The sequence below is a fragment of the Vespa mandarinia genome, chromosome 1 (genome assembly GCF_050613455.1).
Source record: "Vespa mandarinia isolate Hongniang chromosome 1, ASM5061345v1, whole genome shotgun sequence".
Classification (NCBI taxonomy): Eukaryota; Metazoa; Arthropoda; class Insecta; order Hymenoptera; family Vespidae; genus Vespa; species Vespa mandarinia.
Window position 1 is genome coordinate 13,164 of NC_140810.1, and position 64,337 is coordinate 77,500.

At 34.6% G+C, this 64,337-nt stretch overlaps 5 protein-coding genes, 1 long non-coding RNA gene and 1 other non-coding gene across 23 annotated transcripts; 3 read left to right on the forward strand and 4 right to left on the reverse strand.

The window, feature by feature from the left end:
- Nucleotides 1–21,396: 21,396 nt before the first annotated feature.
- On the reverse strand, nucleotides 21,397–26,447 carry LOC118446064 (cyclin-dependent kinase-like 4). 5 transcript variants are annotated; one of them, XM_035876237.2, is made up of 5 exons: nucleotides 26,111–26,447; nucleotides 23,483–23,672; nucleotides 22,421–22,768; nucleotides 22,013–22,279; nucleotides 21,400–21,882 (listed from the first exon to the last, which is right to left on the reverse strand). In XM_035876237.2, the coding sequence occupies exons 1-5, from the start codon at nucleotides 26,176–26,178 to the stop codon at nucleotides 21,526–21,528; spliced, it is 1,230 nt and encodes a 409-aa protein (XP_035732130.2). In that variant the 5' UTR covers nucleotides 26,179–26,447; the 3' UTR covers nucleotides 21,400–21,525. The 5 variants fall into 5 exon arrangements, with proteins under 5 accessions (XP_085511739.1, XP_035732130.2, XP_035732135.2 ...); XM_035876242.2 differs by lacking the exon at nucleotides 26,111–26,447 and adding an exon at nucleotides 24,819–25,316 and having other exon boundaries at nucleotides 21,401–21,882; XM_035876243.2 differs by lacking the exon at nucleotides 26,111–26,447 and adding an exon at nucleotides 25,375–25,510 and having other exon boundaries at nucleotides 21,402–21,882.
- Nucleotides 26,448–26,609: 162 nt separating this feature from the next.
- LOC118446072 (uncharacterized) lies at nucleotides 26,610–36,791 on the reverse strand. 7 transcript variants are annotated; one of them, XM_085658921.1, is made up of 16 exons: nucleotides 36,635–36,791; nucleotides 34,861–34,959; nucleotides 34,620–34,792; nucleotides 34,083–34,417; nucleotides 33,267–33,543; nucleotides 32,818–33,066; nucleotides 32,276–32,703; nucleotides 31,929–32,193; nucleotides 30,640–31,676; nucleotides 29,574–30,380; nucleotides 29,042–29,433; nucleotides 28,609–28,953; nucleotides 28,089–28,165; nucleotides 27,847–28,001; nucleotides 27,657–27,727; nucleotides 26,610–27,572 (listed from the first exon to the last, which is right to left on the reverse strand). In XM_085658921.1, exons 2-16 carry the CDS (start codon nucleotides 34,873–34,875, stop codon nucleotides 27,414–27,416), a joined length of 4,785 nt encoding a protein of 1,594 aa, XP_085515047.1. In that variant the 5' UTR covers nucleotides 34,876–34,959; nucleotides 36,635–36,791; the 3' UTR covers nucleotides 26,610–27,413. The 7 variants fall into 7 exon arrangements, with proteins under 7 accessions (XP_085515047.1, XP_085515050.1, XP_085515038.1 ...); XM_085658924.1 differs by having other exon boundaries at nucleotides 29,574–30,356; nucleotides 34,620–34,959; XM_085658912.1 differs by having other exon boundaries at nucleotides 34,620–34,959.
- A 372-nt stretch (nucleotides 36,792–37,163) lies between these two features.
- On the forward strand, nucleotides 37,164–37,235 carry TRNAC-GCA (transfer RNA cysteine (anticodon GCA)). Its single transcript has one exon. It is a non-coding gene; the product is annotated as a tRNA-Cys (tRNA).
- Nucleotides 37,236–37,735: 500 nt separating this feature from the next.
- Yif1 (Yip1d-interacting factor 1) lies at nucleotides 37,736–39,484 on the forward strand. 2 transcript variants are annotated; one of them, XM_035876294.2, is made up of 5 exons: nucleotides 37,736–37,956; nucleotides 38,219–38,307; nucleotides 38,384–38,719; nucleotides 38,823–39,110; nucleotides 39,243–39,484. In XM_035876294.2, the coding sequence occupies exons 1-5, from the start codon at nucleotides 37,926–37,928 to the stop codon at nucleotides 39,351–39,353; spliced, it is 855 nt and encodes a 284-aa protein (XP_035732187.2). In that variant the 5' UTR covers nucleotides 37,736–37,925; the 3' UTR covers nucleotides 39,354–39,484. The 2 variants fall into 2 exon arrangements, with proteins under 2 accessions (XP_035732187.2, XP_035732186.2); XM_035876293.2 differs by having other exon boundaries at nucleotides 38,823–39,484.
- A 347-nt stretch (nucleotides 39,485–39,831) lies between these two features.
- On the forward strand, nucleotides 39,832–50,143 carry KrT95D (phosphofurin acidic cluster sorting protein KrT95D). 4 transcript variants are annotated; one of them, XM_035876290.2, is made up of 12 exons: nucleotides 39,832–40,151; nucleotides 42,790–43,093; nucleotides 43,211–43,498; nucleotides 43,715–43,814; nucleotides 43,947–44,102; nucleotides 45,599–45,703; nucleotides 47,291–47,559; nucleotides 47,640–47,845; nucleotides 47,930–48,277; nucleotides 48,439–48,836; nucleotides 49,078–49,194; nucleotides 49,290–50,143. In XM_035876290.2, exons 1-12 carry the CDS (start codon nucleotides 40,048–40,050, stop codon nucleotides 49,421–49,423), a joined length of 2,529 nt encoding a protein of 842 aa, XP_035732183.1. In that variant the 5' UTR covers nucleotides 39,832–40,047; the 3' UTR covers nucleotides 49,424–50,143. The 4 variants fall into 4 exon arrangements, with proteins under 4 accessions (XP_035732183.1, XP_035732184.1, XP_035732185.1 ...); XM_035876291.2 differs by having other exon boundaries at nucleotides 43,211–43,453; nucleotides 45,596–45,703; XM_035876288.2 differs by having other exon boundaries at nucleotides 39,833–40,151; nucleotides 45,596–45,703; nucleotides 49,290–50,142.
- LOC146873255 (uncharacterized) lies at nucleotides 40,145–41,863 on the reverse strand. The gene is made up of 3 exons (XR_014983822.1): nucleotides 41,684–41,863; nucleotides 41,341–41,554; nucleotides 40,145–40,405 (listed from the first exon to the last, which is right to left on the reverse strand). It is a non-coding gene; the product is annotated as an uncharacterized LOC146873255 (long non-coding RNA).
- A 2,799-nt stretch (nucleotides 50,144–52,942) lies between the features above and the next one.
- LOC118446078 (uncharacterized) lies at nucleotides 52,943–57,887 on the reverse strand. Of its 3 annotated transcripts, XM_035876296.2 has the most exons (6): nucleotides 57,559–57,876; nucleotides 57,356–57,463; nucleotides 56,878–57,087; nucleotides 56,647–56,800; nucleotides 56,481–56,581; nucleotides 52,946–56,369 (listed from the first exon to the last, which is right to left on the reverse strand). In XM_035876296.2, exons 2-6 carry the CDS (start codon nucleotides 57,377–57,379, stop codon nucleotides 56,124–56,126), a joined length of 735 nt encoding a protein of 244 aa, XP_035732189.1. In that variant the 5' UTR covers nucleotides 57,380–57,463; nucleotides 57,559–57,876; the 3' UTR covers nucleotides 52,946–56,123. The 3 variants fall into 3 exon arrangements, with proteins under 3 accessions (XP_035732190.1, XP_035732189.1, XP_035732188.1); XM_035876297.2 differs by lacking the exon at nucleotides 57,356–57,463 and having other exon boundaries at nucleotides 52,943–56,369; nucleotides 57,559–57,887; XM_035876295.2 differs by having other exon boundaries at nucleotides 57,356–57,876.
- Between the last annotated feature and the right edge of the window lie 6,450 nt (nucleotides 57,888–64,337).

A 64,337-nucleotide genomic window follows, 5' to 3' on the forward strand; every position in this document is an offset into this window, starting at 1 on the left:
AACGATGAAACTCGAAACATAAGGTTCACATATTGAAAAAAAAAGAGCTGGAATAAGAATAGGAAAAAGAGCCGGAATAAGATTATATAAAAGAACCGGAGTAAAAATAGAAAGAAGAGTAATAAGAAAAGAGCCGAAGGAAGGAAAAGGGACGCATTTCTACAAGATGCTGAGACAGCAGCCCGCACAGAAGCCCTCGCCCACAGGCCCCTCCCATGGGTCCCGCCCGAAATACACAAAGGATAATTAATGAAAGTAAATAAGAATAAATAGAAATGACATCGGCCATTAAAGTGTGATAGAGAAATTTCCTTTTCGTTTCTCTAAGAAATTATTGCACAACAGAATTCTCTCATATTCCTTCTATTGAAGTATTATTAGCGATATAAAATGGAAAAATATTAATGTCCATTTGGAATAAGATTAAAAAGATATTATATTAAAAAGTAATAAAATATGCAGCCATTAGCTCGGTAATACTTGCATTTAAAAGTTTACAATTAAACTTTGCAAGTATTAACGACCCAGGTCTCACTACGTGGAAGTTGCTGCATGTGGAGACCCACGGACTGTCGGTGACTCTACTCTAAAATTCGCGTTCCGCGATACCGATCCGCTATACCTTTCTGCTTCAATGCACTGGCTTCATAACTAACAGGGTATGCGTAGCTTTAGCTACTGCACACCTCTTACAGATAGCTCCACCGTTTGCACCGTCCACTTCAGATATAACGGATAATTAAGCACATCTGAATTTGTGCTTTCCGAATTTCGAACAAACAAAGCGCACTCCTTAGAAATACTAATCGCGTCGCGACACTCACGTGTGTGTTGTAATTACGTAGATTCTACTGTTAGGCCGAAATTCGCGAAGTACCCCCATCGAAATTTGGAAAAAATCAAACGAAGTCCACGGTAGGACCTTTAATCGCGCCCGAACACCCACGCGAGTGTTAGAAAAACGATGACTCTACTCTACAATTCGCGTTTTCGATTCGAACAATCAAACGAAGTTTAATCGCGCCCGAGAACACCAACACCTGTGCCCGCCGACACGCGCGCCAGTGTTCTTCCTATCCTTCCCGTATTCACGCGTAAAAATCGAGAATGAATCCAGCTAGGCGACGATGCATCCGTCCACAGATGAACCTATCCCTCGATGACCTATCCTGTAAAAGAAAAAGATAAAGAGGAAAAAAAAGAACAAAAGAATATATAAAACAGAAAACCATATATATATATAATATAAACAGAAAATAAACATCATTAAAAACATAAACACATAATTAAACACATAATTAAATACAGAATTAGAAAGAATCAACATAAATAAATATTAAGAATACATATTAAAAAGGAAATAACATACTAATAACAGAATTGAAAACATAATTGAAAAAGAAAAATATGAGATAGAAATGAGAGCCGGAGAAAGAAAAGAGAGCCCCAGAAAGAGAGGAATAGAGAGCCCCAAAAAGATAAGACAAGAGAAACAGTTCTATATGATGCTGAGACAGCAGCCCGCACAGAAGCCCTCGCCCACAGGCCCCTCCTGTGGGTCCCACCCGAGACTTATAAAGAATAATTAATTATAATAAATAAAAAAGAATAGAAGTAACATCGAACAAAAAAGTGTGATAGAAAAATTTCCTTGTCGTTCCGTAAGAAATTATTGTACAATAAATTCTGTTATATTTCTTCTTTCGAAGAATTATTAGCTATATAAGATGGAAATATATTAATGTTTAGTTGGAATTAGTTTGAAAAGATATTGGAAAAGTAATACAATATGCAGCCATTCGCTCGGTAATACTTGCATTTAAAAGTTTACAATTAAACTTTGCAAGTATTAACGACCCAGGTCTCACTACGAGGAAGTTGCTGCATGTGGAGACCCACGAGCTAACGGTGACTCTACTTTACTCTAAAATCCGCGTACCGCGATACCGATCCCTCATGCCTTCCGCTTCGGATATCTTGGGCATGGGACAAAGCTAACAGGAAGTATCTAGCCTGAGCTACAGGGACTCCACTTACAGAAAGCTTAACCGTTCGACACCCTCCGCCTCAGGCATAACGTATTATTAAGCACATCTGAATTCGTGCATCCGAATTTCGAACAATCAAAGCGCATTAATCGCGTTCGCGACACTCACGTGTGTTATAGTTACGTAGATTCTACTGTTCTATCCAAATTCGCGAAGTAATCTAATCGATATGTCGAAGAAATAAAACGAAGTCACCGGTAGGACTTTCAATCGCGCTCGCGAACACTTACGTGAGTGTTAGAATAACGGTGACTCTAAGTTGAAATCCGAAGCGCACTCCGAATTTCAACACTAAAACGAAGTCCATGATAGGATTTTTAATCGCGCCCGGACACCCACGCAAGTGTTCGAAAATCGGTGACTCTACTCTAAATAAACTAATCGAATATTCGAGCAAACAAAACGAAGTCCCCGGTAGGACTTTTAATCGCGCACGCGAACACCCACGCGGGTGTTAGAATAACGATGACTCTAAATTGAAATCCAAAGTGACATATGCTAACCGGTATTTAGACTTTCCATGATATTTGTCGGGATTTCCGCCCCGCTACCAAACATTAGGATTGTCATAACATCAGCCAGCTATGTACAGCACTACAAGGTAAACCGTTCGCGCACCCCGAATTTCAACACTAAAACGAAGTCCATGATAGGACTTTTAATCGCGCCCGGACACCCACGTAAGTGTTCGGAAAACGGTGACTCTACTCTAAAAAAACGCGTTCGCGAGGTAATCTAATCGAATATTCGAGCAGATTTAAACGAAATCCCCGGTAGGACTTTTAAGTCGCGTCCGCGTACATTCACGTGAGTTTTAGAAAAACGGTGACTCTACTCTAAATTCGCGTTTTCGATACGAGAAATCAAACGAGATATAATCGCGCCCGAGAACACCCACGCTTGTGCACGCCGGCACGCACGCCAGTGTTCTCCTATCCTGCCCGTAACCGCGTGTAAAAATCGATGATGGATCGTGCCAGGCGATGACGCATTCGTCCAGAGGTGAACCTATGCCTTGATGATCTATCCTGAAAAAAAAGAAGTTAAGGAGAAAATAAGAAAGGAAAAGAATATATAAAATAAAACATAATATATATAGATTATAAATAGAACAGAAATATAATAGAAAATAAATATATATAAATAGGTAAGAAACCTGTAGAAAGATGAGAAAATAGAAGCAGCTCTGCGCGCTGCTGAAACAACAGTCCGCTTCATCCCCTGGGTCCTACCTAATGCTTAAAAATTAAAATTAATTAGAATATATTAATAACAAACCTAAAAACATAAAAACATAATTAAAAAGTAATAGCATAAATAAATATTAAAAAAACATAATTAAAAATAAATAACATAAATGAATTCTGAAAAGACATAATTAAAAAGAAATAATATAATAAAAAACATAATTAAAGAAGAAAAATATGAATAATAAAAGAGAGCTTCTGAAAAATAAGAAAATAGAAGTAGCTCTGCACGATGCTGAAACAACAGTCCTCTTCATCACATGGTTCCGACCTTATGCTTAAAAACTACAATTAATAAAAACATATTAACATAACTAAAAACATAAAATCATAATTAAAAAGAAATAACATAAATAAATATTAAAAAAACATAATTAATAAGAAATAACATAATTATATTCTGAAAAGACATAATTAAAAAGAAATAACATAATAAAAATCTGAAAAGACATAATGAAAAGAAATAACATATTATTAACATAATTAAAAACATAATTAAATAAGAAAAATATTAGATAGAAAAGAAAGCTGCAGAAAGATAAGAAAATAGAAGCAGCTCCACAAGATGCTAAGACAGCAACCCGCACAGAGGCCCACACCCATGTCCCCATCCCATGGGTCCCATCCGAGACTAATAATTCATAATTAATAATAGTAAATAAGAATGAAAAATATGTAATAGAAAAGAGAGCCCCAAAAAGAGAAGAAAAGAGAAGCAGCTCTATAAGATGCTGAGAAAGCAACCCGCACAGAGGCCCACACCCATGTCCCCATCCCATGGGTCCCACCCGAAATACACAAAGAATAATTAATAAAAGTAAATAAGAATAAATAGAAATAACAGTGGACAAAAAGGTGTGATAGAAAAAGTTCCTTTTCGTTGGTCTATGAAATTATTGTACAATAAATTCTGTTATATTTCTTCTTTCGAAGAATTATTAGCTATATAAGATGGAAATATATTAATGTTTAGTTGGAATTAGTTCGAAAAGATATTGGAAAAGTAATAAAATATGCAGCCATTCGCTCGGTAGTACTTGCGTTAAAGAATTTTGAATTAGAGTATGCAAGTAATACCGACCCAGGTCTCACTACGTGGAAGTTGCTGCATGTGGAGACCCACGGACTGTCGGTGACTCTACTCTAAAATTCGCGTTCCGCGATACCGATCCGCTATACCTTTCCGCTTCAATGCACTGGCTTCATAACTAACAGGGTATGCGTAGCTTTAGCTACTGCACACCTCTTACAGATAGCTCCACCGTTTGCACCGTCCACTTCAGATATAACGGATAATTAAGCACATCTGAATTTGTGCTTTCCGAATTTCGAACAAACAAAGCGCACTCCTTAGAAATACTAATCGCGTCGCGACACTCACGTGTGTGTTGTAATTACGTAGATTCTACTGTTAGGCCGAAATTCGCGAAGTACCCCCATCGAAATTTGAAAAAAATCAAACGAAGTCCACGGTAGGACCTTTAATCGCGCCCGAACACCCACGCGAGTGTTAGAAAAACGATGACTCTACTCTACAATTCGCGTTTTCGATTCGAACAATCAAACGAAGTTTAATCGCGCCCGAGAACACCCACGCCTGTGCCCGCCGACACGCGCGCCAGTGTTCTTCCTATCCTTCCCGTATTCACGCGTAAAAATCGAGAATGAATCCAGCCAGGCGACGATGCATCCGTCCACAGATGAACCTATCCCTCGATGACCTATCCTGTAAAAGAAAAAGATAAAGAGGAAATAAAAGAACAAAAGAATATATAAAACAGAAAACCATATATATATAATATAAACAGAAAATAAACATAATTAAAAACATAAACACATAATTAAACACATAATTAAATAGAGAATTAGAAAGAAACAACATAAATAAATATTAAGAATACATATTAAAAAGGAAATAACATAATAATAATATAATTGAAAACATAATTGAAAAAGAAAAATTTGAGATAGAAACGAGAGCCGAAGAAAGAAAAGAGAGCCGAAGAAAGAGAGGAATAGAGAGCCACAAAAAGATAAGACAAGAGAAAGAGTTCTATATGATGCTGAGACAGCAACCCGCACAGAAGCCCTCACCCACAGGCCCCTCCCATGGGTCCCACCCGAAATATACAAAGGATAATTAATGAAAGTAAATAAGAATAAATAGAAATAACAGTGGACAAAAAGGTGTGATAGAAAAAGTTCCTTTTCGTTGGTCTATGAAATTATTGTACAATAAATTCTGTTATATTTCTTCTTTCGAAGAATTATTAGCTATATAAGATGGAAATATATTAATGTTTAGTTGGAATTAGTTCGAAAAGATATTGGAAAAGTAATAAAATATGCAGCCATTCGCTCGGTAGTACTTGCGTTAAAGAATTTTGAATTAGAGTATGCAAGTAATACCGACCCAGGTCTCACTACGTGGAAGTTGCTGCATGTGGAGACCCACGGACTGTCGGTGACTCTACTCTAAAATTCGCGTTCCGCGATACCGATCCGCTATACCTTTCCGCTTCAATGCACTGGCTTCATAACTAACAGGGTATGCGTAGCTTTAGCTACTGCACACCTCTTACAGATAGCTCCACCGTTTGCACCGTCCACTTCAGATATAACGGATAATTAAGCACATCTGAATTTGTGCTTTCCGAATTTCGAACAAACAAAGCGCACTCCTTAGAAATACTAATCGCGTCGCGACACTCACGTGTGTGTTGTAATTACGTAGATTCTACTGTTAGGCCGAAATTCGCGAAGTACCCCCATCGAAATTTGAAAAAAATCAAACGAAGTCCACGGTAGGACCTTTAATCGCGCCCGAACACCCACGCGAGTGTTAGAAAAACGATGACTCTACTCTACAATTCGCGTTTTCGATTCGAACAATCAAACGAAGTTTAATCGCGCCCGAGAACACCCACGCCTGTGCCCGCCGACACGCGCGCCAGTGTTCTTCCTATCCTTCCCGTATTCACGCGTAAAAATCGAGAATGAATCCAGCCAGGCGACGATGCATCCGTCCACAGATGAACCTATCCCTCGATGACCTATCCTGTAAAAGAAAAAGATAAAGAGGAAATAAAAGAACAAAAGAATATATAAAACAGAAAACCATATATATATAATATAAACAGAAAATAAACATAATTAAAAACATAAACACATAATTAAACACATAATTAAATAGAGAATTAGAAAGAAACAACATAAATAAATATTAAGAATACATATTAAAAAGGAAATAACATAATAATAATATAATTGAAAACATAATTGAAAAAGAAAAATTTGAGATAGAAACGAGAGCCGAAGAAAGAAAAGAGAGCCGAAGAAAGAGAGGAATAGAGAGCCACAAAAAGATAAGACAAGAGAAAGAGTTCTATATGATGCTGAGACAGCAACCCGCACAGAAGCCCTCACCCACAGGCCCCTCCCATGGGTCCCACCCGAAATATACAAAGGATAATTAATGAAAGTAAATAAGAATAAATAGAAATAACAGTGGACAAAAAGGTGTGATAGAAAAAGTTCCTTTTCGTTGGTCTATGAAATTATTGTACAATAAATTCTGTTATATTTCTTCTTTCGAAGAATTATTAGCTATATAAGATGGAAATATATTAATGTTTAGTTGGAATTAGTTCGAAAAGATATTGGAAAAGTAATAAAATATGCAGCCATTCGCTCGGTAGTACTTGCGTTAAAGAATTTTGAATTAGAGTATGCAAGTAATACCGACCCAGGTCTCACTACGTGGAAGTTGCTGCATGTGGAGACCCACGGACTGTCGGTGACTCTACTCTAAAATTCGCGTTCCGCGATACCGATCCGCTATACCTTTCCGCTTCAATGCACTGGCTTCATAACTAACAGGGTATGCGTAGCTTTAGCTACTGCACACCTCTTACAGATAGCTCCACCGTTTGCACCGTCCACTTCAGATATAACGGATAATTAAGCACATCTGAATTTGTGCTTTCCGAATTTCGAACAAACAAAGCGCACTCCTTAGAAATACTAATCGCGTCGCGACACTCACGTGTGTGTTGTAATTACGTAGATTCTACTGTTAGGCCGAAATTCGCGAAGTACCCCCATCGAAATTTGAAAAAAATCAAACGAAGTCCACGGTAGGACCTTTAATCGCGCCCGAACACCCACGCGAGTGTTAGAAAAACGATGACTCTACTCTACAATTCGCGTTTTCGATTCGAACAATCAAACGAAGTTTAATCGCGCCCGAGAACACCCACGCCTGTGCCCGCCGACACGCGCGCCAGTGTTCTTCCTATCCTTCCCGTATTCACGCGTAAAAATCGAGAATGAATCCAGCCAGGCGACGATGCATCCGTCCGCAGATGAACCTATCCCTCGATGACCTATCCTGTAAAAGAAAAAGATAAAGAGGAAATAAAAGAACAAAAGAATATATAAAACAGAAAACCATATATATATAATATAAACAGAAAATAAACATAATTAAAAACATAAACACATAATTAAACACATAATTAAATAGAGAATTAGAAAGAAACAACATAAATAAATATTAAGAATACATATTAAAAAGGAAATAACATAATAATAATATAATTGAAAACATAATTGAAAAAGAAAAATTTGAGATAGAAACGAGAGCCGAAGAAAGAAAAGAGAGCCGAAGAAAGAGAGGAATAGAGAGCCACAAAAAGATAAGACAAGAGAAAGAGTTCTATATGATGCTGAGACAGCAACCCGCACAGAAGCCCTCACCCACAGGCCCCTCCCATGGGTCCCACCCGAAATATACAAAGGATAATTAATGAAAGTAAATAAGAATAAATAGAAATAACAGTGGACAAAAAGGTGTGATAGAAAAAGTTCCTTTTCGTTGGTCTATGAAATTATTGTACAATAAATTCTGTTATATTTCTTCTTTCGAAGAATTATTAGCTATATAAGATGGAAATATATTAATGTTTAGTTGGAATTAGTTCGAAAAGATATTGGAAAAGTAATAAAATATGCAGCCATTCGCTCGGTAGTACTTGCGTTAAAGAATTTTGAATTAGAGTATGCAAGTAATACCGACCCAGGTCTCACTACGTGGAAGTTGCTGCATGTGGAGACCCACGGACTGTCGGTGACTCTACTCTAAAATTCGCGTTCCGCGATACCGATCCGCTATACCTTTCCGCTTCAATGCACTGGCTTCATAACTAACAGGGTATGCGTAGCTTTAGCTACTGCACACCTCTTACAGATAGCTCCACCGTTTGCACCGTCCACTTCAGATATAACGGATAATTAAGCACATCTGAATTTGTGCTTTCCGAATTTCGAACAAACAAAGCGCACTCCTTAGAAATACTAATCGCGTCGCGACACTCACGTGTGTGTTGTAATTACGTAGATTCTACTGTTAGGCCGAAATTCGCGAAGTACCCCCATCGGAATTTGGAAAAAATCAAACGAAGTCCACGGTAGGACCTTTAATCGCGCCCGAACACCCACGCGAGTGTTAGAAAAACGATGACTCTACTCTACAATTCGCGTTTTCGATTCGAACAATCAAACGAAGTATAATCGCGCCCGAGAACACCAACGCCTGTGCCCGCCGACACGCGCGCCAGTGTTCTTCCTATCCTTCCCGTATTCGCGCGTAAAAATCGAGAATGAATCCAGCCAGGCGACGATGCATCCGTCCGCAGATGAACCTATCCCTCGATGACCTATCCTGTAAAAGAAAAAGATAAAGGGGAAATAAAAGAACAAAAGAATATATAAAACAGAAAACGATATATATATAATATAAACAGAAAATAAACATAATTAAAAACATAAACACATAATTAAACACATAATTAAATACAGAATTAGAAAGAAACAACATAAATAAATATTAAGAATACATATTAAAAAGAAAATAAAATAATAATAACATAATTGAAAACATAATTCAAAAAGAAAAATTTGAGATAGAAACGAGAGCCGAAGAAAGAAAAGAAAGCCCCAGAAAGAGAGGAATAGAGAGCCCCAAAAAGATAAGACAAGAGAAACAGTTCTATATGATGCTGAGACAGCAGCCCGCACAGAAGCCCTCACCCACAGGCCCCTCCTGTGGGTCCCACCCGAGATATATAAAGGTTAATTAATGAGAGTAAATAAGAATAAATAGAAATGACAACGGATATAAAATTGTGATAGATAAATTTCCTTATCGTTCTGTAAGAAATTATTGTACAATAAATTCTGTTATATTTCTTCTTTCGAAGAATTATTAGCTATATAAGATGGAAATATATTAATGTTTAGTTGGAATTAGTTTGAAAAGATATTGGAAAAATAATACAATATGCAGCCATTCGCTCGGTAATACTTGCATTTAAAAGTTTACAATTAAACTTTGCAAGTATTAACGACCCAGGTCTCACTACGTGGAAGTTGCTGCATGTGGAGACCCACGAGCTAACGGTGACTCTACTTTACTCTAAAATCCGCGTACCGCGATACCGATCCCTCATGCCTTCCGCTTCGGATATCTTGGGCATGGGACAAAGCTAACAGGAAGTATCTAGCCTTAGCTACAGGGACTCCACTTACAGAAAGCTTAACCGTTCGACACCCTCCGCCTCAGGCATAACGGATTATTAAGCACATCTGAATTCGTGCATCCGAATTTCGAACAATCAAAGCGCATTAATCGCGTTCGCGACACTCACGTTTGTTATAGTTACGTAGATTCTACTGTTCTATCCAAATTCGCGAAGTAATCTAATCGATATGTCGAAGAAATAAAACGAAGTCCCCGGTAGGACTTTCAATCGCGCAAGCGAACTCTTACGTGAGTGTTAGAATAATGGTGACTCTAAGTTGAAATCCGAAGCGCACGCCGAATTTCAACGCTAAAACGAAGTCCATGATAGGACTTTTAATCGCGCCCGGACACCCACGCAAGTGTTCGAAAATCGGTGACTCTACTCTAAATAAACTAATCGAATATTCGAGCAAACAAAACGAAGTCCCCGGTAGGACTTTTAATCGCGCACGCGAACACCCACGCGGGTGTTAGAATAACGATGACTCTAAATTGAAATCCAAAGTGACATATGCTAACCGGTATTTAGACTTTCCATGATATTTGTCGGGATTTCCGCCCCGCTACCAAACATTAGGATTGTCATAACATCAGCCAGCTATGTACAGCACTACAAGGTAAACCGTTCGCGCACCCCGAATTTCAACACTAAAACGAAGTCCATGATAGGACTTTTAATCGCGCCCGGACACCCACGTAAGTGTTCGGAAAACGGTGACTCTACTCTAAAAAAACGCGTTCGCGAGGTAATCTAATCGAATATTCGAGCAGATTTAAACGAAATCCCCGGTAGGACTTTTAAGTCGCGTCCGCGTACATTCACGTGAGTTTTAGAAAAACGATGATTCTACTCTAAATTCGCGTTTTCGATACGAGCAGTCAAACGATGTTTAATCGCGCCCGAGAACACCAACGCTTGTGCACGCCGACACGCACGCCAGTGTTCTCCTATCCTACCCGTAACCGCGCATAAAAATCGATGATGAATCGTGCCAGGCGATGACGCATTCGAGCAGAGGTGAACCTATGCCTTAATGATCTATCCTGAAAAAAAAAAAGAAGATAAGGAAAAAATAAGAAAAAGAAAGGAAAAGACATATTGAATATCGCTGCATGATTGCTCGATCATCCCTGAAAAAGAAAAAAAGTAGATGAATAAAAGAAAGATAAGAAAATATAAGTAGCTCTGCACGCTGCTGAAACAACAATCCGCTTCATCTGATGGGTCCTACCTAATGCTTAAAAATTAAAATTAATTAGAAAATATTAATAATAAACCTAAAAACATAAAAACATAATTAAAAAGAAATAACATAAATAAATATTAAAAAAACATAAATAAAAGAAAATAACATAATTAAATTCTGAAAAGACATATTAAAAGGAAACAAAATATTAATAACATAATTAAAAACATAATTAAAAACATAATTAAAGAAGAAAAATATGAGTAATAAAAGAGAGCTGCTGAAAGATAAGAAAATAGAAGCAGCTCTGCACGATGCTGAAGAACAGTCCTCTTTATTTCATGGGGCCTACCTAAAACCTGTAAATCATAATTAATAAGAATATATTAAAAACATAATTAAAAAGAAATAACATAATAAAAATCTGAAAAAACCTAATGGAAAGAAATAACATAATAATAATCTGAAAAGACATAATGAAAAGAAATAACATATTAATAACATAATTAAAAACATAATTAAATAAGAAAAATATTAGATAGAAAAGGAAGCTGCAGAAAGATAAGAAAATAGAAGCAGCCCTACACGATGCTAAGAGAACAACCCGCACAGAGGCCCACACCCATGTCTCCATCCCATGGGTCCCACCCGAGACTTATAAATCATAATTAATAGGAGCAAATAACAATGAAAAATGTGAAATAGAAAAGAGTGTTTCAAAAAGAGAAGAAAAGAGAAGCAGCTCTATAAGATGCTGAGTAAGCAACCCGCACAGAGGCCCACACCCATGTCCCCATCCCATGGGTCCCACCCGAGATATATATAGAGGATAATTAATGACAGTAAATAAGAAAAAATAGAAATGACAGTAATTATACGAACGATAAAATGCTGAATTTAATTTGATTGAACTTAAGAAAAATAAATGATTAATTAAAAAGAAATGAAATATTCTGAACACAGATATAAATAAATATTATTCTCTCTGAAATAAATATTATATTTATTAATCGATAATATACGATAACATATATACATGTTGTCTATAACGTTGCTAAGAATATCCTATTGTTTAAATATTAATTAATTATTTCCTCATGTGTTCGCGATCCCACGACCCGGACCTAGCTGAAAAGAACTAAGAAAAGAGAAAAGAATTAGTATATATGTATATTAATTATACGAACGATAAAATGCTAAATTTATTTTGATTAAACTTATGAAAAATAACCGATTAATATAAATAAATATTATTCTCTCTGAAAGAAATATTATTATATCTATTAATCGATAGTAAATGACAATACATGTATATGATTTTTATAACGTTGTAAAGAATATCTTATTGTTTAAATATTAATTAATTATACTTTACATATATCGTACATTGTTTAAATGTTAAGATAATCCTATTTATTAATAATTCCTTCCCGTGTTCGCGATCTCATGACTTAGACCTAGCTGAAAAGAAATAAGGAAAAAGAAAGAATATGTATATATGTATATTAATTATACGAACGATAAAATTCGGAATTTAATGTAATTAAACTTAAAAGCTAAGAAAAAAAAATATTTATTAAAAAAGAATGAAAAATTTTGAATACTGATCTAAAGAAATATTATATTACTTTTACATTTCATAGATAGGCGATTTTAATATAGAACTCGATTTTATTAAAATAAAATTATGAATTGAATTGAACTTTAGAAAAGAAAAAATGTGCTGAATTTATCAATCGACTTTAACGTAATATTTGATTTTATTATACTAGAATCATAAATTCAATTAAGTTTTAAAAAAAAGTTTAATATTAAAAAGGCATAAAATATGAAATAATCCTATTCGCGTACGCGTGGCAATGTGGGAATATTATTTACGGAAAGTTACTCCTTCTCAGTTTTTTAAATTTACACCCCTACACCCATCACCATAAGAGCATTTTGAGTGACAACATGGTAAAATTAAAATACTAATATAGTAAAACTAAGAGCCATTCTCGAAAGTTCCTAGTGAACCTTCGAAAATAACTCAATAGCCTAATAGTTGTCCTCTTGAGCCACATGTTGTCTTCGGCATATAGCCTCTTCTTTGCCTCAACCTAATCGATTATCACTCTAAAACTGTAACGACAAAATTTGATTCCAAATTCTAAGATATGAAATATAACCCTAATACAACCTTAACGAATCTGAAAACTTATTATCCTTACGAAAGATACTTTTTCGCTGTGTGGGAGAAATTAGATATTAATTATAAAAATATTAAAAATTAGATAATAGTATATTAATTGCTGAAAATCCTGAGCTAAAAAATAATTAATTTATCATCTAGGCTTACGGACTACGTCTCTTTGTTTTTTAGCAATCATTCTACTCGATTTATCTCTTTCAAAATCAATGACTCTATCGAGACTTTTTTTGTATCAATTTAAATTGATTAAATATTTAATTAATAATTATTTAAATATATAAAGCAAAACCTTGGACGTTCCTTCTTACAAACAAATATTTTAATTATTGTAATAAAATCATCCACAGTTTCGTTTGTAATCCAGAAACTATCCATCGCGAATGTCTTCTTACTCGTTCCTTAATAGAACTTATGAATATCGATTCTTTACTTATTTCCGCGCGAGTAAAATATTTTAAAATGTATTAAAATATTCAAAATCTCAAATAATTATAAACGCGTTTGAGCAAGAAGACCCTATCCTTATTTAATAAATAAATGAAAAAATAAGAAACCATTCACGAGTAAATCTCCGAAGAAATTTACTCGTAGTCACTCAATGCTCTTCTACTAATTAATTACAACCAATCACCCGTGCCGATTTGGACCTCTCGTCCTCGACATGATTAAGTGATTGGAGGGACTTAAAAATTCACTCACCACTTAAGAAGTTCTGCGATGGCTCCAAAACACTCGTCCAAATCGAAATTGAGAGTGGACGATTCGTATGTGGTTGAAAATTAGGTAGGTCGACATGGAAGTTGATCAAGAATCTCTTCAATGATGCACTGACTCTATATCGCGATAGTTATTTTTTAACGAACGGTCACTGAATTTACTTCGCGAAACTCTACAGTCTTTTATAAATACAGCCTATGCAACTGTCAAAAAATTATTACAGTCTGTGAACAAACACTGACTCTAACGACTGCATTGCACGCAGACGTTGCAAAAACCTTTGTTTTTTAAATCGCGAAACGCGAACGAACGAACACTGCTTCTACTTCACGATATTCATATTTAAGAGATACAAATATTCGATTACAACATTGATTCCCGAGCGATTGTATTGACGTTCTGAAACAACAAAATAAAAACAAAATTATTAATATCACCGTTATAATAAGAAACTGTATAAATTATTGAAGAAACGTAAGATATAAAAATATATTTACCTTAATATTCGTTGATACTTGCAACGAAGACATCCTGAGACACATTAGATGTTTCCTCGTCAAAAGAAAAAGGAGAAATGATTCGGTAATCGCGATTTACAATTTTGAATGTTTAAATAAATATACGATTGTTTAAATATTACTCTATTCTATCCCGCGTGCAATAAAAATCGTTTAAATAATTATAAAATTACCGAAAATATGCCCAGGTTGAAGAGGAAGAGAAAACTAACTCGCGAACTGTCAAAGTCGAGAAAAAGTGCGTTTATGTTTATATTACACGAGGCAACTACTCCGAATTTAAAAATTTTAAGTAAAAGAAAATTATATTAAAATTATTTTAAGTCCCGCACGCGATTCAGACTTTTTAATGTTTAAATAAATGAACTGTTGTTTAAATATTACTCTATTCTATCCTGCGTGCAATAAAAATCGTTTAAATAATTATAATATTACCGAAAACATTAATTTATAAGTTTTAGCGTTTACAAAAGTGAATTGCGATGTATACAGGTCGGAGGACAAGAGACAACTAACTCGTGAACTGTCAAAGTCGAGAAAAAGTGCGTTTATGTTTATATTACACGAGGCAACTACTCCGAAATTAAAATTTTAAGTAATCGAAATTTATATTAAAATTATTTTAAGTCCCGCACGCGATTCAGACTTTTTAATGTTTTAATAAATGAACTGTTGTTTAAATATTACTCTATTCTATCCTGCGTGGAATAAAAATCGTTTAAATAATTATAAAATTACCGAAAACATTAATTTATAAGTTTTAGCGTTTAGAAAAGTGAATCGCGATGTATACAGGTCGGAGGACAAGAGACAACTAACTCGCGAACTGTCAAAGTCGAGAAAAAGTGCGTTTATGTTTATATTACACGAGGCAACTACTCCGAAATTAAAATTTTAAGTAATCGAAATTTATATTAAAATTATTTTAAGTCCCGCACGCGATTCAGACTTTTTAATGTTTAAATAAATGAACTGTTGTTTAATTATTACTCTATTCTATCCCGCGTTTAATAAAAAGCGTTCAAATAATTATAATATTACCGAAAACATTAATTTATAAGTTTTAGCGTTTACAAAAGTGAATCGCGATGTATACAGGTCGGAGGACAAGAGACAACTAACTCGCGAACTGTCAAAGTCGAGAAAAAGTGCGTTTATGTTTATATTACACGAGGCAACTACTCCGAAGTTAAAATTTTAAGTAATCGAAATTTATATTAAAATTATTTTAAGTCCCGCACGCGATTCAGACTTTTTAATGTTTAAATAAATGAACTGTTGTTTAATTATTACTCTATTCTATCCCGCGTTTAATAAAAAGCGTTCAAATAATTATAATATTACCGAAAACATTAATTTATAAGTTTTAGCGTTTACAAAAGTGAATTGCGATGTATACAGGTCGGAGGACAAGAGACAACTAACTCGCGAACTGTCAAAGTCGTGAAAAAGTGCGTTTATGTTTATATTACACGAGGCAACTACTCCGAAATTAAAAATTTTAAGTAAAAGAAAATTATATTAAAATTATTTTAAGTCCCGCACGCGATTCAGACTTTTTAATGTTTAAATAAATGAACTGTTGTTTAAATATTACTCTATTCTATCCTGCGTGCAATAAAAATCGTTTAAATAATTATAAAATTACCGAAAACATTAATTTATAAGTTTTAGCGTTTAGAAAAGTGAATCGCGATGTATACAGGTCGGAGGACAAGAGACAACTAACTCGTGAACTGTCAAAGTCGAGAAAAAGTGCGTTTATGTTTATATTACACGAGGCAACTACTCCGAAATTAAAATTTTAAGTAATCGAAATTTATATTAAAATTATTTTAAGTCGCGCACGCGATTCAGACTTTTTAATGTTTAAATAAATGAACTGTTGTTTAAATATTACTCTATTCTATCCTGAGTGCAATAAAAATCGTTTAAATAATTATAAAATTACCGAAAACATTTATTTATAAGTTTTAGCGTTTAGAAAAGTGAATCGCGATGTATACAGGTCGGAGGACAAGAGACAACTAACTCGCGAACTGTCAAAGTCGAGAAAAAGTGCGTTTATGTTTATATTACACGAGGCAACTACTCCGAAATTAAAATTTTAAGTAATCGAAATTTATATTAAAATTATTTTAAGTCCCGCACGCGATTCAGACTTTTTAATGTTTAAATAAATGAACTGTTGTTTAATTATTACTCTATTCTATCCCGCGTTTAATAAAAAGCGTTCAAATAATTATAATATTACCGAAAACATTAATTTATAAGTTTTAGCGTTTACAAAAGTGAATCGCGATGTATACAGGTCGGAGGACAAGAGACAACTAACTCGCGAACTGTCAAAGTCGAGAAAAAGTGCGTTTATGTTTATATTACACGAGGCAACTACTCCGAAATTAAAATTTTAAGTAATCGAAATTTATATTAAAATTATTTTAAGTCCCGCACGCGATTCAGACTTTTTAATGTTTAAATAAATGAACTGTTGTTTAATTATTACTCTATTCTATCCCGCGTTTAATAAAAAGCGTTCAAATAATTATAATATTACCGAAAACATTAATTTATAAGTTTTAGCGTTTACAAAAGTGAATTGCGATGTATACAGGTCGGAGGACAAGAGACAACTAACTCGCGAACTGTCAAAGTCGTGAAAAAGTGCGTTTATGTTTATATTACACGAGGCAACTACTCCGAAATTAAAAATTTTAAGTAAAAGAAAATTATATTAAAATTATTTTAAGTCCCGCACGCGATTCAGACTTTTTAATGTTTAAATAAATGAACTGTTGTTTAAATATTACTCTATTCTATCCTGCGTTTAATAAAAAGCGTTCAAATAATTATAATATTACCGAAAACATTAATTTATAAGTTTTAGCGTTTACAAAAGTGAATCGCGATGTATACAGGTCGGAGGACAAGAGACAACTAACTCGCGAACTGTCAAAGTCGTGAAAAAGTGCGTTTATGTTTATATTACACGAGGCAACTACTCCGAATTTAAAATTTTAAGTAATCGAAATTTATATTAAAATTATTTTAAGTCGCGCACGCGATTCAGACTTTTTAATGTTTAAATAAATGAACTGTTGTTTAAATATTACTCTATTCTATCCTGAGTGCAATAAAAATCGTTTAAATAATTATAAAATTACCGAAAACATTTATTTATAAGTTTTAGCGTTTAGAAAAGTGAATCGCGATGTATACAGGTCGGAGGACAAGAGACAACTAACTCGCGAACTGTCAAAGTCGAGAAAAAGTGCGTTTATGTTTATATTACACGAGGCAACTACTCCGAAATTAAAATTTTAAGTAATCGAAATTTATATTAAAATTATTTTAAGTCGCGCACGCGATTCAGACTTTTTAATGTTTAAATAAATGAACTGTTGTTTAAATATTACTCTATTCTATCCTGAGTGCAATAAAAATCGTTTAAATAATTATAAAATTACCGAAAACATTTATTTATAAGTTTTAGCGTTTAGAAAAGTGAATCGCGATGTATACAGGTCGGAGGACAAGAGACAACTAACTCGCGAACTGTCAAAGTCGAGAAAAAGTGCGTTTATGTTTATATTACACGAGGCAACTACTCCGAAATTAAAATTTTAAGTAATCGAAATTTATATTAAAATTATTTTAAGTCCCGCACGCGATTCAGACTTTTTAATGTTTAAATAAATGAACTGTTGTTTAAATATTACTCTATTCTATCCTGCGTGCAATAAAAATCGTTTAAATAATTATAATATTACCGAAAACATTAATTTATAAGTTTTAGCGTTTAGAAAAGTGAATCGCGATGTATACAGGTCGGAGGACAAGAGACAACTAACTCGCGAACTGTCAAAGTCGAGAAAAAGTGCGTTTATGTTTATATTACAGGAGGCAACTACTCCGAAATTAAAATTTTAAATAATAGAAATTTATATTAAAATTATTTTAAGTCGCGCACGCGATTCAGACATTTTAATGTTTAAATAAATGAACTGTTGTTTAAATATTACTCTATTCTATCCTGCGTGCAATAAAAATCGTTTAAATAATTATAAAATTACCGAAAACATTAATTTATAAGTTTTAACTTTTACAAAAGTGAATCGCGATGTATACAGGTCGGAGGACAAGAGACAACTAACTCGCGAACTGTCAAAGTCGAGAAAAAGTGCGTTTATGTTTATATTACACGAGGCAACTACTCCGAAATTAAAATTTTAAGTAATCGAAATTTATATTAAAATTATTTTAAGTCCCGCACGCGATTCAGACTTTTTAATGTTTAAATAAATGAACTGTTGTTTAAATATTACTCTATTCTATCCTGCGTGCAATAAAAATCGTTTAAATAATTATAAAATTACCGAAAATATTAATTTATAAGTTTTTGCGTTTAGAAAAGTGAATGGCGATGTGCATAGGTCGAAGAGCAAGAGAAAACTATCTCGCGAACTATCAAAGTGAAATTAATGTGCTTTTTTGTTAACATTATGTAAGGGTAATTATTCTGAAACTAAAATTTGAAAGTATAGAAATGTTACATTAAAATTATTGTAAGATTCTCGTGCATTTCCGCCTTTTTAATCTTTCAACTAATGTATTATTTCTCAAATATTACTTTATTTTATTCCAGGTCCATTAGAGACGATTCAAAGAGCCTATACATCCTTTATTGAAATGTTCTGTTGTTTAAATATTGCTGTACCACATTTCGTTTACAGTTTATATTGTTTAAATAATTAGATAATTGTCCTATTTATAAGATTATTGAATGTATTGTTACGGAAAGATTTCATTTCGACGATTACTCCTTGAAGTACGAATGAGGACTGACGTGATAACTCGCATCGTCCTTCCAATGGTCCTTCCTGTTTACATTGTATGATCGACGCATGCTGATAGATATATATTCCAAGTCTGACACGTCATAAAAGTATGTAATATAATATTGAAAATTTAACTCTATTTAAATGTTCGATTACATTTTTTTTAATATTTATGTTCCGAGCTACGTAATGTTTCAATGAATTTGCTATTGCTTAAAATCTAGTTAACTGTAATCCTCGTATATTTCAAATTGTTTAAAAAATTCGGTAATTATCAAAATAATGATTTATTTAACTTTAACCATACGGAAAGAGAGAATTTCGATGTTTACTCTTAGGAAGTCAATAGAAAACTGTTTCGTTTTTCGTCAAAGTCAATCCATAATTCGTTTTTACCGATATTATTTGTAGCCAACATCTCTGAGATCATTTATTAAAATGTGTTTAATATTAAGTTAAATTATTTTATGCTTCACCCGTGTTATATCAACAATATAATATTAAGGCGAATGTACTATCGTTTAAATATTGATCCATTGTATTTCACATTAATTATACATTATTTAAATAATTGTAAAATTAGCAGAAGTAAAAATTAGAAATAAAAGTTATTTAAACTTGTTTCCGTGTTTTTCATCATATACATGTACGAACATTTATATGCATAAATACATTTAATTTTATTCTACATTAATAATGTTGAATTTTTTGTCCTATCCTTATTCATCGTATTCAACTAATCTGTCGACTTGTACACATACGATTGCAAATATTCTTTTGCAGCTCTTTGTTACAGTGCATATAATATATTTTATGTTTAAAGTTAATTATGAATATATTGGAACAATACTAACTTGCTTATTTTTCTTGAATATATTAAATTATATCACATATAGAATTTTCACACGAAAAGAATAAATTGATAACACAATTTTCAGTTCTTTATTTTAGGTTACTTCTTTTACAATAATTTAATATAATTGTATCGTTGTATTATGTATAGTAAAAAGAAATACATTTATTTAAAACCATTTTCATTAAATTGCTTAAAATCTTTTACATCATTGTCAGGATATGTGTATATAGTCCTGTAAAAAGAAACAACTTAATGAATACACTAAAATTAAATAACGTGACGGGTTATTTACTAAGAATTATTATTACCTTATGCATTCGTATCTATGTAACGATTGTAACACAACTAATAACAGTTAAATCTTTAACAGTGAATTTTTCTCTACCTCTGAATAAGATCATGAATAATATTATAAATGGATTTAAGTACGTATGAATCTAATAAAATTTTTCTGATGAAATGGAATTTTAAGTAACTCAAAGCAAGGTATTAGATATTGATACAAAAAATTGAAAAAATATCAATGCATATTATTTTAGGGAGAGACTTTAAATATAATGTGAAGCGCAAAAGAATGTTTGTTATTTTGTTTATAATATGATAAGTAAACCCAAAAGTCTATTAGCTGATAAAGACAATCTTTTCGTTAGGGTTAGTGCACAGCTTCTTATCTTGGTGTTTCCATCTCTATTAATGCTAATTAGAAGCACATCGCAATATCAATCATAAAACTGATATATACGTATTTCCTTTAACGTTATATAAAAATAAGATATAGTAAATATCGTTTACTATATTTCATTTTGATATTATAAATTCATTGGTTACTATTCATTGAATAATATGGACATAATCCTAACTAAAATACAGACGTTGTGTAACATTAATTTTCCAACGATATCAAGTTTTATGCTTATTGGCTCATAAAAAATGTATTAAATTGCTCATTTAAACGTTCGCGGATTTTCGTGCATACATAATTTATAACAAGATAGGATCTATATTTGAGAGAGAGAGAGAGAGAGAGAGAGAGAGAGAGAGAGAGAGAGAGAGAGAGAGAGAGAGAGAGAGAGAGAGAGAGAGGGAGGGAGAGAGAGAGAGAGAGAGAGAGAGAGAGAGAGAGAGAGAGAGAGAGAGAGAAAAGTGTAATCTTCAAATATATTTAATAATTAAATATATTAAGGAAAATTGTCATAAAATAATAATAATAATAATAATAATAATAATAATAATAATAATAATAATAATAATAATCATCGTCCTCGTCATCATTATCATCATATGTATAATGTATTATATATGTATAACTAACGAACCACAAGTAGATATACTTTACAATACTAATTGCAGCCTCTTATCGTAGGCAAATGATCGAAGCCTTGCTGATGTTGCATACTCGTGCTTTTAGGCCGATTGTCATTTTGACCATGCGTGACAACGTTCATTTGAGGAAGTTGCGGTAGTAGCATTTGATTGTATTTCGAATTATCAGTCCTGTATCCATGGTCTTCGATCGCATGACTATTCATCTGACTTAATCGCGTACGATCTCTGTATTTTTTGAGTTTCTCGAATTCTTCTAATTCCACGTCAGGAATTTTAAAATGAAAATTTTCAAAGTATCCATGCTGTAGAAGCTGCTCGCACGTCCACCTTACATTTGGATCTTTGTCCAAGCACTTCTCCAAAAAATCAATCTACCGATGAACATGAAAAGAATATATTTTATAGCATATCTTTTTATGAAAAATAAAATATATGGACTGTTTACGTTAATGAAGGCGATATACGATAAAAATATATAATGGCATTGATTGTAAATATTACCTGTAAGAGTGTACTGGGTCTATCAGGAAAAATATCCTTAAATGGTATAAGCTTTTGCGGCGATGGAAGTGTTATACCAGCGAAGAATTCGTTTTGCTGAAATATGGCAATGTGCCTTGGTAATAAGTCGCCTACAGTTCTTCTTATCAAATAAAGTTGGTCCACGTCCGATTTGCCAGGCCATAGGGCTTCTCCTCGTATTAATTCGGCAAATACACACCCTATTGCCCATACGTCTACGGGAGTTCCATATTGGGTATCCCCAACCTATATAAGAGATAATACGAATAGCTTAGAAAACCAGTTCTAATGATATACTCGCATAATTTAATTTAAAAAAAAAAATTCGCCCTGCGAGAGATCTTTATGAATACTTAGAGATTTGAATTTTCATTAAGAAGAATTTACCAATAATTCTGGTGCCCTGTACCATCTCGTTGCCACATATTCCGTATAATTTTCTCCAGGACTAAGCATTCGAGCAAATCCAAAATCACAAAGCTTTACAACACCCTCCGCCGTAATTAAAATATTCTCTGGTTTGACATCTCTGTGAACACAGCCAAGTCGGTGACAATAGGCAATACCTTGAAGAATTTGCCATGTAAGCTGTTTGATCATGAGATCGGGACAACCGTACGGGAATTTCTCCATCTCGTTTAAAAGTGTATGCTCGCAGTATTCAAATACCAAATGGAGCTTCCTTTTTCGTCTAAATACTTCCAAAAGGTTCACCAGATTTGGATGTTTCAAATTCTGCAGAAATAAGAATAGATATCTAACTAAGATTTGCCTCAATTTCCATGAATAAGCGTCTCTATAAGCGCGTGCGCTTTTGTACAAAAAAAAAAAAAACAAAAAAAAACAAAAAGAAACAAAAATAAAAGAAAACAAGAAAACAAGAAAGAAAAAAAGAAAAGAAAAGAAAGAAAAAAAAAGAACAACAAAACGAAAGAAATTACAAGATAATAATAATGGAAAATATAAATACGTAATTTATATCGACAAAGGGAAGGCCATGATCACAATGAATTTTAATAAAATCATGTATCGAGAAACATTTTCTCAAATAATTGAAACGTCCACGTAACGAAAGAGCAACGACCGACGCGTGCGAGCGGTTCTTCGTATATCCCAGAACACACGCCAACATATTGACCACCGCCGTATTGACCGCTGACCATTTCTCGTAAGTCGCAGTCAGCGGTTATACATTTTCATATTCATTCACGTACTATGTTCTAAATTATTCGATACGAATAAGATGCACAATTTTCTACTCTTTCATCAGCAATATAAATGAAAAACTTTTTTTGCTGGCTATTTGAGAGTTTGAATACAAGAGCAATCAATCGCAACAACTTTTTACAAGTTTTCCTATTGATCGTACAAATATGTAAATCATTTTCTCCGTACATATAGATATTCTATTTTCATTCTTACAACGATAATGAAGGTCAAAACACTGACCTTGAGCAAGCGTATCTCCCGAAGCGCAATCTTTCGTATAAGAGGATCGTCCTCCGTTTGTTGAAATTTTTTAACAGCCACCAATTTTCCTGTATGCCGATCTTTACATTGGAAGACGACTCCGTAACTACCCTCTCCAAGACGTCCCAACCGTTCGTAACGTTCCATCGCCTTGCTTGGTGCGCGAGACCTGTATAATCAAACGCGATGTCTTATTTTATATTTGACAATAAGAAAAATATCAAGAGAACTATTAAGTGTAATCAAACAACCTATATTTACATCTTAACGTCTCCTAACTTTTCTACATACTTCCGTGTCGCCTCGGTCATAGCTTTTGAATATTTTCTTACTTACCACACAGCGATCTACCACCACCATTCGCACGTGTAATATTACTTTATGTAAAAGGGAAATAAAATACATGTAATCGTTTTATTAAGAATATTACGGACATAAGAGCTGTACTAATATACAGGAACGCTGATATATAAAAATAGCGATGTTATAGAATATAAAAGAATCTAAAATCTTTTCAATTTCCCTTACTATTAGACCTACCGTATAACTAATCAGTTGATAAGTGTTTAATAAAATAAGCTAAGTACAATAGATCTTTTGAATTACACTCAACGAATTACATACATATAGGTATATATGTATATGTATGTATATGTATGTATATATATATATATATATCGCGCGAGATTTGTGATACGCACTTCTTATATTTGGCAAGGCATGGCAAGGACGTAAACTGTTGGGCAAAAAGCATGCTACGCCGGTGAAGAATGCAAACTGCACTGTCTTCATTCTCGCCGATGACCGAGGATCAAACTCTCCCCCAAGCTCGTTTGACTTTATCCATTGGACAGTACACGACGCATGCGCTCTTTTCTTCAAGGATGTTGATTTGATCATACGAACGATATTAAGATATAATAGTTATGGATATATCAAATGGATATATAAAATGAATCGTATATTTACAATCCAAAAGAAATCGTACTTAGGAAAGTCGATGGTATCGGCAAGATCTCACCTTAGACTAGAGGATCCATATTCTTCAAAGTTACGCTTGCGCGAGGTTCTTTATAAAAGTGCATACAATACTTTGAGGAGAAATACCGTGAATAATGTATCCTGCATCTTACGCGATGGTATACAAGTAGTAGATCGTTGCATGGATTTATAAAAACCTTTGCTACTCTGTGCGTATGTGTACGCGCGCACGCGTATATGTGTATGTGTGTTTTTGTGTTCACTCGGACGCTTACAAAAAAAAAAAAAAAAAGAACTTGATATGTATTGACGAATATAAAATTCGAAAACTTACCATAATGGTATAAACTGTCCATAATTCGCAAATTTTAGATCATTAACCATCTCGGTGTTGTTAACGTAATTGTGTCAATTTTCATATCAAAGAATTTTATAATGAACCTTTTGAACTAAGATTGAAAACTCCTAGTAATTTTCTAATTGCAATGACATTATACTAATGTTACGTGTAAATTAAATCGAACGATGGGCCATCATTGCCCACAAGAGGTTATGTACGTTTATATAATGTCACGCCATCGATCACAAAAATATCTTTAACTGTTTAACGAACAAATGACGATTTAACAGACGCATAAAGTAACATGTAAATAACGTCTTAAGTGCCTATTTGAAGTTTCATTAATATTACAACATCTATTCGTGTGCAACAAATATATCTTATTATTATCTTATTAATATCTTTCTCCGTGATACGCTCGTAATATGTGTGTGTGTGTGTGTGTGTGTGTGTGTGTGTGTGTGCGAGAAAGAAACGACGTGATTCTGTCGTATAACTGTTACACTAACGATTGGTTTGACAAGAGCAAAATCTGAATTTGTTTACGTACAATAGGCCGATAATAGTGTTCATTGAGCTCTTCGATCGAAACACCCTCCTTTCCACTAAACATACTGAGTAACACTAATGTGTAGAAATGTCGTTTCACGTCTTGTCGTTGAACGCACGATTATTGACGATCGATATTACGCTACAGTCGCTCCTATCTTTAGTCCATGACCGTGAAAAGCGGGAAAAGTATTTCTTTCATCGTTGTACGGACAGCGATGAAAGAAAAAATAAATAAAAAACGATATTAACAATATTGCTTTTAACAATAGCGATAGAGAACGGTAAAGATTTTATAAAAAAATATATATCTAAAGAACGATTTAAAATGAATATGTTTTTATATCCTATAGATATATTTTAAATGATTAATCCAATTACGCCACGTTTTAAAATAAACTCTTAAAAGTACCGCTTCTTGCGATACTTAAAATCAATCGCAAATTAATATTTCCATGCCTTCAACATATGTATATATATATATATATATATATATATATATATATACAGACATAGTATGCATGCGTATGATCGATGAAGGTATAATATTAGCGTCACGGTACACGCGACAAACGCGTAACGCACGCACGCCCGCGTGCATATACGTAACATATTTAAGTACGTGTAAGCACATGTGTATCGTGAATATAGATGTAAAAGATACAAAATGGATGGATTTTTATAGATTGTCGCAGATTGTATACTGTGAGTATAGACGCAGCGCTGTAAATATTTACCTTCTTGGTAGCAATGGAAGCGTACTACCAAAAAGCCAAAGCGTACTATCTTGAAGCCATTTCTCCATGCGAAAGGCACTCACAAGACGTTTCTACCTTGAATGAAAACTTTTTCTTTTGATATTAGAAATACCCTTGCAATTCGTTTAAGACACAATCGAAAACGCATAGACATTATTGACAACGTCGAATTATTCTATTAACTATGAAAATTCGATGGCACACGTTTCACCAAGATAACCTGGTCGAGTCAACGTCCATCCGTTTACTATACTACGTCATCCCCGAGGGGATCGATATTCCGTAACAATAGTTCTATTCGCGCTTCAACCACACGCAACGTCGACTTGTCCCTTGGATTATTAACTACCTTTAGTTATTATATATATATATATATATATATATATATATATATATATATATATATTACGATTATCGTATTATATTATTCGAAGAGAACACAAATAGGCCTTGCCTATCGATATTTCTGAATGGACAAAATGAAATAATTGTTTGAACTTTAACTGAGGAAATGGACGATATAATTGGTTGATAAAAGTATTCAAATGGAAGAATGGAAGATTTGTAACGTTTTGTATAACTTTATACGGCCAATTTTAATGTATGTACATATATGTATGTGTGATCGATAACGTCGGTTGGTTATACCGATAATGCATAATAGAACCTACAGTAATAATATAGTCTTTATCGTATAGTATATTTTTGTTAATTAATCGTACGTAATATATGTTACATTTACACGGTCACCAATATAAACGCAAATAATTAAATTTATCCATTCAAGTAACCGATAATCGAATAATATATAATTATAGTTAAGATATTGGGTTACCTTAGATAACATATATAATATATTTTGCTTGAAAATTAATTGTCAAAGATAGAAAATTAATGGAATAAAAAAGAAAAATTTATCACCAATACCTATAATATGTATGTTATATAAAAATTTATACCACAAGCATTCATTCCGCGTTGATCTCTGTATTGAAATGTAATCTGGTAATTCGCAAAATAGTATTTGGAAAGTAATATGATGCTAAAATAGAATAAATATTATGATTTTTAAATAAATAAAATTAAATTCGACTTCTCACTTTCTCTTTCAAAAAGAAACGTCAGAGTACGAAGTTAATACATAAACGAGGCGAGATATCGCTTATATCTCACATGTATCTATGTTATATTATATGTGTGTGTGTGTGTGTGTGTGTATTTATATATATATATATATATATATGTACGTATATAAGTATATATACTATATATAACGGGCATTTTAAACGCTCGTAGCACTTCGTTTCATAGAATGAGACGATTTCGTTGTTCCTTGACTTTCTCCTCTAACGGTAAATGTAACGAAATATCTTTTGGTACAATCCAGCCTTTCAGCTGGTAGTGCGATGACTTGTTTCTCGTCTCCGTGAGTTACTTCCACCTATGATCAAACAAATTTGATCTATTTCTATTTAATAATTATGCAGATGATAAAAATGGAAGATAAGAAAAAATTTTCAATTACCGTCATTTGTCCTTTTCCACGAGTCTCTATTTTTGGAAAGTGATCCGCTCGTTCTTGCGCCTCTCCGCCAACTACAATCATCGTCTATTATCAAAATAGGAAAGGTCAAGCATTTAACGAATTATCGGAAGTCGCATAATAGGTACTTAGGTATCTAAGTACTTTTAATAAGCGAACGCACATAACTTACTATAAGTGTAAACAGGTACTGAGGTATAGGCAGTTGTGGCATGATGACACCGATGAGTTCTTTGGGTGCAATATTTTGCATCTGTACAAAAATTTGGCGTGGCTGGTCTCCTTTGTAATTTCCTCAACTGTTCGTATAAGAACGCTTCGAAGTGTCTGTCGAGTATGGAGGATAAAATCAAATGTACAATTTCAAATGTTAAACCTTACTTTGTTAACAATAGGATTGGAAATGCTGAAAACCTGAAGGTCAATGGTTGATCGTATTTAGCAACACCAAGGGTTGGACCAGTCATGCCAGCTTTATGAAATGACTCGACCTAGAAATTATTTCAAAAGATTCGATCGGTCTGCATGATGATGTAGCGTAAATGTTGTCATATGACTATTCGATATTCCGATCAGATAAAGTACCGACAAAATAAAGCATTCGTGTATATCTCATATTTATCATATAGAAATGTTGTGCGCAATTAACGATGAAATATTATATTTTAATATGTACACCCACCGTACGCGAGTCGCGACCATTGAAATACCTATACATATGTAAGTACATAAGTTGTGTGAATAATGTGACGTATACATATAGTAATATAGTATTAAGATTCTCTCTCTCTCTCTCTCTCTCTCTCTCTCTCTCTCTCTCTCTCTCTCTCTCTCTTTCGCTTTTCTTTTTTTTTTAAGGATAAACTATTGTATATAAAATGAAGCGTCGACGAATATCAATTCTCTCTACCTCTTCCAATTCCTACCTTCTTACCTGTCTTTTAACCAAAACTTGCTCATTAGCTCTACCATGCCTAATCTGCAATCTCTTGAGTTCCATCAATTGAAAAAAGATCTTCCTTTCCAGGTGATAACGACGAAGACTAATCTGAACATCTCTCGTGATGGTATCTACATTGATCGCATGATGTTTCTCCATCTTTGAATAGTCAGCCACGTTCCTTCTCTTTGGTATTCTAGAAATTCTTGGACTTGGTTCTATACCACTATCTCTACCACCACTGTCACGACGACACTGTTTCGTACACTGTCGAAGACGTTGATCCTCTGCTGTAATCTTAAGAATCTTTCCCGAGTGCGTGCATGGTCTTCTCTGTACCTGGTAACAGGGACATTATTAAAGAAAGTTATTACATTTTCCGTTATTTCAACGCGTAAAGTAACGTAAACGAGCGTCGTCAATTTACCTGAGGTAAAGTAACGATACCCGAATTCCTGGATTTACCGACGTCCAGGCTCCTATAAGCCTCTTCCTCGCTTTTACCCGGCAAAACTCTAATAACACCCATTTCGTTATTTTCTTCTGGCTCTGTATCACGTTCTCCGTCTTCTCCGATAACCTTTCTAATCTCCTTATCGATCTCTTCATCCTCTTCATCCCATTCCGGGCTCTCGATAACGGCAACTATTGCACTGCGATCGAGAGAACGCTCCCCCGACTTGTCAAATAAATTTTTGATCTTACTCGATCCTTTCACTAGATTCGAAGAGCACTCAGCCCCTTCCATTTGTTTTCTCGCTGAAGCTCTTGAACACCTTGAACGTTTCGTTGTTCCCGTCGGCGAGCCATCCTTGTTCTCTGATAGATAGTAATATATATATATATATATATATATATATATAAGTACAATGTTCATCTTTTTACTTCGATGAATGTTCTTACGAGCTAATCGAATAAATTAAATATAACCTATAACTATTATAAATGTGCCCATTTACCTTTACTCGAGAATGCTTTTTCCTCGCTCGTAGAAGACTTGGTACTTGCATCTATTTGTACAATCTTGACTTTATTAGGCTCACTTGGTGCTTTATGTCCGTCGGATTTTACTTCGAGAACGTTACTCCTCGCGAGAACTGGAGTATTCGTTCTCGAAAAGTCATTCTCATTCTCTCGCATCAATACGGAATCTCTAGAATCTGAAGATAATTCCACAGATTTGCCACGCGCGGAATCTATTTGTTCCTTATCCTCGGAGAAGAAGTCATTGCTGAAAGGAGCATCGAAAGAAGTCGACGATAACTCCTCTCGGGTTTTAAATGATTCTTTGTTCGCTAATGTAAACCCATCGGTGATAATATTCCCTTTGCAAGTTTCTACGGAAGCAATATTTTCCAAGATTTCTAAAGGAACATCTTTTTCTAATGTACCGCTTATATCGTGTTTCTCCATCGTCTCAGTTACTTCTTCCGATCCCCGTTTCTCGCTTTCTACTTTTGAAAGTTCTTCTAACGCCAAAGTTGGCAACTCCTCTCGAAATGATCCTTCCAATGTATGCAAATCTTGCAAATCTATCTCTGAAGTCAAACCATCATTCACCGCATCCACGCAGCTTGCGACGTCTTTCGCGGGACTCGGCGATATATCAAGAATTTTTCTATCGCCTTTCGTATTAATAAAAGAATCTTCCTGATGTTCAATCTTCCCCCGTTGATCTTGCGCCTCCTGAGAATCCGATGAAGTTCTTTCGGGTTCATTTACATGGTGTGCGCACAACCTACCTAGTGAATGTTTTCTATAGAAAACTAAGTTAAAATAAAATATTTTTAATTTTGAAAAAATATAATATGGATCGTGCTTTTCGAGTCTCCTAGGAACACAGATAATAATACTGTACATACAGTACTTATCTGTGTGCGCGCGCGTGTATACACACATATCTTATAAAAAATAACTCAGTCTATAGCTTTCATTCCGAATGAAGGAAAATTTGGTTGCTTGGTCTCTTCGATTGGTTAAAAACTGAAATTTATCGTAAATATTATTATATATATAAGGTCTTACCTTCCACTGCTTCGACGTCTCCTACCATCCTCTTATCATCACCACTCCTTTCGCTATCATTCTCATTCTTATCCTTGATCCCATTGCGCATATTTTCGAGGCCCTTCTTTAAATCCTTAGCCTTCGTTACTAGCGAATTAGATAGTTGTTCGGATTTCGCATAGACATCGTCGACCTTACTTTCCAATACTTCGCAATTTTTGTCCATCATCTCCTTCTCCGAACCATCTTCAAAAGTGACTTCCTTCGATATTTCGATCGTAGACTTTGGAGTGTCCGGACCTTGATCTTTGTGGACCATAGCCGTAACGAGAACTCGTTCGACGGTTTCGTGGCTCGTACTATCGGTAACGTCTCCTCTGTGATTATATCGACTTTCAACGAAGGACATTCCCATATCCTCCGGCGTGGACGACTTCGACGCGACTTCGTCAACGCCAACAACGTCCTTATATCCTTCTTCATCTGTTTCTTTCTTGTCGGAGTATGGCCGATGATCCACGCAGGCATCCTCCTCGGATGCCTCATCGTATACCTTATCGGACGGCATCGTAAATTCACTGGATTCCGACTTTTGACTTTTCAAGTTGCGTTTATGAGACTCTCTTATTCTACCATCTTTCGAATTCTCTTTCGACATTTTTGCTTTTCCTCCGGACACAATTTTTTCGCACTTTTTCTTCTCGACGGACGTCCTGACAACGATTACTTCCAAACTGTCGTCGGTACCGCTGTGTTCGTCTTGATCGCTCTTAATCACCGATTGCAAATGCCTCAGATTGGCTCGATTTGTTTCAACCTCGGATCTCGATCTCTTTTTAATCTTGTCCGCACGAGATTTTGATCTTCGTCTCTCGAACTTACGCCGAAAATACGTCCTTACCGTTCCGTTCTTCCCTAAATCTTCTTGGAGGCTATCGTCGCTGTAATTTATAGACGATTCGCTGTAATTATCCTTGGATCTCCCTGTAACTCGTCTTTTTCTTCCTTTTCTCGTAAACTTTTTTTCATCGGTATCCATGCGATTTTCGTCGTATCTGAAAAGAAAAGAAAAGAAAAAAAAAAAAAAAGGAACAAAAAAGTCATATGCTCGCGTAACGCGAATCGGTAACAATCGGAAAGAAGCCGCCGCGTAAGTGATCACGATAATAATTAAATTCTATCGATATACATCGAGCAGATTCTATAGATGTTAGTTACTATAATTTATAAAAATTTCCGAGATTACACGTATATAACCAGATTACACGATATCCGATTAAATTTCTATTCGAAGAAATAGTGCATACCTCGCAGACTCGCTTCTGCTTCGTCGTTGGCGTTCTTTTCTCGGAGATGCCTTCTTGGAGAATCGTACTTCTTCTTCGCTGAAACTTCGACTGTCTCGTCGTAACAATTTCTTGGAATTTCCTCTCTTTCGCGTTCTCTTTTCGATCCATCGTTCCTCGTAATAGACACGAGGAGCCTTATGTCGATGATAATCCCACCTTGGAGGGCTGCCTTCCGTATCCGTGCCACTCTCTGTACGCTCAACTCGAAGTTTAGCGGTATAAACTAATCGTAAGAGAGAAACAATTGAATTGAAGCAGATTGAAATTATGCCCGGCACTCGACGTATTCTGACCATTGTACTGACCTTTTCCAGTGGACGTAGCCCTATGGTCTCTTAATCGTTGAGCAGTGGTGCCACCGTGCATTTGAATCAATTTAGCACAATCTCTGTGACCTCTGTAAAGGGCAGCGTCCAAAGCGGTCATCGTATTACCCTTGTTAGTTCTTAAAATCGCATTTATTCTCGCACCGTGATCCAAGAGCACCTTGCAACCATCCAAATGACCATGAAGTGCTGCCACATGAAGAGGCGTCTTACCGTCTTGCGTAGCGATATCCAACATACTCGGACGCTTTTTAGCCAACCATCTGAGCAGTTCGATTCTTCCAGAAGCCGCGGCCTCGTGAGCAACGCCCGTGCCTCGTACCGTTCTAGCGTGCAACGAGCCACCATGCTGTGCCAGAATTTTTAACGTTTCCAATTGACCCTTGGCTGCTGCGCATAGGGCCGGCCTGAAAACGTATAAACGTATTCCTATTTACTCATTACTTTTTTATCCCATAGATTCGTTTTAATGATCGTTTTAATGATCGTTGCAACCGATCAACGTTGGCGTCCCAACTTACGTTCTACCCTTTCGATCTTGTCGATTTGGATCGGCCCCTAATTTAAGAATCAAGGACGTGGCGTCGGCGTGACCGAGCGTAGCGGCATAGTGCAGAGCGGAACAACCGTTGTCATCTACGTGATCGGGCTGGGATCCGCATAAATTAATCAACGCTTCGACGCATCTCGCATGACCTCTCGACGCGGCGCAATGAAGCGCCGTTAAACCGTCCTTGTCCGATGCTCCTGCGGCCGCAGCTCCCCCGGCCCTTTATCATTTATCAGTACCAACGAAAGAGAGTTATCTATCGTTTATTTATTATCTTGGAATATTTTTCCTCCCTCCCGATATTCTATCTCGTATAATAGATACGTATATAGATATTCCCATAACATAGTAAATGGATAGATATAGATATCATTCGTATATGTCAGATAGTTAGATAGTTAGAAAGTATATTAAAATTACCTTGCCAAGGCCAAAATTGCCTCGACGCTACCGGCACTGGCCGCCCATAAGATCGCCTGCCGTCCGTCTTCGTCCTTCGCATTAACGTCAGCGCCGAATTCTATAAGAGTTTGCAAAACCTTTAAGCCAACTTTCTTCGGTACGGCAAGTTCGGCGGTCGCTGCGGCGCCGCAACATTGCGCGGCGTAATGAAGAGGCGAGCCTCCGCGAAGATCCGGCGTTGAAGGCCGAGCGCCAGCAGCTAAGATCAGACGTACGCATTCCGCTTCTCCGCAAACTGTAAACAAGCGAAAAAGCAATAAAAAAGGGATATATACCTAGGAATATATCAACCTATCTATATCGCACGGTAGCACGCTTTAGGCAGCTTGGATATTTACCGATAACATCTACGGTCAATTCTTAGCAATACGATCTTTAGCAACGTCTTGCGTGTTGCTCGCTAAACGTGCTCGGAATTACGTCACCTCGCGGTGGGTCGACTCTACCCACTGACTCTACTCAAGACTCACGATACTTTCCTTTTTTTTTTTTTTTTTTTCTTTTCTTTTAACATACAAAATTTAACACACAAATTTCAATAGAAAGATAAATCATTCTTATGAGAACGCCTCTATTATTTACACCAATCCGATAATCCGGATATTAAAAATTTGTAAATTTCTACATTACTTTAATGTAATATGTAAGAGCCGTGTTCTTAATTTTTCCTTTTTTTTTTCTTTTTCTATTTATTTTTCTATCGAAGAAAAAAGACATCCATTATTTGTATTTGCCCAACGAGAATTTAATAATTAACTCTGCCAAGATCCCTACCGGTAGCCCAATGAAGAACGCTGTGACCTTCCAAATCTTTGGCATTGACGTCGGCGCCGTTCGCCAACAATACGGCCACCAACTGCGTATCGCCGGCAATGACTGCGAGATGAAGAGGCGTATGTCCCTCGGCATCGGGAGCGTTGACCAATTCTGGTGCCGCTGAAGCTACGGCACCACCCGTTCCTGCGTCCATACAGTAATGAAGTGCACTTCTTAACGTTCGATCTCTATAACCGATGCTCTCCTCTTGCTCCCTCAATAGTCTCAAGACTTTGTGTCTGTCGGCCTGCTGGCAAGCGTGCATCAAAGGTGTGGCGCCAATTTGCAACACTCTACGAAAGTAGCCATTTCAATTGTAATAAATTCATGTCCCATTTAAAATCATGAAGATTCTCATTTCCATTAGGAAGTAGGTATTCCGGTAATAGTTACTCGTAGGTACTTGGTGTTGTCTTTATAGAGAATAAAGAGAGAGAGAGAGAAAAAAAAAAGAAGAAAAAAAAAAGAATGTATAGATCCCATCCAAGACCTTACCTGTAAGGTCTCTTCTTATGATGATTTTGATAGCATGTAGGATAAACGAAGTCACGCGAGCACGTATTAACAACAGGCTTTAGTTTCTGTCGGCGATTCGTAGAAGGTGTCAATGGCGGCAAGGACAGATCGGCCAGGCGTTCCTGCTTCTTCGTTTGAGCCTTCTCTGGAAGCTTCAAAGGTATAGGTGGGGTCTTAGTGTCCATGCCCGTCTTTGACACCGTTTCTCGACTAATACAACCTCGCGTAAGAACATCTTCTGCCTTGTAGACGGATCGAACTCATCGTGCGGAAGAAAATCCGCCCGGTCTCGACGTCCGTCGACGAATGTGGGTCGACGCTTAAAAGAAGTAGTTCGATGAATTTTCTTAAAACCTTTCTTAAAAGAATATAGACAATGCCGATAATCGAATCGTTAATCGTACGTCTATATATAACTATCCAAAACGTACGTAAATATAATTATTGGATTGTGTCAGGGTGTTGTGTCTGTCTACGTACCATTGTCTTTATTACTTTTCTTTTTTTTTTTTTTTTTTAATTATTAGAGAAACTTTTGTCCGTGTATATCGTCCAAGCGGAATAATTTAACATCAAACTAACGTATAATAATTCGTTAGTGTTAATGATAACTCACGCCTGTCAACGATATGCCGAGGGAATAAAATGAGCCAATGTCGATTTGCTTACGGATGATTAGCTTTCGTACCAAGATGAGAGTCCCGATCACATTGATTGAACTACTAGTTCTTTCTAACTAGTGATGTTCACATTTTAATGATGTGCTTCGTAGAAGCTAACCGAGGAACCACTATCGTTACATCCAGTCCAGTTCCAAATTTAAAGCTCGGTTACTGACCACGTGGTAGACTGACCAGGTCACTCGATACCATAGAAACCAACCGTCACAACATTTGACACCGATAAAGAACCATAATGGAAAATCTCACGGCAAGGTCGCCACGTGTTTAATTCTATTATATCAGCTTATTTCATATTTTATATGCTCTAGACACATTAATGATTATCCTTTTATATATCGGTAATCAATTGTTTCGCGACGATAATGCAATGATCATATAATTTTGTGAATGCATATATAATATACTATCGCATGTCGGTATCGTCAACATTTTCAATCTTTCAAATAGAATCATACTATTGTAATAAATTCTCCGGCGCGTTACGTATAAGTGCGCGAGAATATTGATGGATTGATAAAGATTATCTCATCCAAGAAAATCTATCGTATACATTTCCTTCGAAGATTGTTTAACGATTCATCCCATTAATTATTTCTTCTCGTTCCATATACTTAGTAAATGGGACCGATGGGACTTATGTACTTGCGTCAAATTAATCTCATCTCAATGAAATAATTTTTATCTTACAATCGGTAAAATGATGAGGTAATGCGAAAGGTTTAATTATTCTTTGCCAATGGACGTAACTTGAAAAAATTCGCACAACATACATACACACGTACATGCATGCATATGTGTATCGCATATGTAGAAGCGTCCCACGTGCGCGCGTGCCGTAACGTGTGGATGACTGAAAATCGTTATTTCGTTGATTCACTCTGCTACACGTCAATCGTTATTACTCCGTTAATAATTCGTTGAGACCTTCGCTATTCGTGATTCTGAATCACGTGTTAGAAAATTTCTGATATCGTAATATCATATAGTTCGTCTGAGATATAACGTGCGTTATATTATTTTGGTTGCAAAATAATTTTCAACATTCCGTCCTCATTGTTTGTGACATATTCGATATTACAGATATTACAGATGTGACATTGGTACGCGTCTATATATTAATATGTAATAACTAAATAGTACGATATAAATTGAAAGCTTGGCTGGCTACTCGTCGCATTAAGCTTTTATTACCTCCCAGGTATTGATCATTAATATAAATATAAATGATCGTTCGCTATTAATTATAAAGGCGAAAACGTATAATAAACGTAAATATTTGTATGAAATATTTTGGATTAATTAAAAACTTACTTCAAGAATATTATAATATGTCGTAAAACGTCTCCTTCGAATTCATCGTGACTAGAAAAAGGGCGCGAATTCGAAATTTGAATCCTAAGATGGAAGATGAACGATAAGATTCTACCACGCGGATTGTTTTTCACGAAAGTGAGAAACACACCTTACTACTGTACGGTATATACTGACGTTCTGTTAGACTACCGACTATGTAATATAGAGGAGGTTGCCTGGTTACTCTTCGCTACAGTAGCGTAACAACAGTAGGCTTGCTTGTATAATAAAAATATGTCTTGGCGCGATTAATTTTTCTAATGCAATTTGATTTTATATTCATACCTGCATACTTTTTCCTACAAAAAATCTACTATGTTACCATTCGTCTGTCGTCTTTCATAAAAGTTTCCTTCTGTGTGTGCATGTATGTATGTCTGATACATATATATACATATATATATATATATATATATATATATATATAAATGTATGCATACATAGACAAGAACAGTATATACGTTTTACGTTCGTTGAACGTACGAACGGGGGTATAGCTCAGTGGTAGAGCATTCGACTGCAGATCGAGAGGTCCCCGGTTCAAACCCGGGTGCCCCCTCTTAAACGTTTTTTTTTGTCTCTTATAATCTCTTATAAAATTCATCGGTAAAAGAGAGTAGTCTTCATTTACTTTAATAATCACTTAAGCTCTAAAATATCATCACATTTGGAAAAGAATTATATTATCTTTTAACATGATAAATCTGATTGAGACCCGTAATTATAATTTTATTTAATAACTAAATTGTATATGGCATATACAATTTAGTATTGTATACTCTATACGCACGTATTAAAAATTTTTATTAAACACCATGCGAAACAATGTTTTGCGAGAGGGGACCCCACCAACCGAAGTAGTCTACATTTGTGACAGTTCATTCACATTGAAAATAATCGACATGAAATAATGATATGATGAAGAAACGAAGATACGATTGGCATCGTATATTTCTTTGCAATTTCGTTTCGATCTAATAAATATAAATATTCTTGCATGTAGTATCCTTATGGATGATAGAAGAAGGATCGAAAATTGTGTTGGTAGGACTGTCGAGTAGCGGGAGACCGTAGAACTAGAGAACGTCGAAATATGACGTAGATCGATCGTAGTGTCCCGTGTGTTTTCGACTTCCAACCTATTACGAATAATTCGAATAAGCGGACCTAAAATAGAAAGCTGAGTATTCAACGTTAAACGTTTTAACATTTAAGAAAAGTGACAATTTGCTTGGCGATAAAATAAAAGATGAATTACAAGCAATCAGGTGCACGCCGTGGTAAGTACCATAAGTATCATATCAATCGTTCGATTCGAAAGATAAATTCTACTCTTACCCAAATACATATACTATACATTGTTGAGAGTATATTCTCGTGAATTTCCTTTTTCGCGAATTACCTTCCTCTCGATTAATTCATCTTTTGAATAAGAAAAATTAAAGTAAGACACAATTACATAGCAATGGAGGTTATGTTAGGCTATATATCCGCAAATCAGGCACCATTGTTCGTTTATGAAAAGTACATGTTATCAAACAGGTAAGCCAAAGAGATTATTAGATCCGTCGGCTGGTCTATCAACGCTCCCTATCCCAACGGTACAAAACACGTATATGTACAATCAGCAGGTAAATCATATGCCAGATATGAGATATAGTCTTCATATATCGTAGAATAATTTTGATCTTTCTGCGCTTTCGCAAGGTACCTGTAAACAACGGCTTATCACCGGAATATATTTTCAATATCCAAGAACAAGATCCGTCGTCCCCTCACGGATTTAATCAGTCGTCGATGCAGCAATATGTACGTAACGAGGGCAATGCCGAGAGCTATTCCAGTTCCCAGTTTGCGGCTCAAATATTGTCGCAGCCGGTCGTTACCAATATGGCCGTACAATACGGAAATGCTTTGGTAGGCTCGGGAAGGCAACAGTTTGAAAAATATGTGCCAGTTAGAGCATTAAAGTATTACTTCGCCGTGGATACTAATTACGTCTTTGGAAAACTAGCAATTTTGTTCTTCCCGTTCACTCATAAAGTAAGATTAAAAAGATGATCTAGAGACAAAGACTATTTATAATTAATCGTTTAACGCATTTAAATCCGGTTTAATTTAAAATGCGACATAATGCTGTTAACAGGACTGGACTGTAAAGTACGAACAGGATGTGCCCATGCAACCACGTTACGAAAAGAATGCGCCAGACATGTATATCCCGATGATGTCGTTTTTAACTTACGTAGTACTAGCGGGCTTGGTTTTAGGTGCTCAAGAACGTTTCAACCCTGAACAACTTAGTATATTAGCTAGTTCTGTATTGGCCTGGGGTGTAATAGAACTAATAGTCCATACTGTCAGTTTGTACATAATGAATATCGAAACGAGCCTGGCCACGTTGGATCTTTTGGCCTACTGCGGATATAAATATGTTGGTATAAATGCAGCATTGTTAAGCTCATTGCCATTTAGAAAATTTGGCTATTATGCAGCATTGTTATATTTTAGTGCGACATTAGCATTTTTTCTCATGAGATCTTTAAAGCTAAGAGTTATTCCGCAGGGTCAGATTTCGTACACAGCCAACGGCAATAGAAGAAGACTTTACTTTATATTTTTTGTAGCGATTATTCAACCCTTATTGATGTGGTGGCTGTCTTATCATTTAATATAAATAAATGAAAAATAAAAATAAAAAAGAAAGAACGACGAATGTAAAGTTATCACTTTAAGAAATAAATGAAATGTATATTTATTATGATATATCGATTATACATTTTTCTAATAAAAATTGTACGGACATAATATTGCATTGCTATTTATTATACCGAACTTTTTATAACGACGAATTAGATTAATCGACCTAGAAATGTTACGTGTTTTAAATGTTTATGATGCAACGTATTTGCCACGTACACGGGATATCGTACGTATTGTACGATACTGTACGTACTATATAACATTCCTTACGATCTTACGGCAATATGCCCCATTGTGCTCTTTTATAAGCCTCGCGCGCGCTTTATTTTACTGCACTTCTCTCAGTTTGATTAGTCTATACCTTTTAAAGTATACCTTTCCTTCGTCGAAGTTGACGGAAACGTCGATAGATGTCGACTCCTCATCATCTTGTTCGATCGATGGTCAGAGTAGGAAGACAGACTTGGGAGATCGTGAGAAAGGGCGTTGCGTACGAAGAAGTCTATTCTGGTTTAGCCTGTTCCTAGTCTATAAGAGAGAAATTTGTAGCCACGATCTGACAGTTTATGGCGCCACAAGCGAGATAGGTTGAATTAGTCAGCCGCAAGCTGCGGTCTAGCGACGGTGTCTATCATTGTTCTCCTCTCGTGTTGGCCAACGGGCCAAAAATGGCGGAGAGGATGAAGGCGACGGCCCCGACCTCCCGACCTGTTCCAATGAAACTCTTTGCCACTTGGGAAGTCGATCGTACGCCACCAAATTGTATTCCAAGGTAATTAAATCAAACGTACGCTTTACCGTTTTATTTCATCGGGTCGTGGAATACGTACGTACGTACGTACGTACGTATATTTTGCCAAAGTCGCCGCGTCGTTGTGCGAATGCAAGGTGCTCTTTTCTTTTCTCACTCTCTCTCTCTCTCTCTCTCTCCCTCCCTCCCTCTTTTTTCTTTTCTACCGCAAACATGTATAAGTCGAACCATGTCGAAAAACAATAAGAAATTTTATTCGATCCGCTCCAACGTTTCTGCAAAGACGTAGAAATATTCCAATAATTTATTTCAATAATTTCTACGATTAATTCATGACACCGTGCATTATAGCATTGCAAAGCGCATATAACAATGGGGAGATGGTAGGCATGTGTGGCACGCTCAGAAAGATGCTAGCTGTCATGTCAGATCCTCCGCGTGTATCCAAACGTCTCGATGCAATCATTCGATGAAATTTTCCTATTTTTCATGTGACGCGATTCGCTTTATCTATTACACACGCACGCTCCCATGCACGTTTTGCTTCGATTAATATTTATTTAGAAATTTGTAAATGTTTCGTCATTTCGTTGGGTGCCGATTTGTCCGTGCGCGTGCGCGTGCGCGTCCGATTAGTAAGATTGAAAAATAATTTGATTCCGTTTCTTTTTTTTATTTTTATATATACCATTAGATACATGGCGTTAGGAAATATACTATATTTTGCAAAATTTTAATATACCCAAGTATGCAAACGAACGGTCTCATACTCTTTAGGAGGGTAATGGTCGAACTCTTACATATATATATATATATATATATATATATATATATATATATATATATGCATGTATATATTATTGGAGACCGGACGAGTAAAGTTATCACGAATCTAACACCAAGCAACTGTACATACATATATATATAAAGGGGAGATGATATCTTGCACGCGTATGGCATATAGAAAACATTAAATCGTAGATACAATATTACTCCCGCGTTATCAACTTCTTCTCCTTTTCGTTCTAGAAGAAAATTCGTACTGCATCTTTCTACGATATATTTTGGACGGTAAACAATATGATATAGTTGAAGGGGAATAAACTTATAAAAAGATAATAAAATTCTTTCTTAACGCGGTTTCGACCGTTTGTTCATTTTTATTTTTCTTACCAAATGCAAAAAAGAAGTAATATAATAATATACATACTTAGTATAGCTCTATATGAGCATTGGCGTAATGCATAAATGTTTCTTTCGGCTGTGCGAATGATAACTTTTTGATCAATCTTTATGTGTAGATACGTTCGAACGAGTTGAAAAATACGTTCGTATGTTTTACGTATCTATATATTGGATATCGTATGTATATACCTCGATCTAGCTCATTCTGACACGCTTCGGTCCGAACTCTACTCCGGTCACTGGAACAGAAATCGATCTATTCTTCATTGAAATAGATACATAAAGAAAGAAAGAAAAAAGAAGAAGGCCAATATTATTCGTGTAATTTGGAAAATACTCATTGATAGTGACAACGTATATGTACGAACATGTGTAACGTGGAAATGTGTCTATCTACGTATTCCGAGATTGTTGCTTTTCAACATGATACGACGTTTCGAGCTCTTTAAGTACTTTCTACCCTATGAGCATCGAGCTCACATTAAAAAGGGAACGTCACTTTCCACCTTTAAAAAGCACCAGTCGAGTGACTAACACATTTTTTCTCCTTATTTTTTTCACTTTTTATAATATACCTATATATTCTCTCTCTCTCTCTCTCTCTCTCTCTCTCTCTCTCTCTCTCTCTCTCTCTCTCTCTCTCTCTCTCTCTCTACAGTCATAATGCAATGAGACGTAAACGACATAAGAAGACGACTCGTTTTGATTCTTCGGATGTATGCTATGTATATGATATTTTTCACTTACATACTTGTATAGATACGTAAATACAAACGTACAGACGTACGTTGATTTACATACATAGATATAGATATACCTATGAGGGTATACTAAGCAGTCTAAGCGGTATAAATTATGAGCAGAGGTCGGAAAAGAATAATTCGTCAATGGCAAACGGGTCCTTTTCTTTACCTTATCCTACCTATATAGCTTTTTATTTCATCACGTTGAGATATTTCTATTTAACGCGACTCTGTGTTTCTAATTTATCCATTACTACGACATTTTGTACATTTATACGAGTCATTTGTACAACATTTGTCGAAACAACCTATACTCCTACTATGTGGACATACTTGGCTTAGACGCCACTTGTCGTTATAATTTTGACTGTAGTTGTAGTTTCGAGTACATCTATAAGTATCGCATAAGTACGTCGTACGATGTTAGCCTTCGAATCGGTATAAGCTTTCCGTGAGTAAAAATAGACGCCATGTACGATGCCTAATGAACATAATCGCGATATATGTAATATTCTCAAGTATTTTCTTACAATTAGTCGGACTAAATTTTATATATATATATATATATATATATATATATATATATAAAATTAATAACGCGCGCGTACGTACTTAGATATGTGAAAATATTTATCGTGCCAATTGTCGCGGATCTGGTGTGAATGTCATTACACACACACACACACACACATATACGTATATATATAAATATATATATATATGGATTGCAGATTATGTTCCTTGACATTGACGCGTCTGGTTATACTTCGACCTTTGGGTTCCGATCTAACATCCATCATAATCGCTGTAAAGATGCAAAGCTCCAAGAGAACGCTGCGTTCTAACGAAATGATCATACCAACCGGTGGTATGTTAGACACGGAGTTAGAATTACAATTTGCGCTCCAATATCCACACTTTCTCAAGCGAGATGGCAATAAGCTCTTAATATTATTGCAAAGAAGAAAACGTTATAAGAATCGTACGATGCTTGGATATAAAACTCTCGCCGAAGGAGTAATCAATATGGCTCAGGTAAGTTGATTAAACTATTATAATTACAAAGACGGAAAATTATTTACGTTATATGTGATCATTGTGCGTAAATGAATGAGCTTTCCTCTCGTTACTATTTTCAAATATCATTCGTAGGTGTTACAGAAGCAAATGGATCTCGAATTAGAATTGATATCCGACAAAGCGGAAAAATACGGTGGACATTCGGTCGCTTTGGCACGCGTTAGCGTCGTAGCACTGAGCTCTCAACCGGTCGATCATGACAAAAGACTTATCAATGACCCTAATGAGAGATTGTGTCAAGAATATAGCGACGAAGAAGAAGAATTCAGTTCGGAGGCTGAAGCGGAGGGTAGCGATAGCGAGCCAACCCTGGAGGTACATAGACGAAAAAATCGGGGAAAGATTCCCACCAATGCCAGAGTGCGTAAAACTTCTCTTCTCTTTCTTCGATCGAAATTTTCTCTCTCCTCCTCCTCCTCCCCCTCCCCCGCCTCTCTTTCTCTCTCTCTCTCTCTCTCTCTCTCTCTCTCTCTCTCTCTCTCTCTCTCTCTCTCTCTTTATCTACACATTCATCCATCTTGAATTTTGAAAAACAACCGCAAGATTCTAAATTATGCTATCCCGTGTATTTTACAGCAAAGAAATCTCAAGCAAAAGTTTATAGCCCTTTTGAAGAGGTTCAGAGTGTCCGAAGATTTGGATCATGATCAAGAAGAAATCGGACAAAAGCTTTCAGGTATATGAATACACGATGATAATGCTTCTTTCGGCCTTTATATTCGGCCAATCCTAAGCTGGGACCGAGATAAATCGAATCTGTATGTACTAGATTTCTACGTAATCGTATCGCGTTAATTACTATTCTCAGGCGGTGATATGGAGATCGAAGAGCTATTCGACGAACTCGAAGATTTATCGGACAGTGGTCCAGAATTGGATACCATGTCCGTCAGTAGTACACCAAAGCCTTCGCTACGGCCTTTTTTCAGTTCCAGTCGATCTCTTTTAACACCTCCACATTCAGGTAAGACTCTCGACGTCTTTAATTTTCTTTTTTTCCCTTTTCCTTTGTTCCCTTTTCTTTCTATACTACGTCCCATTGTCCTCTTCCCTCCATCTCTCCCATTATCTTTTACTTCATTCCGCTCTTAATTCTTTTGATTTCTCGTCAGCCAGTAGAAAACGCGTATTAGAAAAGAATCGTTACATTCTTGATATGTACTTTGGTTGTTGTCACAATATCGCGAAAAAGTATCTTTCATTGGCGCGTTTTAATATTATGAAATTCCAATATTCCAATATTGGCATACCTCTCTAATATCCAATACGACTAAAACGGTAAGGATCATCAAGTGCTCTATCTAAAACCTATGTTATTTGTTAATGCTTCAAATTGCAAATTCCTTTTATTTTACGAAAAGTGCTTTTCTTGCGAATCATTCCATCTGTCGAATATGCGAATTAAGATAATAGTTTCCAATATGTAATCCTCGAAGACATTAACATTTTGTACGAGAAGTGACATTTCTCATTATAATTATCGACAAATATTCAATATAAAATTAATTGTCAAAGAAAATGCAACATTAAAGAAAATATATTTTTATAACGTTTGTGAATGTATTATTATCGATCAAGTTTTTACAAACAAAACCAAGATCAAGAGCGTCTTACGGATATGAATTTGTTTTCTCTCAAGAAATATTCTCATTTCATTTATTTTTCACAAACAATATATCTCTTTCTTTGTCTCTTAGCTTATATCGCTTGTTAAATATATCGAGTTAAAAATACACTTGTTAAAAATATCGAGAGTAGAAGCAGCTCAGTTTTATCTATTTTATATATTTCATGTTCGATTGAATTTTATATTCGATTCGGAGTTTCAAATAAGCGATGTAGTACAATATATACATAAACATATATATACATACACATTACACGTAAATATTTATCGAAGAACGGATTTGTTGCTGCTTCTATTACAACTACATACTAGTATTAGCTTGATTTTTCAGGAGGTCTATAACTTATATTTTTATCATTTGCAAATCATTTGTTTTTTTTTTTTTTTCTTTCGATATAAAACTTGTCGCCGCATGATAATTTATTAAATACAAATCATTATAATGCTACAGATCCTCTCACAGAAAAGATAGTTTATTTTTTTTTTCTTTTTTTTTTTTTTTTACATTCGTATTTTTGGAAGAAATTATTTGTTCAACGTTTCGCTTTAGTTTTTATTTTTACACATTGAATTATTACAGAAGATCAGATTGCACGCAAGTCATATAAACATCATCGTATAATATATGTACGTGTAGACGTTGGAGATTTCACTTGCGTACATCTACTTACGAGGATCCGAGAATGTATTTGATTTTGTGGACTTCCAAAATATAATATGTTGTACAAACTATGATATAAAATCGATCATCTATATCTGGATCTGGATTTTTTAACTAAGTCAAGATTTGGTCGGTTGGCTTTGCACTGTTGCATGTTACAATTCGGTAGTAGTAACAAGAGGGGAAGCTGACAACAACGCAATGAGTACCGTAAATCAGCACTACGTTGGAAGTCAACCAGCCAAAGAGAAACAGCACATTGGACATGTAACGTCAGGTATGTAACGTGAAAATTCGAAATAACAAATGCAATAATAATATGAGCGTTTGCTATTTTACGTGCATGTAATGCGTATGCAGACGCATTCATGTTTTACTTTTCAAAAGAATAGCATGCTTGTATATAAATTCAGCATGAGGGAAAGAATAAATGTATCGTCGTTAATATCGAGTATGTAATAACTAATTGTGGAATGATTTAAATAAGCTTCAGGTAAATGATTAGTTATTTGAAGACACATTTCTTTAAGTATTTCTTTTGTCTTTTCTTTTTTTTATTTTTTGGTTTTTTTTTTGTTTTCCATGTTCAACATATATAATTAAGGAAAAGATGTGAAAGTGTTGAAATTGAAATACATAGGTCAAAATACTATATTGTAAGTTGGACAGGAAACTCTAGCGCTTGAGTGGCAAATATAAATATTACGATTTGGATTTGATAATTAGGTAGTTTATTGTTTTAAAATGATCTATTCAAATACTGACTATTAAATTCATTGATAATTATGTAAAACTCATTGAAAGATTGAAATTAAAAATTATAGCTTGTTTCGCTATAAATATCAATGAATGTCAATGAATTTATTTTCTTTTCCATGGTTTATTATCAACTGTATTAAGTAAAACTCTTAATTTCGAAAGTATAGTTTTTATAAATCGCTTGTTATTTATTATATCAATTATTGTAATAGATATTATAATTTGACAATTATTCATAGAAATTTGTACGGTAAACTACGTAAATATTACTTAAACATTATGTACGGCGTAAGAAGAATAAATGCTTGTGGCATTCTATTCTTCTGTAGTAATTTCTGTTTTATTATTAACATTTCTTTTGTCTGCTTTCTTTGATTAAAAGTGCTTTCTTTAATTAAACACTGAGACTTTAATATTGCGTCTCCTTTTTTCTTTCTCTCTTTACTTGCTCTAAATATAGATTTATCGTCTAAATATACAATTATTTTTTTCTTTAACTAACAGGCTTGCTTGTGTTGTATTTAGTATCTTTTCTCTCTCTCTCTCTCTCTCTCTCTCTCTCTCTCTCTCTCTCTCTCCCCCCCCCCTCCTATACGTAGTTCTTACGTACATAATTCAATCGTGTCCATCGGTCCTCTATATCTGTCTACTTACGTACGTATGTATTTCTGATATTATCAATTCTTCTGTCTACTTCTATCAATCATTTAATTTGTGTTGTACTACTTTTCAGTAATCGACCATGTTAGCCTGACAATTTTCCTGTTAACAACATACATATTTTCTAGGCGATAATAATTAAGACAATCATTAGAATATGTATGAATTTTGTAATACGTGTATACACATATATGAGTATATGCAGAAGTAATCTTATTAAATAGATCCTGCTTAGCGAAAACGTTATTACTCTCTCAGGTACATCTCACGCCGTTACCGAATATATTACAAGATATTTTTCTCGATGATCGCGATGTAGTTTACGTAAATGGACTAAAAATATTTCACCTTCTTTCTCTTATCTATTATATAACATAATAAATTGTTAATAATCGATAATAATGACATTATGAGAATAGTAGAAAGTGACATGATTATGTTACAGAACGCGGCGTAGACAGGCAAAGTGACGATAGTTCGAGGAGGGCAGACAGCGATTCTCATCCTGAGAATTGGACCGATCACGAAGCTAATGACCCGCCAAGTATCGTTACCGGATCTCCGCCGAAATCAGAACAACCGAATAAAAACGAAAGTTCGGACAGAAGAAGTAGACTTTTCACTCGTGATCGTGGAACGCCTGGTAGTAGTAAATCCAAAAAGCACAGTCTAAGCGTCGATTTAAAGCCGTCCGGTGATTCGAGTAGTTCCGAGGTACCTCGATATAGTTTGTAATATATAACATTATATTAGATCTCTAATGTCAATGACGACAAGACTTTTCTTTATTACAGCCGAGGAAAGCCCTAGTCGAACAATTGAGTCGTGTCTTGCCGGACGACAGTTTACCGGAGGCTGTGTCATTGGTTTCCTTAGCAGACCCAGGCGGTGCCGTACTTGCCGCAAGACTTCAGGAAAGAAATCACAAAGTACTTACTACCGCTTCACCTGCTGACATACGTGCCACGTTCACGTGTCTGGTAACGAGGATACAAAAATTGTAATTAGAAATTTTACAAGAGATATATTTCGTCGGCTATTATAATATAGATGAAATAAATTTACATTATTATTGATTTTACAGTTGTAATAGTTCTGCCAAGCCGCCTTCGCCGGTGAAGGTCGTAATCGCTGGTGGAGATAGTTTTGTAAATGCAGTACTACGACATTACGTAGAATTATTGAGCTTCAAGCCTCCCGATTGGCAAAATTATTTAAGGTTCTTGGTGGTACCTCTAGGCTCTAATACTTTGTCAAAATATCTATCCTCTGTGGATGCCAAATACTCTGTCCTTTTTGGCGACGAATGGAAAGAATTACTCGAAAGAGAAGGCGGAGGCGCGAGCGAAGGTGCGGCAAGAGTATCTGAATATGTAGCTGCAACCAATTCCACTTTACCATTGCCGATCGCAGAGGCAATGGTGACATATAGGTAACATATAATCCTAAAGTATAACAGCTTCTCTTTCTAATTTAAGAAGAAAAGAAAAGAAAAGAAATAAATAATAAAAATGAAAAAGAAAAAAAGAAAAGAAACAAAAAAGAAAACCAAGGGAACATTTTATATCGACGTTAATTGTATTCTTCTTATAGAGAAACCGATGACAGCAGTCAAATATTTATTCCATTTGTAAATGACGTTCGGGTTGGATGTCCTGACAGTAGTTCTTCCACGTCGGTCGATCTCGAGGAAAGCAATATTACAATGTCCGGTTCTCCACCGTCTCTCCCACCACCAGGATTACCAATTCCGCCTCCTGGCAGATTGACCCCGCCTAGTAGTCCTAATGTAGGCCAGCCCGTCAGGGAAGGCTGGGAACCTGTGGAATTGCAATTGGATTATTGGAGCAAACAAACGCAAGGAGAAAAGGGCAAGAATACATTGAGACAAGCTTTCAGAGTATTACACGTGCAAAGACTTCCACCGTTAGGAGAAGCTCCAGGTCATCATCTCTCCATGAATTACACGACCAAAGAGAAGAAACAAAAGAGTAAGTGTATAACGTTGAGAACGTAGATCGTCATTTTTCTAAATTAATAAAGTACTATATTAATAATTCGTAGTATAGATCGTAGATAGTTTTTTTTTTCAATCTACACATATCATCTTTAATATAATGCAATAGTATCTGCTGAACACCAGCGTATATGGGATGTTATTGAACATTTTTGGGTATATGTTTTTTTTTTTTTTTTTTTTTTTTTTCTTTTTCTTTTCTTTTCTTTTTCCAGTAATGAGATTAGGAAAGAAGAAAGAAAAGGAAAAGGAGAACGAACCAAAGAGTCAAACTGTAGACGGTGTTACGCGTTTGATATGTTCGGCAAAAACTCATAACATTCCATTGAGAGGTAAGATTTTTAACTTAAAAAAAGCTTCAACATTTTATCGTTGAATACATGACGTTGTCGCATGGTATCGCATTATTGATTTTTTTTCACTTCAGTGAGCATCGACGGTACCGAATGGTACAGTGTGAAATTTTTCCAACTATCGGCGCAGTGGCAAACGCACATCAAGACCTTCCCTCTAGCCCTGTTCGAGTACACCCCTCAGCAGCAAATTTTGAACCCTGTGTGAAGTCTCTCCCCTTTATATCGTTAATTAAATTTCCTTCAATTCTTGTATTCAATATTCCATGCGGGGGTAACGTTGAGACTGTGCTTGATTATTAGAAATATGCAATATCAATATAACCAGCAAATTCCTGGAACTGCCCCATTATCATTAAAGAGATTAATTGTTATAATTTAACAATAGTTATCGCAGAACAATCTACAATCAGCAATTTACCGATTATATTCTTCTATTTCCTAATTGCATACATAATCATATATTATAATTTCTATTTCTATTTCTTCGCATAATATTTGCATACTACAGTATATTTATTATCGAATGCGAGATCAATTTTCATTATAACGTTCATCGTAACATTGAAATTGATCCATAAACATGGGAAAGTGCAATTTTATTCTACAAAAATAAGATTTACTCATTGATTCTTTGACATATCACCGCATAGACTTTGTATGCAACTAAGGAGTCCAAAAGATGCATGTTGTTCTGATTTTATTGACTATAAGTTCATTATTGTCTAGCCAAATCTTTATTTCGACTATTTTATTTTTCTATAAGTCTCCCTTAAGTTGTACATACGTTTGTTTGATTATAAGATGGAAATGTTGCCGGATCTCTCAAAACTGATTTTTTACGATTATCTTTTATCCATATCATTAAATTACGACATATAACTATAGAATATAATAGATTTACATTTTCTTACTAATACCATAGATTTAGAAATTATATTTTCTTCTTTCTTCTTTTGTTTTTTTTTTGTTGGGGCGGGGAGGGGAGCGCTTGGGGGAACCGACGATATGGATAAATAATACTTTTAATGCACAAATATATAAGAACCTATATATGTTATAATATTGAAAATAGATTTATTAAGTACAGAAAATATGGGACAGTATTAATATCAAGAGAAACGAGATATTACTTTGAAAAATATTGTCAATGTAAACAAATTCTGAAAAAAGTGTGATATTAATAGACACGTTCCATTTAAACAATTAAGTTTTCTACTAAATATTAGACAATTTCAAACTCTTGACTTCCACTGCAACAATAATGAAAAAATTCTATGTTCATACATTGTGCCATATAATATGTTTGTGTCAAACATTATATACGTATCCTACTTTAATTGACAATTATTTATTCCTTTGAAGATGAACTGACTGATATTTGCATTAATTTCATTACAATTTTAATAATTTCTTATGTTTACTTCTTTTCCAAGATACGTTTTATATCCTATTTTGTAAGCTTCTGATCCAAAACATACTCTATTTTCGGATATTTTTATTTAAAAATATGTCATTGATATAAGAAAAGTTCCATTACAATAGTAGTAGTAATTGTATCAATATTGCTATTACGATTACTACTGCCCTTACCACTACCATTGCTGCTGCTGCTGCTGCTGCTGCTGCTGCTGCTGCTGCTGCTGCTGCTGCTGCTGCTGCTGCTGCTGCTGCTGCTGTTGCTACTGCTACTGCCATTGCCGTTGCTGCTGCTGCTGCCGTTGCCGTTGCTGCTGCTGCCGTTGCCGTTGCTGCTGCTGCTGCTGCCGTTGATGCTACTGCTGCCGCCGTTGCTGCTACTGCTGTCGTCGTTGTTGCTGCTGCTGCTACCACTACCACTATTCTACTACTGCTACTACTCTACTACTACTGCTGCTAGTACTCTACCACTACTAGAAATATTATTATTATTATTATTATTATTATTATTATTATTATTATTATTATTATTATTATTATTATTATTATTATTATTATTATTATTATTATTATTATTATTATTATTATTATTATTATTATTATTATTATTATTATTATTATTATTATTATTATTATTATTGTTGTTGTTGTTGTTGTTGTTGTTGTTGTTGTTGTTGTTGTTGTTGTTGTTGTTGTTGTTGTTGTTGTTGTTGCTGCTGCTGCTACTGCTGCTGTTGTTGTTGTTGTTGTTGTTGTTGTTGTTGTTGTTGTTGTTATAGTTGTTGTTGATGTAGTTATTATTATTATTATGATCACCATCTTTAAAATACTATATATTAATACAAGTACGGATTTTAGTTTGGCCAAATGTAAAAAATTTCTCTTTTCTGTATTTCTGTCGTTTACTAATGATATTTGCATAAAATTTGCTTATACAATTTTATACTTATTTAGGAGGCATATTGTAAATATACAACAATATGGATATTTCTTTAAATAATGTAAATGTTATCTTTGACAAGACATAGAGATAACATATATGTACATACATAATAATTATGTATTTTTCAACTTTTTTCTTTCTTGATAAAACGATAAAAGGTAAAAACGATAATGTTTTACTGTTCGCGCAACATATGTGTTACTTTGACTGCCTAAAGCCAAACTAATGGAATGCCTATCTGATTTGTAAAGAAGATTCTATCTACATGTTATTTTATAACAAGTACGACGATAGCAAGAACGATGATGATTATTACGTCTTGCCAAAGTAAAAAATAGTTAATGTTTTAACATGCTCTCACATCATTTGCTAGTCTCTACAGTTAGTTATTAATAAGTATACGTATAAATGTGTGTTTATAAATATTAATGGTATGATTAGGTGAAAGGTATTTTTTTGAATTTTTAGAAATAATAGTACTACTAAAGTTAAAATCATGAAGGGCAATGCCGAATAATATGTGTTCATTCCGAATGATAGATCAAAATTTATAAAAATTGACATAAGAGTATATCTATCATTTTATAAAATATTTGTTATCATAAAAATGTTTGATAAAATTTGCTTTAACACATAACTTAAACAATCACATAACTTTGAATTGTTTACATACACTTTTCAAATATGCTAAAATATTCCAAGCGAATAATCTTATTGTGCATCTACGTCATATATCCTTCAATTTTAATCATAGAAAACAGTTATTTTGCTACACCTATTCGTTACTTCAACAGCTCGCACGAAAGATGTCATAATTTGATAGTTGATAAAATGTTTTATTTGAAGATATTATATGAATGTGCACATTTATGAATAAGAAAACGCCAAATAACCATATAAAATATGTATGCCTCGTGTATTTAAAATGACAAGTATTTACATACTCGTACATCTTTGTCTACAAGCTGAATATTTATAATGCATAGTATAGATCCGTAGTATTCGATTAAATTAAAAGACAGAGATTCTTAGTGTTTAATAAAAAGTATATACTCCTTTTTTTACATTTCTTTCCCTTCAAAAAAATATTATTAAGTGAATAATTGTACTCTTAATGTTTTTTCTTTTTTTTTTTTTTTTTTTTTTTTTTTTTATAGCCATCTTGTATTAATTAATGACTTTAATATAAAACCTAAGCCTAACAGGAATTACACACACACATATGATATTTATTGTTAAATGATAATTAATAAATAATGATAAAATCTGCATTATAAGCCCACGGTCTTACGATATGTAAATAAGTAAACAAGTAGTTTGAGAAACATAATTCAATGTTTTTAATTCTAGTCAATCTTATGTTACATACATCATTCTTTCATATAAAAATAAGAGGTATTCGAATCAGCATAGTTTAGAAAAATCTTACAATTAGATGAACTTTTATTATTTAACTTAACATTTCTTTAGATCATAACGCTTACATAATACATTAATTAATATTTATCTTTGGTATTGATTGTTATTTATTAGGAAGAATAAATATAAAAAATATATGGTACGGATAGAATAAGACGCCTTCATTGCATTTACAATGAGATGTCTGCATGTATGATGTAAGTACATACATATAAATATAACGTCACGTTCTCAATCCTATAAAAAACATAATATCCACACGTTTTTATAATGCGACATTTATTTCTATAATCAAAGCCGTTGTAGAGTTTTCTTTTTTCTCATTATCTATATTGTAATTTATTAGTTCTGATGTCTCAATTATCTAATTGCACATGATCGATTGTACAATTATGAGAGCATATTGTTTTTTACCTATTTAGGTAAAAAATGTTTTGTATCATCATCATCTTCATCATCATCATCATCATCAGCAGCAGCAGCAGCAGCACCAGTAGTAGTATCGTCGTCATTACGATTATCGCTATCATATTAAATAGATATAATAAAAGCACACACGTGTCAAAGAATACACGTGTCATACATACAGCTTTTAACAATCACCATTCCTCGAATTCTTCAGATAAAAGTAGAGGATATAGGATGTTATGATAAACTTAGTAAAATTAATAATATCACATCTCTGTTTAAGTTGTCTATATTTTTATTAATAGAGTTGTAAATTTTTTGTAGCTATCAAAGACAAACAACAACAAGGACAATTTATAATTTGTCTTATCGATCGTTGTTCTAAGAAATATTGAATAAAAGTGTATAGCGTATTATTAAATGTAATGTTCAAATTCAGGATATTATTAGTAATCAGTAGAATAAAAAGATGTGTGTCCTGCGCTGCTTGTGGATTCGCCATATGCAATATATATTACTACTTAAATATTTATTAATTTTATAGTGTTTACGAGATAGATAGATAGATAGATAGATAGATAGATAGATAGATAGATAGATAGATAGATAGAGAGAGAGAGAGAGAGAGAGAGAGAGAGAGAGAGAGAGAGAGAGAGAGAGAGAGAGAGAGACAAGTTCGCAACATTCAAAATAATTACTTCAATAACGAATGCAAAGTTTTGTACAGTTGAAAATAATAAGAAATTTGTTCGTAATGAATTTATCAAGTAGAAAAGAACGCCTATATGTATAGCTCAAGAGATACCAACTGTCCATACAACCGTCATAGCTCACCGCCAGTTTAAGATATATTTATTAAAGATTAAAAAATGGTACGAAAACCTTGTAATTACATATACGTTTACGAATAAATAAAATGAAGAAAATGAAAATGTGTTAAGAGACAAATAAAAATATTCCATTGATGGTTCAAGAAGTTTGACGTATATCAACATAACGTAATTTTTAACGCAAAAAGTAATTTCAATTTGGCCGGTAATCACAGCACCATACGATATTACATATACGATAAACTAACGACAAATTTATAAATAGACATTTACATATAGCCATGATCAATGCATTCAAAATTTATAGTTCTGTAATAGTTTACTTTTAATAATGTTCGAAATTCTGAAAATGCAGACGTTCGTATTCAATGGCGATTATTGAAGTTTTCGACTGTCCTGCTGTCAGTTCCCAAGCGGAAACTGAACTTCCTCCAGGAAGAAGCAACTTCCATATAACTTGATCGGTATTACTGCGATCTAGCGAAATCTATATCTAGATTATAGAACGTATGGCGAATGACTCCAAATTTTAACTTCGCATTTCTGTCACATGCGCTATGAGCAAAAAGTGCCCAACGTCCTTAATAAAATAAATTTTTATTATTTGTTCAAACTTTATTTCTCATTGTCAAAATTTCTGAGATTTAATATAGATTCAAAATGATTTCAAAATCTTTTACAATTCGTTTCAATAAATATCTACCAACGCGTATTTATATCGTAAAATTGAAATATATAGCAAAAGATGCATAAATACGATGCGTGTATCATATAATAGCGGAATCTGTATATAAATAATGGATAGAGGGGGGGGGAGGAAGGCGCGCGCGCGCGCGCGCGAGAGAGAGAGAGAGAAAGGGAGAAACGTTAGACCTTTTAAGATGACCTCTCGTGCAAACTTTATAATCTTGACGAAAAGTTGCATTATATTAATCATTATATGTATAATGAAAAGTACGCGCGAGGAGTCAGGTAAATTGGCCGTTCAAACTGCTAGCGTTTTCATTGTAAAAAGTAAAAATCATTGATCTCCCGTGATTTGTTTCGATCTCGAAAGATTACTTAAACAAACGTTTAAAAGTATAAATTTATCGTATAGACATATTATTTCATTATCTTTCTTTTTCTTTTTTTATAAGATAATTTTCTTGTAAAAAATTCTCTGAATATACTCGAGGAATTGAAACATTTCGATTAATGCTCCTTTCACGTATTTTATCATTTAGTTCTTGCATCAATGTTACGCACAATGATGCTGCAACAGTTGATACAATTCTAATTCTAGCCTTGCTAATATGATATAACGTCGATAAGAAATAATCGTACTGGACGTATGTATGATCTTTCTTCGTATAATATATTTTATCGAGGTCGGGGCTAAATTCGGCCAGATGTAAATAGTCGTGTATATAAGCGAGCACTATTACAGAGTTGAGATATATGAAAGGGATATTATATATGTAAGTAAAAACGTAATAATCGGTATATCTCTACCAATATATAATTCAACGGCTTTGATGAAAAAAAAGACTCGTTGTATTATATTTAATTGGGATAAATATTCAATATTTATGTTCCCGAGAGTGTATATAAAAATTCCATTATCATAAAACCTAACTGAGATTATATTGTTTTTAATTCCTTTAATGGTTTATAAAAATCTATCTGTGTTTTCACTTATTATGGATAATAATGAATCCAAATGCACGTGTGTGTGTGTGTGTGTGTGTGTGTGTGTGTGTGTGTGAGAGAGAGAGAGAGAAAGAATATCTCATTTTGAAGATAGAGTTGATAAATAAATCAAATGCAATGCATAAGTAGATACGATAAATCTCCGATTAATATATAAAAATGCAACAAGAAAAGAAGATTTTTTAACGAAAAACACACTACGATTTTCCTTTTTTGAACCTTTGTCTAGCTAAAGCTTTACTATATTTTGGATGTCTTTCTTTTTCACTTTCCTTATCGGCTTCGACATTCTCAAACTCGTCCTTGTTGCTTTCGGGATAAAGATCTATCGGTGGTTCTAGTAATGATTTCCTTTGACATTTTACGAAATAACGAAATCCTTTTGCAATACAGAATCCTAGCATTGCGATCGAAATCGTCAGTAAGGCCATTAATAATGGGTGCTACAATTCATAGGGAAAAAGAAAAAAGAAGTTGCATTCTCTTTTGCATTCCTTATATGACATAGAACTTGAACTTTTCTCGTTACATACCCAGAATACTTTTTATCTTACCGTCAATGTGGGCTTGTTTGTAAATACATAATCTGCTATAACGACTATTACACCAAGAATGATACCGACTCCAGCGCCGAGCCATGGGATTTGCTGATCGGCTGCAACGTAATGCGATATAATTAATGAAACTGTTAAAGGCCGGTTTCATTATCGGATGCGTTACCTCTTCTATCCTTCATCAGCATTCCAGATGCTTTATTAATTGCTTTCAAAATTCCAGGCTCGTTTGGTTGCAACGACAATGCTTTGTTATATGATTGCAGAGCTTCGCTAAAACGGAAAGTTTGCGATTCTACTTCGGCTTTCCTAAAATAACCCTAAAACAAATAGTTCATATCGTTCCGCCTTAAAGAATAAATGTATAAATCCATTTAACATATATTTCCATTTTTACTTTCGTCCAGTCAGGTTTCAATTGTATAGTCATCAGAGCGTCTTCCATCGCAAAGTGATATTGTTGCATCTTTAAAAAGACAAAGGAACGATTGCTGTAGAGAGAATAATTTTGTGGATCTAATTTGATAGCATGAGTATAATGAAACATAGCCTCTTCATATTTCTGTTCCTTAACACAGGCATTTCCTAGTTCCTTCAGATTTTGTACCTGAAAGTTAGGAAAGTTGATTTTTGATAATCCATCGACAAAAGCTTGCTTTTAATACAATGAAAATCAAATAATTTGGATTCGATGACGTTAAAATTCTTTTCGTAAAATATATATATATATATATGTATGTATATATGTATATATGTATATATATATGTATGTATGTATATACATATACATATATAAAAATTTTTATATATATATATATATATGTAAAAGGAAAAACGTAGAGCAGGTTATAAAAATAAAATATCCTGAAACTCACCTCGGCCTCTCGAGAATTTGACATTTTTTAGGTATGCTCGGACGAAAGTTAACCTCGAGATTACGAATTCTCTCATGAGATCGGGACTATCGTACGTTATATCATTGTCTTTTAAAATATTATGATATTATGCTTATTGAAAGTCCATAAAAAATAATCAACACAAGAGCAGACGAGATGGTCGTTTCGTCGCGTCTACTTACCGGTGCGGTCATGCGCACGACGAGTCTGCTGCGCCACTCTACTACCCGTTATCGCAATATCGAATCTATCGCATTACCGTGTGCCATTGCGTTTCTTCCTCTCTCTTCCCCCACCAATCAATTCGTCTGCTCATTCACGTCGCGGGCACGGCACGCATGCGCGCATTCTACCATATAATAATTACCATGCGCGGCGCACTGTTGCACGGCCGTTCATACTTGAGTAAGTGAGTACTTCAACTTGTGAGTGCGTCACTAATATATTCCCACATATAACTTCACTTTTTCTTGTACGTTTATAAGCGGTTTATACCCGTGAAAGAAAAGGAAAAGGAAAAGGAAAAGGAAAAGGAAAAGAAAAAGAAAAAAAAAAACGAAGAAATTCTTCTCCTTCTTCCTTAATTCTAAAATGTAAAGGAAAGGATAAAAAAATAAAAACGAGCATAGCGTATTGACGACAATAACGATAAGTGTAACGTGAATTGCGACGATAATGGTTTCGATCGTGTCATTAAAAGAAAAAACAAAACGATCGATTTAGGATAACGGGTTGTACGATGAAGAGACGGTAACCACATATTTTCGTTCATCATTTTAATGATATTCTCCATTTCATACAAATTAAGTGGGGAGAGTTATAATACAAACTTAAAATATATACATACACATCGATATCTCGTGAAACTTTTTCAAATACGTAGCTACGCAACTCATTCGTTAATCCGTAATCTATAGATTTTCCTTTCGTAGCGCGCATCAACATTTCTTGCTAATATATTTTCTTTTTTATTCCCTCTGAATCTACATTGTGTTTTGTGTATTACTGTGCAACGAAACTGGCAAGTCTCTCGAATAATCTACATTATTTTAACTCATTGTCGGCTACCCGTGTTCGGCGGGAGTACCGAACGCGTACGCGCGCGCGCGCCGCGTTCCTGTACTTTTGGATGGAACTTTTCGGAAAAGACGACGAAGGACCGACGGTACGAATTCTACGATTCGTTCCGCGCGTTCGTCTTCCACGGTAAAAAATAAAAAGGAGATTGAAACGGTGATTGCGACAGTTTTGGAGAAAAACGAGAGAATGACGGACGACAAGAAATAAAGTATCGAGCACTCCTTCCAAAAATACGACGCGCCTAGAGATACGACGGATGGACTATTTGTATTTTTTTCTTTTTTCTTTTTTATTATTATTATTATTATAATTTAAATTTATTTCTTTCGTTTTTTTTCTTCCTTCCGAGCTTTTTTCCGAGTAACAAAGGACAGAAATTCTTATTTTCTCAGGCGCGTCGATGCAATTATTGCCCATTTTGGGACGGAAATCATCTGGGACGATATGGTACTATCGATATACGACCTATTCGAATAGGTCGCCGCTGATCGTCCACCATTTTAACGCTTTTTTCCTTTCGCCTCTTTCGACAAAAAAAAAATAATGAATTCGATTCGAGAACGTCGTGCTTGGTGTAGATTAAAGTAGTATACGCCTAATTCTTCCTTTATTTATTTCTGCATTTTATACGCACTAACCACATTCAGCAGCGTAACTCGTTATCATAAACTTAAACGTGAATTCCCTCGCTCGATCTATCCTTAAAATACACTTTATTTTATACTATACTCCTCCGTAAGCACATCGTCAACGTAACAATCATTGGTCGTATTCGACTCATCGTAACCGCAGCACGTTTCTGATTTCTCTCCTCCTCCTCCTCCTCCTCCTCCTCCTCCTCTCTTTCCTTCTTCTTTTTTCTTGCGATTTTTCATTCGATACTCTCATGTAACATGCACGATTCCCGAATAAAATAAACGCACGCGATAAGTTCAAACGCGAGGCACCGACCGAAGAAAGAACGGAAAAAAGATGAGAAGCCGAGACAATATCGATCACGTTGATCTAGGCATATGTTGTATCTTCTTTTCTCTCCTTCGTAGGCACGTATTCGCTCGACTTTTCTCGACGACTTGTAATAGATCGTTTGCGAACTCCATTCTCTCTCTCTCTCTCTCTCTCTCTCTACATATTATACATATATAAATATATATATATATATATATATATGTATATATATATATATGTATATATATATATATGTATATGTATATAGAAAGAAAATCTGCGTAAAATAGATGAAATGAAAATCATGCTTGTACGCCAAAAGCATCAGTTTTTTCATCTTCCGTGCGTTCTACGGAAGAAGAGTAAGAAAGAGTAAGAGAGAAATATGGAGGAAAAAGATAGAAAACCAAGAAACGTAAGTTCACTCTACACGGCGAACTTTTCCGCTCTTTCCCGAAGACATTTCTAACGAGTCGAAAACGTTCGACTCAATTTAGCCAACAATATAATTCCACTTTATCCGTGTCTCTTTTGTTTTGTATACTTGTAATTAGTGAATATAATATATATATATGTATACATTCACTGTAAATATATAGGTAATAATTGTAAATATACAACTATATAATGAATATACGAGCCTTTGTCGAGGTGAGCAATAAAAGAATCGCCGGTACATCGTTTATATATTTATACAGGGTAACGTCAAAAATACTTGAATCGTCATCGCCAGCCGTAGAAAAATAAAAAGGAAAGAAAACAAAAAGAAAGAATAGAGAAAAGAAATACTCAAGGAAAGGCGTGAAAATTTTTGTTCTCTTTCGTCCAACGTTCGTCGCGATAGAAATAGAATAGAAATTCTACGATAGTGTTTTATATCAATATCTGTGAGTTCCATTCAACCCGAGAGCACCCATCATGTCAAAGGCCTTAGCTAAAAGATCGATGTAGATGATCACCGATTTTCGTGACATCGTGTCACTGGCAAAATATTCTTTTCGTATTTCTATTGCGAATAGAAATGCAACCAATTGAATCATAATCCATGCGAAGAATCTCAAAGTTATTTACTTTTCACTTATTATTTTCACCTACACAAAGTATGTATCTAATATGTACATACGTGTGTAAATACATACGTAGATAGAGAGAGATTATATGAAAGAGATATCGTACGAGGATAAGCCACGAGGATAAGAATTCTATTGAATCAAAGAGATGACATCATTTTTTGATCATGGTGATATATCTCATGTTATTAAGAAATGTGAATAATAAATAACGTAGTAACACACAAAACGCAAGCATTTTTACACGCACCTTATTAATCGTTTTAAACCGATTGCTGCTATATTTAACGAGTTTCTTGCTCTCTAGTTGATCCCTATATCAATCCTAAATATACGAAAATCCTTTCATCAATTTTCAACGCTCTAGTTGTTCCAGAATTATACGATGAGAATGAAGGATTAGCGAAATCAAACCTGACTTTTCCTTCATTATCATCTTAACGTCATTATACGTCACATTGCTGCATTCTTTTCCCAAGCCATTTTCAACGCTATCTTTATTAGTTAGTTGTTTAATAACCTACATTCAAATAACAATTATGATATATGTACGTAATAGTAATAGCTGCCGCGTCGATTCTCTTTTATTTTTTCTTCGTTTACTCTCTCTCTCTCTCTCTCTCTCACACGCGCGCGCGCGCGCGCGCGAGAGCACGCTATGGACTACTCTTTGCCGTTACGCAGCCTAGACCAGGCGTTAGCGACTAAATCGCCAGAAATTTCTAAATTCGTAAGAATATATGAGCTCGCTAGCACCTGATCGCGGCCATTACAAAAACACGAGGGATTCACGGGGGACTCATTTGGTCGGCTGATTTTTCGTCTTTCGTCGAGCAAATCGCAAACGACTGGTCGACAGTGCGTAATGGCTCTTGATGTTTCGACGTTGCGACATCGATCATCGCTCTACCGGCTGAAATGCGTGATACATTTTGAAGAGTATAAAACAAGAAAAACTTTATTCGTTATTAGAAATCTTGATTAATCTTCCGACTACGATAATCGAAGAACGCGCGGGGAATTCTTTTCTCTTCCTTCTTTGCTTTCTCTTCTACCAGTGATTATTTTGAGAGAAGAGTTTCGAATTTAGCACGTTCAATCATCCCTAATGATATCAACATATAGAGGCAATATTTTTGCGCGATCTCGCAAAAAATTATTTAAGTAATGAAGAGAAAGAGACAACAATATTGTTTATAAATTTCCTTCTCTTTTTCTATTCTATCGCTCTTTCTCTCCTACCCAATTTCATTTCTTTTTTCTTCATCTATAACGTTCCATCACATTCATACTCGATCTGAAACGAAATGTACACACGAAATTAACGAAATGTACACAGGCGATTTTTATGTATAACAAAATCTCTAGCATCACAGTCAAAAAGTATAGTACTACGCGCGATATAAAAACGGACATGCATGTCTTTCTCTCTCTCTCTCTCTCTCTCACTCTCTCATATTCCATTTCTAGAAAAAGTAAAACCTGTCAGCGGAACGAGCACGCCTGTCGTTTGAGAAAAGAAGATACGGAAGATTATATTCACTACTACTACACTACTGCTACTACTATTCCAACTGCTACTACTACATCTACTGCTACTGCACTATTACTGCTACTACTGTTGCTAATAATAATAATAATAATAATAAAAATGATAATAATAAACCCTCAATTAGACGTCCCGTACTCGATTTAAAGTACTAAAGTTTTCCATTTATTTTTCTAGTCTCCATCGTCGTCCATCTTTTGCTAGCAATTCTTTTTATTGTTAAATTCAAAAAGGTTGAACGTTTCGTTTGATTTTTACTCCAAATGTTTGATACATGCATAGATCAACGTTCAACATCGTGTGCGTATTGGACGAAAGATAAACGTATATATAAAGACATAAAATGAAAGGAGAGGGATGTAGAATCAAACGATATTAATAGGATTTGAAATAAGAAAAAGCGATAATTTAGATGAAATTAAAAGAGAGAGAGAGAGAGAGAGAGAGAGAGAGAGAATAAAGGCAGAACAATATGCAGCGAGAGGAGAAAGAAGAAACATAGGTAAAATAACGAAAAAAGGACAAATATTGACAATGCCTATCTATAAAACTAACGGTACTTGATTTAAAATCTACGCGATATTTATTCTTTTTATACAAAGTCCTTTTGTAAGACACGATAACGCAACTCTTTTAAAAATTCATTTAGACAATACGTTCATTTTTTATTTTCGATTATCATACGGCACTTGTGCCGTTCGAGGAAAGAGGCTCGAGCTTTTTTCATTTATTTTTTACTTCTAATCATCGCTTCAACCACGCCAATCCGACGTAGAAATGTCATTTCATTCGAACTTCCTTCCTCGTTTACAACCTTTATTGATGCGTCATTAACTTTCGCGTATGAAATAATGCACGTGAGATGTATGTGTATACGTATGTATATATAATATCTATAGTCATTTATTCACGCTTCATTACAATTGGCACTTGGATTTTTTCACCTTTCAATGGGTAAATTACGTAAATGTATATGCGTCTTGATAGGAAATGGTGGAAAAAAAAGAGAGAAAGAGAAAAAGCGAGCGAGCGAGCGAGCGAGAGAGAGAGAGGGAGAGAGAGAGAGAGAGAGAGGAAAAGAGACGCCAATAGGATTTGTATATTTTCTCATCGATGTTACTTTCGTTTATATTAAGTCTATGCGATTACGATCACTCAACGATACTTCAACGCTGATAACGAGACACTATTCAGGCAGTATTTAGCGTATCGTAATATTGTATTGTTTTCTTTTACTTTTTCTCTTTCTTTTTTTTTCCTTTTTTTATATTATAAGACACTTTATACACACTCTGCGAGAAAAACTAAGACGCGAATTTGCAAATCATCTTCGTTTCTTTCTTTTGTTTTTCATTATAGCGACGAATATTTTGGTATTTTGATTTCGACGCGAATTTAAAATACAAACGTTTGTGGAAACATCGAGATTGTTTCCGAAGATAAAACAAAAACAGAAAATTCGGGAATTACTCTTAAACGATGTCAGATCGTTTTCGGTCAAGATTTTGATTTAAGTTTATTAACAATCGATTAAAATAAGTGCTACGTATTTGTTCTCTCTTTTTGTTTCTCACGTATGTAGTTTTAACTTTTGAATATATACGAGAGAGAGAGAGAGAGAGAGAGAGAGAGAGAGAGAGAGAGAGAGAGAGAGAGAAGGGGGGGGGGGAGAGAAAGAGAAAGGATAAGATTTTCAAATAAGGAAAAATCAATTGCGATTGGTTAAATTTATAATTGGATGAAAATATTTCAATCTTATAATACGTTTTGATTCGTTTCGAAGGCATAAGTTTCTTTTGGCGAAACAATCGTCGAACAAACATGAACCGACAAATATTCGCAATTGCACATATATACTGTATTGTTCAATCGAAAAATATGAAAGATATTTTTCGGGATAAGAGAAAATAATATCCAAAGGGAACGTAAAGTAATAAACATCTCCAAGAAAGAAACAGTGCATCGTCTTTTGTCAACGTTAAATAAATTTCCGAAAGGAATTCCATCATCTTCGTAATAACAAAAAGACAAAATTTCAAGAAACAATATTTCTCTTACATCTAATGATTTTTCGATAAAGTTATAGAATGCTATTCGTAAAAAGAAATCCTTAATCTGTCCATTGGTCGTGCATTTCTTCTTTTCATAAATAGCGCATACAAAATTTGTATTATTTTCTATTTTACCAAATGCTTCTCTAAGATGATCTGCCCTTTGGCACTGTTTTTCTCTTTCGTAGATTATAAATTAATTATTATTCGTCTCTGATAATTCGCATACAACGTAACATACATACGTAGGTATACGCACGCAC

What these genes read in the sequence shown, in the direction of transcription:
- Yif1 (XM_035876293.2), top strand. Translation starts at nt 37,926, where the DNA reads ATGAATTACAAGCAATCAGGTGCACGCCGTG. An exon ending in GCAATCAGGTGCACGCCGTG is followed by an intron (nt 37,957 to 38,218) that starts GTAAGTACCATA and finishes GTTATCAAACAG; the next exon opens with GTAAGCCAAAGAGATTATTA. An exon ending in CGTATATGTACAATCAGCAG is followed by an intron (nt 38,308 to 38,383) that starts GTAAATCATATG and finishes CGCTTTCGCAAG; the next exon opens with GTACCTGTAAACAACGGCTT.
- LOC118446078 (XM_035876296.2), bottom strand. Translation starts at nt 57,379, where the DNA reads ATGTCAAATTCTCGAGAGGCCGAG. An exon ending in TGAAACCTGACTGGACGAAA is followed by an intron (nt 56,801 to 56,877) that starts GTAAAAATGGAA and finishes TATTTGTTTTAG; the next exon opens with GGTTATTTTAGGAAAGCCGA. An exon ending in CAAACAAGCCCACATTGACG is followed by an intron (nt 56,370 to 56,480) that starts GTAAGATAAAAA and finishes TATGAATTGTAG; the next exon opens with CACCCATTATTAATGGCCTT.
- LOC118446072 (XM_085658912.1), bottom strand. Translation starts at nt 34,825, where the DNA reads ATGGACACTAAGACCCCACCTATACCTTTGAAGCTTCCAGAGAAGGCT. An exon ending in AGACGTCGAAGCAGTGGAAG is followed by an intron (nt 30,381 to 30,639) that starts GTAAGACCTTAT and finishes ATTTTAACTTAG; the next exon opens with TTTTCTATAGAAAACATTCA. An exon ending in AAGTTTTGGTTAAAAGACAG is followed by an intron (nt 28,166 to 28,608) that starts GTAAGAAGGTAG and finishes AATAATTTCTAG; the next exon opens with GTCGAGTCATTTCATAAAGC.
- LOC118446064 (XM_035876237.2), bottom strand. Translation starts at nt 26,178, where the DNA reads ATGGAGAAATGGCTTCAAGATAGTACGCTTTGGCTTTTTGGTAGTACG. An exon ending in ACAGGGCACCAGAATTATTG is followed by an intron (nt 22,280 to 22,420) that starts GTAAATTCTTCT and finishes TCTCTTATATAG; the next exon opens with GTTGGGGATACCCAATATGG. An exon ending in GACCCAGTACACTCTTACAG is followed by an intron (nt 21,883 to 22,012) that starts GTAATATTTACA and finishes GTTCATCGGTAG; the next exon opens with ATTGATTTTTTGGAGAAGTG.
- KrT95D (XM_035876288.2), top strand. Translation starts at nt 40,048, where the DNA reads ATGGCGGAGAGGATGAAGGCGACGGCCCCGACCTCCCGACCTGTTCCA. An exon ending in TTTAACACCTCCACATTCAG is followed by an intron (nt 44,103 to 45,595) that starts GTAAGACTCTCG and finishes ACAATTCGGTAG; the next exon opens with TAGTAACAAGAGGGGAAGCT. An exon ending in CATTGGACATGTAACGTCAG is followed by an intron (nt 45,704 to 47,290) that starts GTATGTAACGTG and finishes ATTATGTTACAG; the next exon opens with AACGCGGCGTAGACAGGCAA.